Genomic DNA, 68,955 nt, shown 5'->3' with positions numbered 1-68,955 from the left:
CAAATTAATATGGATAAATGACAAAGAAATATGACACATCAAACCTATTTTTAATATTTAAATGGCATGGACACGAGTATCTTTACCGGATTTTGGCAATGTGCTCTGGTGCCGCGACAGGGAGAACTTCAATCTTGAAGTTCAGTTTGGGAATATCTGCTCTTGCTTCCAGTTTAGCGGGCAGCATGGTGAAGGCCTTGGCTCTAGCCATGAGCGCAGCCTGAATGAAGGCAGTGTTGATTCCCATCACAGCGTAGGTTTCCATAGCGATGCTACAAAGGGAAATAAAAACCTTAAAGGACCTGCACTTGAGGAATAACTACAACTGTGTGGAACATTTGTGGATGTTAAAATACTGGGCTGCAAGGAATATGTGTGGAACATTTGTGGATGTTAAAATACTGGGCAGCAAGGAATATGTGTGGCTGTGTTGTGGATTCGTAAGAAGAGGTGAACCTTGGAGCGGCCTCAGCTTCCAACTTGATGTCTGTTTTCAGAAGCTCAGCAGCAGTGATAGCACTGAGAGCCTCAGGAAGAGGTGGGGTGATGATTGCCTTAACTGGAACATTCAGAGGAAAGGTGTCAGGTAATTATAGAATTGCAAATGTTATAAAAGGACAAAAGAAAAACAGAGCAATGGAAATACATTGTTTTTGGATACCTATATTATATCACGATGGGTAGAAATCAAATGATCATCAGTCAAGTCCTACCTTTAATGGTGGCAGCAGCAACAGCAGCAGAGTAGAGACTGAGTTCCATTGGCACACCAACAGCAGTGGGGAAGATGCGACGAATCTCAGCAGCCAGAAGAGGCTTAGCGGCCTGAACTGAAATGCCAGTCTGCAGTGCTTTCAGGGCATCCTTCAGCAGGTTCTTGGCACCGGCACTAGTGGCAAGCTGGAGATGGGAAAGATAATAACACGTCCATACTGGAAATAGTCTTTCAAATACTTAGCCACACTAAAACAATGCCCTAATATACAGCTCATAATTCTTGTGTGTGAAGTGGAAACAGTAAAAACTAAATTCCTTACCTGAACTGCCTGATCGACAAGAGATTTGTCAATGTTTGCAAAGGCAATCTCCTGTCCAAAGAATTTGACATAGACGGACGCCAGTGGCTGGCTCGTTGGCAAGGCCTTCCATTCAGCAATCTACAAGTAACAGAAGATACGATTTTGTAAATACAGTCAAATATGTGGAAATAATGACGTGAAAATGATTTTAACTTTTACTTACTGCCTTCATGACGCGCTTCATCTTGGTGAGCCTGTCGTCCTCCAGATCTGTCAAAGCACGAGTTTTCAATAGGGCCTCCTGAATTCCCTCAGTTCTAACTCCAACCTGAGAGAGAAACAGTGCGATCAGAGGAGCACGGTGATCAGGGAGATGGAAGTTGTTTCAGTCGTACACTGTATCCAAGCTTCTTGTTAGTCAACCCACCTCAAGAACATCAGCAGCAGCTCCAGCAAGATAGGCACGAGCTTTGGCCACAACGGCTGTGGGCAGAATAGTGGCACCATCGTTGATGATGAAAGCACTACCAGCAGCACCAGCCATCATGGGACCTTTTAAAAATAGAGAATTTCATGTTAAAGTTGGAGACATTTTTAAATGAATTCAGGGTTTATCAAGAAAATTGAAAACCATGCTTACTTCTGAAGATATCAAGGTGGATTGCTTTGCTGAAACGGTAGCTCAGTCTGTCCAGCTTTGGGCTCAAGATCTTGATGGCAATATTGCTGGCAGCAGCACTAAAATTGGAATGAATGGTCATGTTAGACTTCTAAACATGGTTTATGAGGAAAGTAAAATATGGAAAGCCATATAAGGGTGCACTTACACAGTGGCGTAGTCTGGGGCAGTGCTTCTGGTGAGGGATCTGATGTAGGAGTACACAAAGCTGACAATCTGCATGCTCGTCTCCTTCTTGAGAACGCTAGCAATAGTAGACACCAGTGCAACGGTGGGTTTGGTCTCAAACAGAACCACGGCCGCCACCATACGCAGCTCAGGGTGAAGAGCCTTGTCCATGAACAGCTGCAGAGCCACTGGCTGAATCTACAAGACCCAATACATAGAAATAATCAGACATGAAACTTAGAATTTTCCAATGGCCGGCCCATGTCAACAGAAATGTGGCTAGGCTCACCAATTTAGGTTCCTTCTTAGCAATGTTCCTCAGGGCCAAGATGGCGTCGACTTGAACCCTGATGGGGAGAGCAGCAGCGGCGGAGCCAAATCCAGGGAGGATCTTCATGATCGGTTTAAGACTGGCGGGGTGGCCAGCGTTACCCAGAACTTTGACCAGCAGGGTGATTTCAGCAACATCAGCCTTAGCAATAGCCTCAGCTGCAAGTGAATGGATGGGCTGGAGAAAGAAGTTGAATATTTTCAGTCACTTATATAAAAAAAAATATGTATATTTAGTGAAAATTCTGAGAATAAAAGGAAAACAATTACCTTCAGGAGTTCAGCTGGGCAAGTAGGAACTGCACCACAGTGCTTGGCAATCATGGTACCATAACCAAGCATAGCAATCTCACGCAGAGCTGGGTTTGCCAGAACCTTCTGGTGGTGTGCCAGTGTCTGTGGGATTAACAAATATGAGTTATAAATATTTTTCCCTACTAAAGAATGTTATTAAAACCTATAATGCTTTGGTGCACTTACAGAGATGAGTCTGATGATCTCCACATCAGCAGGAACCATATGCACAGCAGCCAAAAACACTTGAACTGTTTCGGGAATGGTAATGTCATCAGCCAGGAACTTCTCCTTAATGAACCTCAAAGCGACTGGTGTTCCAACCACAGGAATGGCATCCAGAATCCAACGTCTGAAATATTCATGTTAGTCAGTACATTGCACAGGAAGATCTAGATAAATATATTTCCTTTAATTACTGAAAATGTATTCTGCATCATACCTGTATTCTGGTTTGGCCTTAAACTGACTCCAGATGGCTTCAACGTTCTCCAAGCTGGCCACACGCAACACCTGGATCAGCTGGATGAACTTCAGAGGAGCATCCTCATGGACCTTAGCCACATTGTTTGCAACCAGATGGTGCAGAATTTCCACAACCTGAAAAAATATACAGAGATTGTGAAGCATCTGAAAATGTGTTACGAAAATGGTGTCGTATAGGAAATTGAATGAGCTGTAAAAATGTCACCTGAGCCCGTGCGTCGCTAATCCTCAGGAGCTGAATTGGAGTCTGAAGAATTTCAGTGGCGAACTCGTAAAGCAGGGACCCGCGCGCCATGTAATCGGCCTTGATGGGCACAATGGGGGTTTTCGCAAGCTCCAGGAAGGTCAGGCTTTGTCTGTAATTGAAAGAACACATATAATCTGCCCTCGAATCAACAAATGAGCTCTATTTTGTGAATTGAGAAAATGCTAATTATGATAAAACCCATACTTGGCTTCCATCTGTGCAACTCCACCCATCTCAGCAACAGGTGTGACCTGATGAAGCTCCCGGACTGTTGCTTCAGTGATCAGAGCACCAGTGGCGCTTGGTTTCATGACGTAGCTGTAGGTTGCGGCTCCAGTCAGGCTGGTTGCTTTCTGTATGTGTGAGATTGGACAGTTGTTAGGCATCGCAAGGTAAGCATTGAGGATTCATACACCCAATGTACCCAATGTACTTTATATGATTAAAAGCAAAGGGAATACCCAATGGAAAAATAAAGAAAAAGTGCTTAAGATTGGAAAGAAATAAAAGATATATCTAAAAGAAAATGTGTAAAAAAAAAAAAAAAAAAAAAACTTGTGATTAAAAGTCACTAATACAAAGATACATAATATAATTGAAAGATTTCTGGAAGTGGAACTGTGTTTATTTCAACCTAGTGACTTAAGGAAAGTTAAGTTTTTGCTGCAAGTCAGTTGTTCATTAGAAAATGTACATGGCCAAGCATGAACAGATCTAAACTAAGTGACCTTGTTCTGCTTACCATTGTTTCCAAGTAAGCCAGGCCCAAATCCTTGATGATCCTCTCCTGGCAGTTGTTGAGATCCTTGGACTTGGTGACAACAATGCGCCCTGCCTTGACATCCTCACTGATGACGTAGTGAGTCTTGCACACTCCCTGAACTCCAGCCTTTAGATCAAAGATGGATATTTTAGTAATATGGCAGTAAATCACGTGAAAATAGTAGAATATAGTTCTTCATGTTGTTTGGTCTGACCTCCTGCAGTTCATAAACATTCTGGGTCTTCTTGAGGTTGAGCTGAAGAATGTTGAGGATGCCTCTGTGGACATTCAGCACTGTAGTGGAAACACCGGCAGGAGCAAACACCTTGCCGACCACACCGTTAGCGTACTCAAACTTGATGGGAATCAGAAGCTGAGCTCCCAGTGCTGAGGTGAGCTTGGTGGCTGGGACGAAGGGATCCTTTGGCCAGACACCGCTGTACTCAAAGATCTCAGGATCCAAGAGCTAATGAAGTGAAATTGAGCATTCATTACTAATCATGGATTCAACTCATTTTAAAATACAGTTTTGAAATAGATTAAATAAAATATTCTATTACCTTCAGCAGGTAGGTGTTCCCAGCCACAGCACTGATGAGCACCTTGCTGCTGACTTTCATCCCTGCTCTGGCCAGACCCTCCACAGGGAGACCGCCCAGGAGCAGTGCCTCGTACTTGTACACATAGGTCTTAGCGGCAGCAAACTCAGGAGCTGTCGAAAGGGGAATGTCTTTTACTATATATCTATTACTATCTCAGTTTACTACGTAAATTGGAGAAGGCAGATGATATTTCAAAATGCTGAATTTGTCACTTACCAAGGTTCACATGTTGACTCGCTGAAGAAAAAATAGGAAATTGTTCAAGATATACAGTATTAAATGAAAAAGTACATTTTAGAATGGCATTAGAATACAATGGGTACTTTTTAATACAATAACAATAACTAAGGTTTTAAAAGATAAGAGCCACCTACCCACAAGGGCTACAGTCAGAGCAAGCACAAACAGCTTCATGGCAGCTGGATGTAAAGGATCACACCAACACACTGCTTTTAAAGCCCACATTTTATTGACGTCACCCAATATATCATTAACTTTGAGGCTTCTTTCACCAAATCATTGTGATGCACACGTGGTTGGTTCAAGGTTAGATGCCCATGACCTGAACAGGTTAGGCTGGCCTGCCCTCCTCTCCTCTCCTCTCATATCAGTGTCTGGGTCATTAGGGCTTTTGGTACACTCTACCAGCACCACAACTATTCTGTTAAAGTTGAAGTTCATATAAATGTAATCTGGAAGCTAGGATCTCATTAGGGTCTCATTACATTTCTACATGGCATAACATTTGGTTAAGGAACAGGGATAAAAGGCTCGATATTTTGTTTCTTGAGGAATTGGCAGGGTTACGGTCCCCAGGGTTACGGTCCCTAGAGCCAAAAACAACATTTATATTGGTACTCTTTCATACCTTCAGGTATGGTTTAGAAGTTCTGTTATATGAACTTTTATAGAGAAGTTGTATTATACGTCTGTGATGCTGTTTGTTTCCAAATAATGACCATGGGAGATATAAAGAGTAGGCAGACATGCTGGGGCCCTGTTTAGTGTTTGCATTGGAAATGTTTATTTGCTTTGTGTTTATTCATGTTTACTGTACATGACCAAGAACAAAAGAGAGTCACACTTCTTTGGATGGTCCCCTATAGACTATCTATAGATGCTCAGATTATAAACAAACTATCTGTGCAAACTCTGTTAACCACGATTGATGGTGAAGGATTGGATTTGGTTAATGTGATGTTCAGTGAATTATTAGAAAGACTGAACCTGATGTCTGTAGGGGTACTATCTCAGTAAAGTGTAAACCAGAAGACTTCTAACACATTCATGTATACTTTCTTGTTACCAATCTTACATTCCTGTAATTTACATCAAATAAGTTCATAAAGTGTATTACCTGAATTCATTCAGAGTTAGGTAACACTTCTGGTCAGGACTTGGTTTATTGGACATTGGGTAATAGGTTAACTCATGCTGACATTTGTCATGGTAATTCTTTAGCTTCTGAAACACACTGACATTTATGTTGGGCACATTTTAGGTTGATCAACAGATTTGCTCATGGGTCATTTCAGGACAACTTTTCAGGTCATGTCAAGGATTTCCATGAACAATTTCAGATAACTTATCTGGTTTATAACTGGTGATAATATTCTCTCAAGCCTAGAATTGTCTCATTCTGCAGGTACCATGTTTTATTTTCATAGTTTCAAAAGCATTTCCAATATTTTTCAAACTTTCCTTCTACATATTAATGAGTCTTAGATTCTCTTACAGTAATTCTCTGAAAACCTACTTGTATGATGAAACCAATTCAACAAATCCCTTATTTCCATATCTCTCTTTTAAAAGGCAAATTTCCAGCACTGTTGGTATGAAGCTCAAAATTGGTATGCACAATGTTTATATTTTGAAATTCATATTTTGATTGTTATTCTTCAGTTATTTTTTCCAAATTTGTATGTATCTCTCCAAGGGGGAATTACCATAATTTGACCATCTTTTGAGTTTAATTCCAAGATGACACATCAAAATCATGATAAAAGAAAACTTTTTCCCCTGCTTGTTATGGTTTGTCAAAAGTGGATAAACATCAGAGAAGAAGGTTATGCTTTTAACAAACGGATAGGTTTATTTGTATTTCTGGACTCTGGATAATGGCCTTGTATTTCTTAATCTGCTTTTTCAGCAGACATGTGGCTCTATGCCTCACCCTCAGAAAAGCAGACATTTGAAAGCAGACATTTGAAAGCAAACATCCACCATTTTGGGTCTTGTTTTCAATATGCCTTAATAACAACAACAGAAACCTTGAATCTTCTAATTTTCAAAACCAAGAAATGAGCGCTTTGTAAGGAGAACAAAACTAAAATCTTGTAAAATCTATGTATCTCCAAGAGGAAATTACCATAATCAGTTTAAGAATCTTTGAGTTTACATTGCAAGATGACACATCAAAACCTTTCCCCCCTGCTTTTTATGGTTTGTCAAAAGTGGATATACATCTGAGAAGAAAAAAAGAAACAACCATTTATTTAAAAAATAAAACCGTAAACATAGAAGGTTATGCTTTTAACAAAGGATACCTTCCTAGGTTTATTTCTATTTCTGGATTCTGGATGATGATGGCCTTGTATTTCATATTATTCTGCTTTTTCAGCAGACATGTGGCTCTATGTGGCACCCTCAGAAAAGCAGACATTTGGCAGACATTTATGTGTTTCTTTCCAACATCCACCATTTTGGGTCTTGTTTTCAATCTAGGGTTAAAAAAGGGTCCACGCTTCGCTTCACACTGTGCAAAAAGTAACAATTAAATAAGGACATTTGAATACTTAGTGAGTACCTGAAGTTGAGCTCAATAGTCTCTCTGCCTGTGGGTAAAAACGTCTCCTAAGTCTCTCAGTCCTTGGGCCTCATTTATAAAACTTACTTACGCACAGATTTGATCTTAGACTGTTCGTGTAATCAAATCCACGTCAAAGTACAGATTTCTAAAAACCGTTTTAGAGGTGGAAAAGGACGTATCTCTACGTCTGGTTCGAGTTCGCGTAAGTACATTTCCTTGTGGCAATACTGGAGTACTGCAGGAATTTTGAACTCTCCGAGCGCCATCACGCAGTTTCATCATCATCATCATCGCTAGATAAAATCAATTAAACAATTTGAATAATTGAAATAGCATCAGTCCAATGTCGATGTTCTTCGCGGTGTTATCCCTCTATTTGCGCAATTTATTGGATTTCCATACAGTGCCCAGGAACAGCTAAATGTGAAAGAGGATGCCCTGCGTAAAACAGGGTCCCCAATGGTTTCTCACCACAATTGCGCACACTCAGACAGCCTAGGAAGCCCACTTCAATACAGCACATGCCAGTGCGCGGTCGGTAGTGGAGCGCAGCATAGGCATGCTGAAGGGAAGGTAGCGATGTTTGGATGCATCGGGGGGGAGACTGCTATATAACCCCGAAAAGGTTTTCAGATCATCCGAGCCTGTTCTGTGCTACACAACGTCTGTCTAAGCCATGGCATAGAGCTAGGAGAAAATAAATGCGCATGGACCAAGATGACCCCCCTCCCATCCCAGCTGGCTGGAATACGCATCCCTGGGCTGAGAAGACTGGAGCTGATTCACCAACAATACCAACAGTTAAATAATGTTGATGAGAATAAATGCACACAAGTTCACATTTTCTACAGAATGTTTTATTTAGGCACGTTTGTTCAAATAACCCTCAACAACGGACAGAGTTAGGCAACAACCTCACTAACAGACTCATCCAAGTCCCCTTGTGTCTGAAGGACCTATGATGGGTGGAAGAGGAAGCTGGCGATGGCCGGCGAGGCCCCGCTGGTGCAGCAGGTGCCTCTGCAGCAGGTGCTGCCGCTGGTGCTTCGGAGACGTGTCTACTATCATGTCACATACTTTGCTTTTGCCATTACGCCACCAGAAAGGCTTTCGAACAATGTTTTGGCCCGCATCTGCTCTTCCATCAGCCAAACGTCGATTTCAGCCTCACTATAACGATTGGCGTACACATGTTTTTTGTGCATTTGTTCATTTTCTCTGAATCACACTTACGTTCATTTCAGGAAATGTCTTAGATCAAATGGAGGATGGCTTCTACGCAACATTTTATACATGAGGCCCCTTGCATTGAGACTGCGGAGGCGTCTACCCAAGGCAACAGGGTGAAGAGGCTGGCATTGGGGTGTAAGTCATCCCTCATGATATATCTTGCCCTCAACTCCACCCTCCTGTGGTAAATATCATGCATAGTGGGTAGGGATGCTCTGATAGTTGAGGGTCAGCAGCCCAGAGGTTACACCAACCCCACTCTCACCACCTGGGGGTGGTCAGTGAGGAAGCTGAGCACCCAGTTGCACATTTGGGTGTTGAACCCCAGCGATCTTGACGACCAGGTGGAGGGGGACTATGGTATTGAGTGTTGAACTGTAATCAACTGTAATCAACTATCCTCTACTCCTCTCCTCTAGGAGTAGAGGAGGAGAGGAGTAGAGGAGGGGAGGAGGAGAGGATGAGAGGAGGAGTCATGCAATTCATGTGGGTTAGAGGGGTGTGTAAAAGGTTTGAGATGGTCTGCTTCTATTTGTTTTATATGCAAACTGGAGGGGGTCAAAGGAGCTGGGCAGGTGGGCAGGTTATTACCAGCCGTTCATAGCACTTCATCACTGCTGATGGAAGGGTTAGGGTTAGGGTAGGCAGGTTATTACCAGCCTTTCATAGCACTTCATCGCTGCTGATGGAAGGGCCACTGGACGATAATCGCTCAAACTCCATGGTTTGGCACCGGGGCAAATTATGGACGGCTTAAAACAAGATAGGACAACTGCTTGGGCCAGGGATGTATTGAAGACCCTGGTATACACTGGAGCTTGCTGGTCAGCACAGGATTTAAGGACCCTCTCAGGGATCTGGTCAGGCCCAGCAGCCTTTTTCTCATTTAACCCTTTGAACACCCTCCTCACAGCACTCTCACTGACTGTGAAAGGGGGTTCAGTGTTATTGGCATTCATGTCGGCATAAACTGCCATTGAGTTCTTGTTTTCGCCCCCCATCTCAAAGCATGCAGAGAAAGTGTTTAGTTCATCGGAGCTTCATTTAGGATCATCTGTTTGTATTGTGGTAGAAGGAAAATGGCAACATGGTCGGATTTTCCGAATGCAGGCAAGGGGGTAGCTTTGTAGCTGTCCTTGAATGGAATGTAGTAGTGATCTAGGGTGTTTTCTCCTCATGTCGGGAAGTGGATGTGCTGTTTGAATTCTGGCAGGCCCCGGGAAAGTTTGGCTTTGTTAAAATCACAGAGGACGATGAAAGCAGATGATGATGCTGTGAGGACGACACTTAATGGACAGATGTTCCTGATGGGGAGTGCAGGCCCGATGTGAACTTGTAATTTTCTTCGTTTTCTAAGTAAATCTTTTTTTATAGGAGATTTTCTTGTCTCAATCACGTTTCAATTACTAGTTGCTGTGGTACAGAAGACTTTGAACGAAACGGAGTGCCACTCCATTTAGTCACCTGAAAAATAGTCAAACTTATGGCCATTTCGTCAAGCGCTGTTTGTGAAAACGTTGACGCTTTTCAAATTTCTACCTTGTACTGGTGGCCAGACACTATCCTGTGACTGAGTTTTAGGCCACTGCCAGACTAAGCCGATTTTCATACTTTGGAGCGTCACTTACCGTCAAGGTTAGAATCCCCTCTCCAGAGTGGGAAGGTTGCAATCTACCCTGCTATTGCAATCTACCCTGCCTGACTGACCGCAAATCGGGTTTGAATCCGCGAATCTGATGACGTAATTATCCCACGTGAACGCTGGAAGCTGTCAAGTAGTCACGTACATCTTCCCAATCGCAATAAAAACAAAAAAATGTAAGTCTTCTGTTCTGTTTATGGCTGGCAAACAACAATCTAAGAAGGGCACGTTTTATTCACTGAGTTACCAAAGCAGTCTTCTTTATGGGGACTAATTTGCACTGCACTGAATTACACAACTAATATTACTAGATACATATAATAGTGGACATTACACTAGGCAACATGGATCTCATTCATATCTCATCCAGTCGAAATCTTAGCAGGATTGAACACATCTTTATTACAGCGTATCAACATAAGAACAGAACATAGCTAAATCTCCGCTTAGCATGCTAATCACTACTAATAGCACTAGAAGGTAGCCCAAAATGTGGTATTTAATACACACGATCTATCACAGTAGCAACTTCATGAAAACCCTTACTCTCATTAGGTATGCACATAATGCATCACATACAGGTCGAACAATGATGATTTAAGCATAGGAAATGTATAAGGCACAGTATGGTCAACTACTTGGCGACAAACTGAACTGTCACTAACTTAACTAGTTGTAACTTGTCGTCGTCTTCTTCTCCGAGTCTTCTTCTCCATTTCCGGTAGCACCCTTCACAGCGCCACCAACAGGCCTTGCATATGTACTACAGCAGATTCACCAGTTTCAATGGGTGTGTGTGGCCGCAGCACAGCGCAGCACAGCTTTGTCTGGCCGCGATTGACTAACCCCGAATTCGTTCCGGAAAGTATGAAAATCGGCTTAGTCTGGCAGTGGCCTTAGAAATCTTATTGGTGTGAAAATGTATTTCTGAGATCTTAGTTGTTCTGTTGTCTGTGATTCAAACCAGCCCAACTTGCTATTTCTCCTTTGATGCCCCACATTCATCACATGCGAGAGAGAGAGAGAGAGAGAGAGAGAGAGAGAGAGAGAGAGAGAGAGAGAGAGAGAGAGAGAGAGAGAGAGAGAGAGAGAGAGAGAGAGAGAGAGAGAGAGAGAGAGAGAGAGAGAGAGAGAGAGAGAGAGAGAGAGAGAGAGAGAGAGAGAGAGAGAGAGAGAGAGAGAGAGAGAGAGAGAGGAGAGAGAGAGAGAGAGAGAGAGAGAGAGAGAGAGAGAGAGAGAGAGAGAGAGAGAGAGAGAGAGAGAGTGAGAGAGAGAGAGAGAGAGAGAGAGAGAGAGAGAGAGAGAGAGAGAGAGAGAGAGAGAGAGAGAGAGGAGAGAGAGAGAGAGAGAGAGAGAGAGAGAGAGAGCCCAACTTGCTATTTCTCCTTTGATCACATGCAGTTGGTCATGTAAAAGTAAATCTTTTTTGTATGTCAACTATACTAAAAGTATACTATACTTGCTCTATAATCACACACTGCTTCATGCCACACACACACAGGCTTTCAGCACAAATATGAATTTTGTTTAGATACCAGTGTATATACACAGAGAGTGGTTCAAATGGGGCTTTTATTTAATTCAGTAATTACACCTTTAAACAAATATTGAACATAATATCATATTACAACAAATCGTAATCACTCTATGCACACTGGGCACTGCACTGGCATGCCATATGGGCCTCTGCAGTCTCCCTGAGGTCCACACTCTTCTCAGAGATGTTGCTCAGATCCACAGAGCTGGAATCTAAACAGGAGAAAAAGACCATTTCAGATAAACTTGTAACTGTTGTTATTGATACCAGAATGTCCCATTAAAGACATTCTTATTGTGCGTCTGCTGTAACATCCAAATAAAATAAAAGATCCTGAAAGATTATGTCACCAAAATAGTTCTAATCACATGACACTCTTGGATAACTGGAGTAAATCTAGTGAGCATTGTATAGTTCAGAAAATAGAACAGCAGCACCAAGAGGTTGTGTCTCTACTTCATTATTCTGGCATATTTAGAAAGCCAACATTCTATAGAAAATCATTTTGATACAAGACTTCACTCAAAACACAAGACACTGTGTGCTCTCTGTATTTAGCTTTTGATATTCTATCAAGACAAAGTATCACTTGTCAGGTTGTCATGTCATATCATTATTTAAAGTCCTAATCATAATGTCCACCTGGGAGAAACACAAATGATGTGATCATGTTTGGATGAAACCATACTGCAATGACAGTCCTGATCTTTTTCCTAATAATTCCCTTTGATCACAACTAAAATTCACAGCACGAAAAGATGACAACATATTACTTCTAAATCTTTACTCGATCACAACAAAAAGTTATAGTTGTCAAGTCAGCAGATCAAACAATGTAAAAAAAAAATTGGCCCAATTTGATTGACTCAGTCGGCAAGTTACATCAAACTGACATAGTTTTAAGGAAGGCCTAATGCCAACCAAATACAGAACCAAATACTCACAGGTGGGCAGGCAGTGGAATCCAACGGTGACAGGCATGGTCTTTATTGGCAGGCAACCGGGCAGACAGCGCAGCACTGGCTCAACAGAGTAGCATTTAGACTCCTGTCCGTCCACAATCATCTGCTTCTCCAGTTTCACAGATTCAAGCTTCAGACGGCACTCTGAAACAAATACAAAGACGTGTCAGCACATTAAATGTGACAGACCTTTGTCTAAAAATAAGTAAGTAATTGCTGAAAGGTATCTCTCTTACGAGTGCTGTCACGGCAGCTCTCGGCAGGAAGCACCCAGGAGTGGGCGAAGCTGGCAGGGCTCTTGGTCTGGTAACCACTGGGGGTGGAGTACTCCTGTTTGATCTCTCCGTCGGCTTTACCACACAGACCACAAGTCTGGCCCTTCATCCAGTCCACAACATTAACCTGAAGGACACAGTTTTTCTTAGTTTGACGTTCTTATTAGAGTAAGGGCATCAAAGACCTTGCCTTTATTGTGTATGGTATTATATGTTATGTCTATGCTATGTTGATCTTGACTACACCAATAATGCAACAATGTATATCTTGCTGTAAAATTCTTTAAGTGAGGTCATCAATCACAGCACGTCCATGAAATATTTATTTATTTATTTATTTATGCGTTTATTTGAAAAGGGACCGTTTACATTGATAAACATATTGTACTTGCCTTCCATGTGTCCTTGTCAAAATAAACCTCCTGAAGACCCAGTCTCGGGGCGTAGAGGGACAGACCCTCACCTCTCTGTTTGATCAGGATGGATTCTAAAGAAATAAAGGGTAACAAAAACAACAAACCTCAAACCTTAATGCAGAAAACCTGGGACATTGAGCTGTTATGATGATCAGTATTTCCATGGCAACACGAGAGAAAAGACGGACCTGTTGGATGTTGGTAGGGAAGGCCGGAGAGAGGAACCTCCAGTCCGTTCACCTTCACAAGCACGTCCTTGCCCATGGGGTACAGGTCCACATCTCTGTGGACAGGCGACGATAAATAAATATGAATATGATGAGCAAGGCATAGTAAATGAGTTATGGTGTAGCACAACACTACTGATATATCACTCACATGTCAGACAACTTTACACTGAGGTGCTTCTGCTCAGAGACCTGATCATTCTTCATGAGAACGATGAACTTCAGCTCCGATGTGCAGTCCTGAGCCAGGACCTGGTAGCAGGAGAGGGGCACTTCGTTCCTGTACCTCCTGTTGTTGAATGTGGTCAGCATGTCACGGGTACTGGTGCATTGAGCTTTAAAAAAAAAAAAAAAAAAAAACCCAAAGGACAAACATGACAATACTGACAGTATCACAGAATAATCCCTTTCAAGATCTTGAACAGTAGTTGTCATAATGGAAATAAGGATTCTGAGTTCATTCACATACCAGAGGTGGCGTCAGCGAAAAGAGTTTTAAAATTTTCAGTCATATCCTCCTCCGGAAAGAGGCGGTCAACATCCTCTTTTTTGAGTGGCAGGGCGAAGGGCAGAGGCAAAGCCAGCTTGGTAATCGTCATCTACAGAAAAATATTCCACAAAACATAGCAGTACAGAATATTAAGTAACCTTTAAGACCCAATCGAGTGAAAACATGTCCATATAATGTTTTGTTTTTTTTAAATATGGTATACGACATATCATGAGAGAACTAAGCAGTCAAAGCCATGGCTGAGTAGTTCCACCTTGGAACCAATGATAGTCTCAAAACACAAAACCAGACAGCCTGGGTGTCTTTCCTCACAAAATCCTTAGGGACCAAACCCCTCAACTTGCGGGATTGGACTTTACATATCATTAGCATAAGGCTATGTCGAAACGTGAACTAGAGTTGAGGGAGATAGATGAGTTTTCAGGGGATTAATTTAAAGCATAACCATTTACCCCGGGGGTCTTCAGAAGGATATTCAGGGACCTCGCGGTGGGGACGGCAACAGACAGTTCAATATCGTTTGCAGTGTTCTTGGCATCGGTCACTGTGATACCAGCTAGCAGAGCAACACCTGGTATATACTTAGTCATTCTAGGTGGACACAGAATAATAGCCAATTAATATTCATAGGGGCACAATAAACTTGAGTAGATGCATTAAGATCATTGTATTGTTTTGGTGCTATATAAATAGAATAGAATTGAATTGAACTATATCTCAGTCTTGGACGACTGGTTACCTCTTGCCATAGGCTGTGACAATGTCAGGGATCTTCACCCATTCGAATCCCAGACGGACAGCAGGACTGGCATCTATTAGTCCAGTCTCACCCTTCAAGATGGTGGCATATTCCGTGCACTGTGCTCCCCAGGCAACCTTAGCCTGATAACAGAAATTTCACATACATAGATATTACAATCAAGCCAAGATGAATTGTCAATGTTATGGTGACTAAGAGAAGGCATAGAAGAAGGAGGTTTGAGTCGCACCATGACTTTGTGTTTGCTCAGGAGGACACCATCAGCACACAACTTCCAGTGGTCAGTTTCAGCCAGAGCAGAGACGATGGTCTGCACCCTGTTGTTGGCCTTATCAAAGTAGCCAGCAGCCTGGTATCCCAGCAACTTATGGTCGGCTCTCACTGCACGGGCAATGACCACCACAGCAGGAGCGATGGCATTCCCAAGGAACTCATTCTAGTAACGGTAGAAAAGACCATAGTTTTACACAACTATTTAAAAATGTATCAACCACAAAAAAAATTATGTTACTGATTTATAAACCATAACTTTACATAAAATGTTGTAATAATCAAATTAATTGTGGTTATCACTCTGATTTGATCTAATTTATTTTGACATAAGGAGATAATCAATAAATCAATCAATTCAATTTTATATAGCGCTTCTTTATATACCCGAAGACGCTTTACAGAGTAGTCCGGTCCAGTCCATTCATTCAGACAGTCATACCAGTGGTAATACTATGAATTCACTTTTTACCTGCTTGTAAATGGCCTCAAAGCTGGATGCACTACTTCTGCTCAAGTCCGCGCTGGTTCTGTGCTGTAAGATAGAGACAGAATTGACATAATTTAAGACACTGTACATATTAGCAAGGGAATGCAAAAGTAATTGTATAAGGACTGTATAAGATCATTACCATGTGGACGTGGTTCTTGGTGAACTTGTAACTCTCCTGCAAGGGATACATTTGAAAGATTTATTTTAATATCAGTTTGAATTCAGCTGATACACACATGATGCTATACATCTTGTTTCTGGAATCATGCTCTGTAAAACGATGAGAAAAGTTTGCTCAAGACTTCTAGAGGGCCAATCAGTGAGCTAGGGACACTGGTTCATCCAATCCCTTTCAGAGGAGATTGATCGCAGCAGACCAATGGCTGGCGTGCCAATCCTATGCACCTCCTCACCGGGGATGAGCGCCTGGCGGAGCTGGAGCTGGAGCTGGAGGAGGAGGAGGAGCGGCTGGAGGAGGAGGAGCTTGGGCGGCGGGAGGAGGAGCTGGAGGAGCTGCTGGAGACGTTCCTCACGCCGGTTTCCAGAATCTTCCGGAGCTTCAGCAAGATGTTGCTGCCCTCTGGAATGTCCTGCTGTGTAGGCAGGTCTTTCACAAGCTTCTCTGCGGCTCTGGGTCCCATGTCAATTTCAAGCTCCACTTTCTCAATCGCTGGACCATCAGCTAGAGAAAACAGGAAAGCACAATGAAGACAATTGCAAAAGATATGTTACGGCAGTGGTGTAGTCCAGGGTTTACGCAGGCCCACTTATTTTTCAGTCAGCATTGAGTATACCCACTTCTCAAAACAGGGCGTTTATCCTGTGCTGTATGGGCTGCTTAAAAAAGAGTATACCCACTTCTCCAGGGACCACTGTGTTACGGGAATGTCTAACAATAACATGATTATTTCTTACCAGGTCTTACAGCAACAAAGACTGCATGCTGTCCAACCAAGTTGAGCAGAGGTGTGTTCGTGATAAGAGCAGCATTGCTAGAGGTGAGCTCAAAGCATCCCTTGAGCCCAAGAAGGGGAGCTGGGATACAGGTGGTCTTCTGGATTGGTGTTCCTGCTCTCAACTGAGGGGCAACTTCAGACGACAGATCAGAAGAAACCATCTCAGAGGATCGGGCCTGGAACAAACGAGCAGAGACGAGGGGTGTATAAATATGGAGATGGAAAGACCGGTGGGGTCTGTTACACAGTAGCAGTGTGAGAGGAATCACATGTACTAAGTGTCTTACCATATCACTAGCAAATGAGGCTGACGTCTTAGAGGTAAACCTTTCCTTGGACGGCTGATCAGCTGCAACAATCACAGGGACCATGGGTGTGATTCTCTCACTCGCAAGATCTGCAATGTTTCTGGTGATCGCGAGGGTCTCAAAGCTGCCAGAATATTTCCAAACATAAGATTGTGTTATTTCAACATTGCATTGCTACAACCATGATCTATCTCTCTGGTGGTTTTAATACTTTAAAATAGCTTTGAGTTTCATTACCGCACTGCTGCAATGTGCTCAGGTGTCTCAACGGGGAAAGCCTCCGCCTTGAAGTTCAGTTTGGGAATATTTGCTCTTAACGCAAATTTAGCGGGCATCACAGTGGCAGCCTTGGCTCTAGCCATGACAGCAGCCTGAATCAAGGCAGTGTTGACTCCCATCACAGCAAAGGTGTGCATGGCGACGCTAGGAGATGAGAAGAAACACTACCTATTTTACCAATAGTCATTGGGCACCCACCGAATAGTGTGAATGTATCTTATCTTCTTCTTACCTTGGAGTGACCTCAACCTCCAACTTAATGTCTGAATGCATCAGCTGGGCAGCAGTGATAGGCTCGTGAAGAGGTGGGCTGATGGAGGCTTGAACTAATAGGAAGTATATAAAAACGTATCAGGCGGTGATATTTTAATCCACTGCAGATAACAGGAACATTTAAATGTTGCCTTTTTGGTAAAGGACTACCTTGGAAAAACCTCCTAGTATGGAAGTGAAATCATAATGCAGTCCTACTTTTAACGGTGGAAGCACCAACAGCAGCAGAGTAGAGACTGAGCTCCATTGGCACACCAACAGCAGTGGGGAAGATGCGACGAATCTCAGCAGCCAGAAGAGGCTTAGCGGCCTGAACTGAAATGCCAGTCTGCAGTGCTTTCAGGGCATCCTTCAGCAGGGTCTTGGCATCGGCACTAGTGGCCATCTGGAGATCAGCAGTGACAGTTTTTAAGTCCTTCTTCTGAGTCCAGATCTCTCACATAGTAGCATAGACAATTAAATCTAATCTAACTGGTTGAAACATACATAGAAAACCTTCATGATAAGGTGTGTATTGTGTTTTCTATTAAGATCTGTAAATACAGAGCAAAATCAACTAGATTTTGTAAACATTTCTGTTTTTTTTTCAGGAATTCAGGAATTTCTTCTGTTAGGGCTTATGAGTTGAAAACACTTACAGTCATTAATTTACAAGTTAGGATTTATGAGTTGAAAACACTTAATTTACAAATTGGACATACCTGAACTGCCTGGTCAACGAGGGCTTTATCGATATTAGCAAAAGCGATTTCTTGTCCCATGAACTTGGCGTACACAGAGGCCAGAGGCTGGCTCTGGGGAAGGGCTCTCCATTCTTTCATCTTTGAACACACAGGTGAATATATACAAAATTATAAAACAATTTGGTTCTATCGCGTTATTTAGCTGTTTCTGATTGGACGAGAGACGTTCCTGCGGCCTCGGTGGCTACGGCCGAACACCACCCGTGGATTTATCCCTTACCTACCCCACTCCCACTCGTGCTATATTGCTTAAGCATTAGAAATATATAAAATAAAAGAGCAAGAATGGGTTTTCAATGTAATGACAGAATGAATGTAATGTAGGGAACACTGTAACTTACGGCCCTCAGGACTTGCTTCATCTTGGTCACCCTGTCGGTGTTCTCAGCCAGAGCTGGGGACTTCAGGAGAGCCTCCTGGATGCCTTCTGTCCTCACACCAACCTGAGGGCGATCGATCGGATGACTGATGTTGATGAAAGTTCAAAATGATTATTTTATGGCAAGCTGAAGAGCTTCAACTTCTCCTAACCTCAAGAACATCGGCGGCGGCTCCAGCAAGATAGGCACGAGCTTTGGCCACGACGGCTCTGGGCAGAATAGTGGCACCATCATTGATGATGAAAGCACTACCAGCAGCACCAGCCATCATGGGATCTGGGGACAAATTAAAACATAGAGATATTTCACTGTGGATAAAGCTGCGTGGCAAAGTTGAGTTTTTGACGATAATGAAAATAGTTGTACCTCTGTAGACATCAAGGTGGATTGCTTTGCTGAAACGGTAGCTCAGTCTGTCCAGCTTGGGGCTGAGGATCTTCATGGCAATATTGCTGGTGACAGCAGGAAGAACCAATATTAGATAGATCTAGATCATTTATGCTTATATGCATATTTAATGACCACATGATGACATCCACAAAAGCAATAACTATAAAACTTGAGAGCTTTGTTATGGTAATAAACGTAGCAAAGAAATAACAGCTAACACTTACACAGGGGCAAGGTCTGGGGAGCTGCCCTTGGACAGGGCCTTCATGTGGGAGTATGCAAAGCTAACCAGCTGCAGGCTGGACTCCTTCTTCAGCACGTTGGCGAGAGTAGACACCAGTGCGACATTAGGTTTAGTCTCAAACAGCACAATGCAGGCAACCATCCTCAGCTCTGGGTGCAGAGTCTTGTCCATGAACAGCTGAAGGGCCACTGGCTGAACCTGTTTCAGAAATCAGCCAAGTTGCATCACATATATAGAGACCAATCAATCGACTTACAGAAAGCAATGTCGAAACTGCATGGACCGGCAGGCACACGTACCAACTTGAACTCCCTCTTAGCAATGTTCCTCAGGGCCAAGATGGCATCAGCCTGAACCCTGATGGGGAGAGCAGCAGCTGCAGAGCCAAATCCAGGGAGGATCTTCATGATTGGTTTAAGACTGGCGGGGTGGCCAGCGTTACCTAGAACTTTGACCAGTAGGGTGATTTCATCAATATCAGCATTGGCAACAGCCTCAGCCGCACGTTCATGGAGGGGCTGGAGAAAGAAGTTGAGTATTTTCAGTCACTTTAGGAGAAATTCTATCTAAATTCAGGGGATATTCTGAGGATGAGGGAAAACATTCACCTTCAGGAGTTCAGCTGGGCAAGTAGGAACGGCAGCACAGTGCTTGGCAATCATGGTACCATAACCCAGCATAGCAATCTCACGCAGAACAGGGTGAGCCTGAACCTTGTGGTGAAGAGCCAGGCTCTGATTGATTAGGATAAAAGAGTTGATAAGTGTTAAAATAAGTGTTGTCCTTTAGGGGAACTTTTTAAATTTAAATCTACACTTCTTCTACTGACTTACAGAGATGAGTCTGATGATCTCCGGATCAGCAGGAACCATATGCACAGCAGCCAAAAGAACTTGAACTGTTTCGGCAACGGTGATGTCCTTGGCTAGGAACTTCTCCTTGATGAACCTCACAGCAGCTGGTGTTCCAACAACAGGAATGGCATCCAGAATAAAACGCCTGCAACAATAATATATATCAAATATGAGATGTAACACTGTATTTTACAGCCATACCTCATTAAAGGCTTATTACAGAAAAGTAATAATGTCATACCTGTAATCTGGTCTGGCCTGAAACTGACTCCAGATGGCTTCAACATTCTCCTGGCTGGCCACACGCAACACCTGGATCAGCTGGAGGAACTTCAGAGGAGCATCCTCATGGACCTGAGCCGCATTGTTTGCAACCAGATGGTCCAGAATCTCCACAGCCTGAGATGATGAGACAAATTAGTTAACATGTTTAATACTCAGGAAATGTATTGTGGAGATAAATGAACACAACTTATTTGAGAGGAAGAGACATCCAAAAAAAGATTGTTCAGAAACGTTCAGAGGGAAAATGATAACCTCTAGCATTACCTGAGCTGTCGGGTCACTGATTTTGATAAGCTGAATGGGAGTCTGAAGAATTTCAGTGGCAAACTCATACTGCAGTGCTCCACGCGACACATAATCAGCATTGGCCTGCACAATTGGAGAACTTTCAACCTCGATGAGGGTGAGGCTTTGTCTGTAATCATGGTAAAAAGACTGCATTTAGCTTGCAAGGCTCTGCATTTGTAGTTATACTTAATCTGTTTAAAACTCTGGTACAAAACCCATACTTGGCTTCCATCTGTGCAACTCCACCCATCTCAGCAACAGGTGTGACCTGATGAAGCTCCCGGACTGTTGCTTCAGTGATCAGAGCACCAGTGGCGCTTGGTTTCATGATGTAGCTGTAGGTTGCGGCTCCAGTCAAGCTGGTTGCTTTCTGTATGTGTGAGATTGGACAATTATTAGGCATCGCAAGGAAAGCATTGAGGATACATACACAGAGGCAACTCAATGTACTTTACATGCTAAAAAGCAAAGGGAATACACAAAGGAAAAATAAAGACAAAGAGCTTAAGATTGAAAACCAATAAAAGATAGAACAATACAACCAAAAGAAAATATAAAATAGAATAAAAACATGTGATTAAAAAGACAGTAATATAAAAGAAAAATAAATAATTTAATTAAAATAAAACACAAAGTACATTAAGTGGAAGTGTGTTTATTTCTTCAGAATACAAGGTGATTAGTGACTATTCAGTAAGTAGAGGAAGAGGCTTGATGGCAGTGATACATTAGGAAATGTTCATGGCCAAGCATCAGCATCAAGATCTAAACCAAGAGAAGTGATCATGTTTTGCTTACCAGTGTTTCCAAGTAAGCCAGGCCCAAATTCTTGACGATCCTCTCCTGGCAGTTGTTGAGATCCTTGGACTTGGTGACAACAACGCGCTCTGTCTTGACATCCTCACTGATGACGTAGAAGGTCTTGCACACTCCCTGAGCTCCAGCCTTGAGGTGATTGAGGTTAGAATTGACATATTTGTTACATGACATTATACTGAAAACAATAACAATAAAAACTAAATGATTCTTTACGGTTCTGGTCTCACCTCTTGCAGCTCATAAACATTCTGGGTCTTCTTGAGGTTGAGCTGAAGAATGTTGAGGATGCCTCTGTGGAGGTTGAGCACTGTAGTGGAGACTTCAGCTGGGGCAAACACCTTGCCGACCACACCATTAGCGTACTCGAACTTGATGGGAATCAGAAACTGAGCGGCCAGAGCTGAGTTGAGCTTGGTGGCTGGGACGAAGGGATCCTTGGGCCAGACACCGCTGTACTCGAAGATCTCAGGATCAACCAGCTAGGAATACACAATTAAACTTTCAGTCACGATAATACATTCATTGAAAATGAATTCTGCCATTGTTACCTACACAACAAATGGATCTTCAGTTAATCTATCAGAAGTATGGAGCAATTCACATTCACATTCCCTAATTCAAACACAATCTACAATATGTATTTTTTTATGCATATTTTGAAATAGTGTAGGGTTTGTCTGGCAGCCAGCATGATTTTACGAAAACGTTTTGACATGATTTTGAGCTAAACCTTCACACACACACACGAAGAATGAAATGGAGATACCCTCAGCAGTGGTAAAATATTAATATAGCTCTACATAGGCATCCCTCAAACAGATACAATAGTACGTCCAGATTACCTTCAGCAGGTAGGTGTTCTCAGCCACAGCGCTGATGAGAACCTTGCTGCTGACTTTCATCCCTGCTTTGGCCAGACCCTCCACAGGGAGACCGCCCAGGAGCAGTGCCTCATATTTGTACACATAGGTCTTAGCGGCATCAAACTCAGGGGCTGTCAGCAAAAATGCAAGTTAATTGATTTCAGGATGAATTCAGAATATACAAAACAAGTTGTGAACTATTATGCTCTCAAGTTGATGCTGCAACTTACCAAGGTTCACATGCTGACCAGCTGTTATGAATGGAAAAGGAAAAACACAAAAAACATAAATCAAGATGTATTCATGTATACAATGCATTCATTTGAATGAGCATCAGCAATTTCATTCTCAACACACAATGACAGACAGACAGACAGACATACCCACTAAGGCTATGGCCAGGGCAAGCAAAAGGACCCTCATGACTGCGGGATGCAACGAGTGCCCAGAAATGGACAAACCTTTTATACTGAAATTTTGCTGACATAACAGCCACTCAATGTATCATTAACCACACTTCTGTGATTCCCAGAATATTAACCAGTAGAAGCTTATAGTAGGCATAGAAATTGCACTACCAAACAAGTGTCTGGACCTATCCCAGGTTAGGTTACCCTGCCTCTAGCTGTTGACCTTGTCAAAGGAAAAGTCAATGTTCTAATTACACAGGCTTTTAGTAAACACTGGGATGTTCTCGATCAAGAGATATCAGATTTGGATTTGAAAATTGTATATACTTTTCACCTTCTAAAATTCAGTACACTTTCCATGTTAATATCTCTAATTGTGAGGGACTATATAATTCACCAAAGATAGTTTATATTGCCAAAATAGTAACCCATGTGAGATTTCTTTTTTTTAGTTGTGAGTAGGCAACATAAGAATAACCACACAATGGATTGTTCAAATGGTGATGAGAAAGGACCAGAGATTAATTGAAGGCCTTTCTTTTAAATATGTAATTACATTTAGAAATGTGATTGTGACAGCATGCGATCTATACCAGTTCTATGTTCTACTACACACCTTACATTCATACACTTCTGAACACTTTTTGGCTATCTGTCTCTCGTGAAAATAAAATGATCTCCTTTTACTAAAAGGAACTAAGTTGTAGTTAGATTGCAGGTTCGAATGTATGTCTATTGTTACACCTTATCATGCACTTGAGGCAGAGCTTGCCTTTCCTGCTGGTGAGTGAGAATCAATCTGAAACAGGAACGCAACTTTCTGTCCCTCGGGAAACGTGTTTGTACAGGGACATAGGCTATTTTTAGTCTTAATGAAGTCGTAGTCCTAGTTATTTAGTGGGATACGAAAACAGTAATCCATTAATTCATTGAGGTAAATGAAATCAACATGTCTTATAATTGTATAATTTAATTATTTCTCTTATTTACTGCAAATGCTGATGATTCGCAATACACTTTCAACAGTTTAAGCGATTTAAGGTGAGAAACATTTTGTAACGGAAGATTCATGTTATTGGCAATAAGAATGGCTAAACCCTGCCTAATGGGGAGCTCATCCATCCTCTGCACATTTAGCGAAAGGAGGACAATGCCAAACTTGAGCTTTCATTGTTTGTTCACAGATTGGGGACGAGTCTGCTTACAGGTGGGAGATTGAACATCTGGTGACGTGCTGTGGTCAGAACAACCTGGAGCTAAATGCCCTGAAAACAGTGGAGAAGGTTGTAGACTTGGGTTGTAGAAGGAATGCAGCCCCACCCACCCCAATCCCCCTGAGTGTCTCCCCAGTCGTCACTGCGGAGTCCTTCCGCTTCCTGGTCTCCATCATCTCCCAGGACCTCAAGTGGGAGCTGAACATCAGCTCCCTAACCACAAAAGCTCAACAGAGGATGTACTTCCTGCAGCAGCTGAAGAAGTTCAATCTGCCAAAGACAATGATGGTGCACTGCTACATCTACATCATCTAGTGCAGGGGTCTTCAACGTTTGTCAGGCCAGGGACCCCCAAACTGATGGCGAGCTGAGCAGGGACCCCCTACTATATAAATTGCATAACATTTTGTTCAAAATATACTGGGCCTACTGCCAAATAAACATAGCTACCCTGTTATTGTGTATTCAATACTAAGCTATTCAAATAATACAAGTTTAATATATTCATTTACATTTTCATTTTTGAACAATGAATTTAATTTAACATTTAACAACATGAAAGGTGCCGTGCCACTGCCATTTATAAACATACATCTTGCAAACAACTCTGAGCTAACAATTAATAACAACTTATTAAAATAATTCACAGATATATGTTTTTATTTCATCATACATAAAAAAGGGACAGTGAATCCTCAAGCATCTGACGATGGCACACATCCTCCCACATTAGGGGCGACAGTGGTACAGGAGGTAGAGAAGTCGTTTAGTGATCAGAAGGTTGCTAGTTCGATTCCTAGTTCGATTCCCTGTCGAAGCGTCCTTGAGCAAGACACTGAACCCCTGAATTGCTCCTGATGTGCAGTGTGCCATCAGTGTAAATATAAAATGTGTATAAATATAAAATGTGTATACATTGTAAGTCGCTTTGGATAAAAGCGTCTGCTAAATGACTAAATATAAATAAATATACTAAATAAATATTAGTGAGATGTATCTTACCTTGACAACATCGATGTTATAGTGAGATTGACAGGTCAACAAACCAATCACACCGCTAGCAAGTTGTTAAGATTGTAGGTATTAGCATGCTAACATTAACTAGGGGGCTCATACACCTCGCAAATCCTCTCAGACTTATTTTTCAGTTACAATTTAAGTTTTTTGACCTTGTACAGTGTCTATTTCTCTTAATTTTTATTTTTATTTTTTTAATCTAAGCAAAAAAATGTCAAACTAATAATTTATAGGTACAAACAAGACCAGCAATGGAGTTTGGTCCGCCATCTTTTATTTTTGATCTTCTCGCTCTTTAGACTTGAGCAGAAACGCGATCTGATTGGCTAGTGCCTGTGCTGTCGTATTTGCATGAAAGGTGGTGTGAGTGAACCGGTGCCCAGCTTGAGAGAGCTCCTGTGGGTAGCTGAATGTGTCGATTGGACTGAAAGATAACATCTTCTCGATCAATTAATACGTTCGCTACAATATGTTGGATTTATGTTAATGTAAATATAAAGGGAATAAATGCAATTCTGATTCGGAAGACATTTAAATTTGTGGGAAAAAAAATTGGTTGAATTTTTTTTATTTTTTATTTTTTTAGAAATATTTTAAAAAATTGTCTTATCAACCAAAGATTTCGCGACCCCCCTGCAGTACCTCCGCGGACCCCCTGTTGAAGACCCCTGATCTAGTGCATCCTCTCCTCATCCATCACCGTCAATGCCATACAAATTTTGTATCTGTAATATAGATTTTGTATCTGTGAAACCATCTTCACTTTCAAACCTATCTACAGATACAGATTTCAAATACAAAATGTATCTACACTTTTAGAAACTATCTTCACTTTCAAAATCTATTTACAGATACGGATTTCAAATACGAAATGTACCTACACTTTCAAAAACTGTCTACACTTTCAAAAATTATCTTCACTTTCAAAATCTATCTGCAGATACGGATTTCAGTTACGAATTACGGATACGGATTTCAAATACGAATTACGGATTTCAGTTACGAATTACAGATTCTTTTTGGCACTGTTTTGACGTTTTTTCTAAAGAGCCAATCAGCGCTTTTGGCAGATTTTCTAACGCACCAATCAACACATTGTATCCTGTACTGACTAGCCAATCAGCAAAAAAAAAGTGTTTGATAGCGTGACGCCGGTATTTTTTCAGATGAGTGTGTACATGTGTTTTCAGATGTCTGTTTGTTTACTATCAGTTTGAGTTTGTTTATTTGATGAAGAGGGACAGTGTACATTAATAAACATTAAAATGTAAATGTACCCAATTTTAGCCAAAAGGCTAGTTTCCATTGGCAGTCCCCCTGTCAGAGTGAAAATGGCTAAACAACTTAAAATAGGCATTAACATATATATCAAACATAACATTGACAAAAAATGTAAAATAAAATAAAATAAAATAAAATAAAATAAAATAAAATAAAATAAAATAAAATAAAATAAAATAAAATAAAATAAAATAAAATAAAATAAAATAAAATAAAATCCCAATAGATAAGTTCTACTGCTAACCCACTAATGATCACATTTTTGGTTATTTATTAACCATGTTTTAAGATGTATTTTAAAGCTGTTGAATGAGGTTGATTCTCTAATGTTCTGTGGGAAATTGTTCCATTCCTGGGCTGACCTAACTGAGAAAACCGACTGTCCAAATACACTTATTTTTAAAGGAATATCACAGTCTCCTCTTGCTGCCCCTCGAGTAGCACTGGTTGCTGTTGTTCTAAACTTGACTAGGCTGAATAGTGGTGGTGGGGGGGGCAGGTTAAACCGGATTTTGAACAATAAACAGCAGTTCCTAAATGTGATCAGATTGTCCCAACTTAAAAGTCTGTACTTATGGAGGACTGAACAGTGATGGTGTGAGTAAAGATAACTAACTAACATAACTAAGAATCCTAGAAATTTCACTACATCTTTCGAAAAATAGTGAGCAATTTCGTGAGATATTTTTAAATAGGGTACGCAATCGTTATTTTCCCAAGAAGACAAATATTTCCTTTGCAGCAATTGTAGACTAATAGGATGACAATGTCCCATTGTCGTTATCAGAGATGGGGAAAAAATACATCTAAATGTATTTTGATACAAAATACCCCTCAAATAAATGTATCAAAATAAAATACAAAATACTGTTGCCAGAAAATGTAACAAATAACAATACATGTATTTTGTATTTTTAAAATACTGGAAATACCTTTTCTGAATTTTCAGTTTTGTCACAATTTGGTATAGCAGAACATTCAGGTAGTTACCACGGGCCAAGGTGCAGCCTCTTATGACGGGCCCTTGTCAGTGGTGTAAGGCAGTGGTTCCCATACATTTGAGTCCCGTATCCTTTTTTTCATGTTTGTAACCGCCGCCACCACGCCCCTCCCCCCGCACACATATTCCGCCTATTACACCTGTCAGTGTAATTTTATCGCTGAATATAGGTATACATCAGTATTTATGGCAATGCGACATGGCTATTCAGACTATTTAGATTGACATAAATATGTCTATGGGCCCTGGCTACAGGGCTATATAATGTACCCAAAGCTCTGGTGAACCCAGTAAAAAAGAAAGAACAGTCACAGAATGTCAGTATAACTAAGGAAAGCTATTCAAAGACAACAACTTGATTGATTTTGTATACTGTATATATTTATGCAGGCAGCAGCTGTGTGACTTTCATGTTTTCACAAAACAGGGCTCTCATTGAAATCTCTATGGCTTCCGGGAGGGCTATCCCCACCGGGCTTTGGTCATACGTAATTGCGTATAAGGACATCATCAAGTCACATTCTGTCAAGATGGCTAACGTTCCGTGCAACAACTCGATTCGCTCTTTGAAAGAACCTCCTTTTAGTCGGTGTACTAATGAAGATAAATTGACAAACATCAAGACAGCTATCTAAGTTTTCGACCTGTTTTGTGAAAAAAATTGATTTAACATTAGACTCAATGAGAAGGATCTGGGGTGATTTCCTTTTGGCCCCAAAAAGGGGCGGGCCATAAGAAGCACCATTTTTGGAAAAATTGACTGATGCCTGATTCGACAATGACATTCAGAGGCAGATCAGATGTTCTAGTGGTAGAATCTGACAGAACAAAAATCTCCTTCTGCCTAAACACTGGAGAAAGTATTTTACGTATTTTAACTACAGAATTACTCCACTGAACACGTGGTGCAGACAACAACCTCTTGCTGAATGTCATCAAGACAAAGGAGATTGTGGTTGACTTCAGGAAAAGCCACACTGAACACCCACCACTGACCATCGATGGCGCTGCTGTGGAGCGAGTGAGCAGCACCAAATTCCTGGGGGTGCATATCAGTGAGGACCTCTCCTGGGCCACCAACTCTGCATCACTGGCGAAGAAAGCCCAGCGGCACCTCTACTTTCTCCGCAAGCTCAAGAGAACAAAAGCTCCCATTCCCATCCTGAGCACTTTCTACTGGGGCACCATTGAAAGCATCCTGTCCAGTTGCATCACTGTGCGGGGCAGTAGCTGCACTGAACACAGCAAGAAAGCACTGCAACGCATGGTGAACACAGCTGGTAAGATCATTGGTGCCCCACTCCCTTCCTTGCAACACATTTACACCACCCGCCTCACCCGGAAAGCTACCTCGATTGCGAGTGACACCAGCCACCCCGCACACAGTCTGTTCAGCCTCCTACCCTCTGGAAGAAGGTATAGGAGCCTCCGTTGCCGCACCACCAGACCCTAAATTCTCTCCCCTCACTCCCCCCAGCCATATCCTCCAGTCTGACAGAAAGCTGAACCCCCTAACCCCCCGCCCTACCCCCCAAAAAATCACTCAGGTCTCTGCACTTTTAGACGTTTAAGATTGTATTACTTATTTATGAATATTTATGTTTACTTAGTTTTAGGAAATGTCTTGTCTTATCTGTGGTGCCTCTGCACCTTTATATGTTTCACCGTGGGAGAGTGGGAAACGTCCTTTCGATTCCTTTGTATATCTTGACATAATAAGTTATTGACAATAAAGCTACTTTGACTTTGACTAAAGTGTTTTGTTACAAATTAAATTAAAAAAATGTATCGGCCCTATCAAATACAAATTACAAAATACTCAAAAGTAAATTAGCTAGTATTTCAAATACAAGTAATTGAAATACTTCCCATCTCTGGTCGTTATAAAGCGATTGCTAACATGGGTCTCTTTTTGACGAATGGTACATTTCGGCTGCCGTAATGAAAATGCGCAGATTTCACGTTGGCGTAGCTCACATGATTATTACACCTCATTCGGTGTCGATATGAATCCAACAACCCGGTGTAAATAAACGTGTGGCAATGGAGGTTGCTGTGCACGTATTAGTAGTAACAGTTCTGACTGCGTTGTTATCCAGCGCATGCAGTTTCGATCATTGTCCATGCAAGGAACAGGAACTTTGTCAACAAATTCAAAACGTGACGCAATTTGAGGTAACATTTGCGTTTTCGCTGTTGTCATGAACTTAATTCTGGATAAACTGATTTAAGATAATAAATAATAACGCCTCTTGGTTTTTTTTTAAAAGGTGTTTGTGTTTGATGTCGGAGGAGAAGCATGGAGGTATTACGACTGGACCAAAGTCACGACTATCGCTGCTTTTGGACAGTATGAGGAGGAACTAATGTGTTTTGCCCATTCCAAAGGAGTCAGGCTTGTTTTGAAAGGTAGGCCTACCATTGGGACGTGCAAGTGTTTGACGGTGAACAGATCCCTCTTACAATGTCATTAGTATTGTAAAGTAAAGCGGCAAACACTCGAAAACGGCCAGAACACAAAGTTAGGCATTAGACTGGCATTAGACAAAACTGGTGGCCAAAGAGTCTTAACCTCAACTGACTGGCCCCATCTAATGGATAGGTTTGGTAATTGAAGAACCAGGGGTTATGTTCAACAGTAGGCAACAGTTGACAAGAAAAAGCCTTTGTGATCCATGTACATTTCATTAATAGTGTAAGTGTGATGATAGCCTATAACACCAGCGTTATGTTATTTTGGTGATGTCTCTTTCAGGAGATGTGCCCCTCTCAGCACTGTTAGATTCCACCAACAGGACTGCCTGGGTCAAGGAGAAGGTCAGCTTGGCAAAGAGACAGTTTATGGACGGCATCAACCTGGACATAGAGCAGGCTGTGGACAAAGAGTCTGCAGAATATTTTGCTTTGACTGCACTGGTCAAAGAGACCACTGAAGCTTTCCACAGAGAGATTCCTGGTTCCCAGGTAAACATAGCAGATATGTTTTTTTCTTTTTTTTCTTACACAGATATGCAGGTTTTTTAAGATCATAAAATCAACTATTCTTAACTGTCATTATTCTAATCATGGTTTTTTTAATATATTTTTATCCATAGGTATCTTTTGATGTGGCGTGGTCACCCAAATGTATCGACAAACGTTACTATGACTATTCCACCATCGCGGATTCTTGTGATCTGCTTTTTGTGATGTCCTACGATGAACAGAGTCAGATTTGGGGTGATTGCATTGCCATGGCTAATGCACCCTACAACCAGACACTGACAGGTGAGGGATTGATACCAGAACATACCAGGGGGGTATTCGGTCGTATATGGTTTAGTGACAAACCTGGATAAGTTAACTCAGAGTAAGTGGTAAACCTCCTAATAAAAGAACCCCCATTGGTTTATTCTCCTTGCAAAACAACGTCAGAGGACTCTTCTATTAGAAGGTTTACCACTTACTCTGAGTTAACGTTTCCAGGTTTGTCTCTAAACCACGTACTACGAATACCCCCAGGTGTAGTAGACAAGGTTGTTTACAGGCCCAGACGTATGCAGACATTGCCTTAGTCTCCTGTCTTTCTCTCAGCATATGAGCAATACTTAGAGATGAAGATTGACCCAAGGAAACTAGTGATGGGGGTGCCATGGTACGGATACGATTACCCTTGTCTAGCCTTGTCACAGGTAAATACTGTATATATGTCAGAGTTCTCCTATGCTTCCTTCAGTCAGTTTATTTTTAAGTGAAAATAACTTATGCCTGATGAATACTTGCAGTACATCAACCACCTGATCAATTCAGCAAATACTTTGTTCATATATTTTTTTGGGAGAAAAAGAAAATTAAAACATTTAAATTTGGCATTTGTGAGTTTTCTGTCACCAGGGAACAGGGAAACTGATGATGAGCACATAGAGTGATTTAGTTGATCAGTTGCAGTGGTTTTCTTAAGAGTAGCATAGCTTTAAGAGGCTAAGACGTTTGGCTATATTCTAGGGTGGAGTGTGTGCCATACAGAAGGAGCCCTTCCGCGGGGCGCCCTGCAGTGACGCGGCTGGGCGTCAGGTTCCCTACAGTACCATGATGCAGCAGATCAACAGCTCCATGTCAGGCAGGCTCTGGGACAGGGAGCAGCGGGCCCCGTACTACAACTACAAGGTAAAGACTTAACACTGCTGTTTAGCCTCGCTGCTTGTATGGAGGTTTTTAGTACCTAGCTATTTATTTGCCATCATGGTTAGGGTAGGCAAAACAATATTTTACACACAATTTTACACAATATAAAGCAGCAACAGCTAAGTGAAAGTGGTCACAGATGACTAATAGCTTTGAAAATGACTTGATTAGGAATTTGACAGAAAGCTGAACCAGAAAGTATTGTTTAATAAGGCCTTAATCAGTCCAGTGCCTACATAGTACATAGTATCTATTGTTTAAATCCTGTTGGTTACACCTGAAATATCCCCATCAGGATGCCAGTGGCCAGATCCACCAGGTGTGGTATGACGACCCAGAGAGCATCTCTCTGAAAGCTGCCTATGTGAAGGAGCTGGGTCTGAGGGGTATCGGCATGTGGAACGGCAACCTTCTGGACTACAGCAACAACCCCGTCGCCCAGCAACAGACCAGAGACATGTGGAATGTTCTGGTAGCAGCCATGGAAACGGAGAAGTCTCAAGAGGAGTAACCCTGGAGGTGAAGACTATGCCTTTGAGTCAACACTGTTTGCGGTACTTTTTTGTCCCGTGCAGAAAGATCAGTGGTGGCGTCCTCCTGCTTTATTCAGGGGTGTGTGTCCCTGTGTTTAGATTTAACTGCTGACTATTCAATCTGTTCTACAGAAGAATGCATCCTGTTTTAAATGTGTGCTCGGACATCACCGCAGCGTAGAAACACACTTAAATCAATCACTTCATCAAAATTTCAATATTTTTAATGGAAATGCAGTACTTGCAGTACTCATCAGATGTGAAATAAAAAATAAAAAAGCTTGAACACAATGATGTATACAAAAGCCTTTAGCCTCTTAATCATCCAAATACAAATCTAAGCAAAGCTTCCAAAGTACCACATAACAATTCACTCTGTACACCAAGGACACAAGCTTTTTAGTGAAAAGAACTCATCTTTTATGAATATTTGCAACCAACCACCTGATCAATTCAGCAAATAGTTTGTTTATATATTTGTTCTGAAATATGCCATATTGTCTGCTAGCTCTATGGTCCCGTTGTTGACATTGCACAGTCAAGGTTCAGGCTCGTTTCTGCAGCACAGGAGGTTTGGGATACCTCTGTCTACCGCCTTGTGTGTCCACAGGTGGCTTGTTGACGGATGGCTGGGATTTCTTTGAAGCCAGCTCAGCCTTCAGTGTCCGTAGTTCTGCAGCCGCTTGGACTCTGAGCTGACACGTTTGGAGATAGGTGTTTAGCTGTGAGGCGTGTTTTAGTTTTATTTTTTAAATAATAACGTAAAGAAAATATGACAAACCTTCTGCTCTGTCTCTAGTTTCATCTTGCAGTCATCCACCTTCCGTCTCAAGTCGTCTATTTCGTAGCTCTCTGTCATAATCTGGATTATCAGATCATTCTGAAAATAATACATAGTTATATTGGAGTCTCAGAATTCAATTTTATTCTAATTTATTTACATTCGCCCACATCAATAAAATGGTCTCAAGGCACTTTACTGAGCCCAGGGCCTGAACACCCCCTGAAGCAAGCACAATGGCCACAATTCACAATAAATAATTTAGAATAATTCAGAAATAATTGTAATTCTGAATAAATAATGATATAATAATCTGTAATATCAGATCATTCTGAAAATAATGTATAGTCTGAATATAACCTAACCTAGAAACCCCACATGAAATTGAACCTCTTGTTTAACTAATAGGACGAGTTTATGAATACTGCTGTCTACGGAGATAGATAGACTCACTTTTATGCTGGATGCTTTTCCCAGGCGTTTCTGTTTATTTCTGCCCTCTCTTGCCTGTAGCTGTTGCAGAAGTTTATTGTAGAATGTCTCCAGTTCCTGACGAACACTTCTCAGGCTTTCCTCCAGGGGTGCTGTGGCCCTCTTTGTGTCAAAGTACTTCCTCTTCCACCCGTCCCGAGCTGAGTGAAAGAAAACAGCTACAGATTACAGCTCAGTCTGTTACACCAGACCTGGACTACAGATTACAGCTCAGTCTGTTACACCAGACCTGGACTACAGATTACAGCTCAGTCTGTTACACCAGACCTGGACTACAGATTACAGCTCAGTCTGTTACACCAGACCTGGACTACAGATTACAGCTCAGTCTGTAACACAAGACCTGGACTACATATTACAGCTCAGTCTGTTACACCAGACCTGACCTACAGATTACAGCTCAGTCTGTTACACCAGACCTGGACTACAGATTACAGCTCAGTCTGGCCTACATATCGGATTGGCTATCTCTATCTCTAAGCCCTATTTCAAATGGAAAACCTCTCCGCACGGGTGGCAAATGGTGACCTAGTGACTCTCTCTTCAGTTCACACTAGTTGTGAAAGTACGTCCTCTTCCATCTGTCTGAACTGAGTGCTTGAAAAGCTGAACGTTAGATAAGACTTGAGCCACAGATCTCTAAACTATGGGGTGTAAACCTTATTCTAGGCCAGCAATGCCACAGGGGGGGCTGCTTTGCCCTTCAATTCACTCTTCTTGTGGCTCAAAAAGGCTGTAGGGCAGGCCCACACTTAATTCAACTGCACATATGTTTTGGCAAGCGGCGAAACCAGATTTGTGCACGGTTGCTACACGTAGCATTGTGCATGGTTGCTACACGTAGCATTGTGCATGGTTGCTACACGTAGCATTGTGCATGGTTGCTACACGTAGCATTGTGCACGGTTGCTACACGTAGCATGAACGCTTTCCCCCACACTGAGCAGCATAGGAGAGAACCGGAACCAGGGGTGCAGCAATTCCATTTTTAAGGCGGCACCATTGCTGTTGTGAAACAGTGTGTCTGTCCCTTACGGACCGCTGGTACCTTGGTTCCTCCTGTGTCTGTTGAGAGCCAGGAGGTCTTTGCCTTTTCTCAGGAGTTCTTGTCTGGTCCGTTCAAGCTGCTTTCTCTCCTCCTTCACCAGCCGGATCTCCTCCATTAGTTCCTTCCCTGTGGAGAACAGTGTGAAATGCAAACTGGAGTCTCCAACGGCGGCACACAATATCACCGAGCACGGGCGTTAACGGGTTTGGTCTTACTGTCCGTGGAGAAGACGGTGGCTGCAGGTTTCCTTGCCGTGACAATATAGGAGGAGGCAGCGATTGGTGAACTCTTAAGAGACACAAACAACAAACATCAAGTATTGACCTTTGCAAACCATCTCATTAAATACGCGTTGCATATAAATAGGACCTGTCCAGGGTTATTGCCTGTTTCATAGCCCACCAGTAAGACTGCAGACCATCTGCGGGCCAATGGCATCTCGGACAGAAACAAAAGCTCACGGTCCATTTACAAGAAACCGCATGAGTCATTAGCAACCGTCTAGGACATCCTGGGCATGTAGGACGCCCTTCAGACAGCTATTGTCATCCCAATCCCTCCCTCCCTCCCTCCCTTCCTTTTGACAAGGAATTCAACATAATGGACTACCTCTGTTTCATTGTCAGGAACAACAGAAAAAAAGGAATGTCAAACTTGCCTCTTTCTTACACTTGATTCTGTTGTTTTTGTTATATCGGTTTCTTCTGTGTAAGAATGGAAAAAAAAGACAATACATACAATATATGTAACGTTCTAATACGTCTGGGTATATTATGAGATGCAGATGTGCCATGGAGACCTGTCTTGGCTGAGAGATAAACCAGAATCCACATCCTCCAGAGAGTCCGGCACTCCTGAGTCTTTGGTTTGAATTCTCTCCGTGGAATGTTTCTTTGTTGCCGAACTGTCAGTTCCTGCTGAGCGTAACTTGTTGGAAATTTCTGCTGTTGAGGAATTGGACATTTTCAACAGACATGCATGGCTGTTACACTGTAAACCACTATGTTATTGTTATTTGTCGCAAATGAACATGCCCCTTTACTTGATATTTCGAAAAGATTTGACTACACTTCAACTTTGTTTGTTTTTCATGAAACGCTTTAAACACAGAATGAAACCTGCATAGGGATTGATGCCTATTCCCTCACATATTGTCAATCGTGCTACTCGTACCTTGTCCCTTTATCGTTTGAAACTGCTCATGAATGTTCTCATTTTGGCTGTAGTCTTCTCCCCACCCTGAATTGTAAGAGGAATAAGCATCTTCCTCCTTCTCCTCTGGGAAGGTTAAGCTGTCGTCATCACCACCACCACCACCACCATCACGGCTAGTAGTTGGAGGCTGATTGGATACCTGTTTTATATCAGGAAACCGGACAGGCTCTTTTGATCCTGCTGCTGTTGATAAGGGTTCTGAGTGAAAGCTGGTGTGAGGGTTTGAGCTATAACTCTGCATCTCTGAAGAGTGTGACTGTGAGCGCGTGCTGCCACTGGGGTCCATATAGGAGGGCAGCAGGTACAGCTCTGGGTGAGGGGCCTGAGGAGGAATCATGCAGCAGAGGGAAGAGATGCTTAGCTGAGTTTTACCCACAACACAAACACTGGAGGGGTATCTGGAGTAATGGTGGACAGTTCATGGCTTCTGGAATCCAACCATGGAGGACTTTTACTCACATAGGGAGGCGAAAAGGCTTTTGCTCTGAGTTCCCTTTCTTGTTTGGTCTTCACCTGTCATTAAAGATAATTGTCAGAACCTAAAATACACCTGCCAACATCAAAAGTTGCTTATTTAAACTTACCAGTGCCAGACTTCTACCGACACATTTTAGGAAGGAGTATCTGTCAATGAAAGCATCTCCGCCAAGAAGGACCGCAAGTTCATCTCTAAGTGCTTTCAGAGTGATATCTGGATAAACCCTGGGATAAGGAAATACAACACACGAGGGCGAGTTTTTCTTTATATCAAGAGCCTATATAAGATTATGTTTGTCACGGAATTCCTAAAATCATTTATTTCAGCTCACCTGATAAGTCCGGCAGATATGAAATGATCAATGACTTCAGATGAAATTGTGTTCAGTTTTGAATTCCACAGTTCGAGAGGCACACAGAGGACGTGAAACTCCAAATACTGCTCCACATCACAAAATAACACATACAAATTAATTTCCGTATTTAAACATCTGAATTTGTATTCTGGAAAAAAAAAAAATGCCGTACACTATTGAACCACATACCTCGGAGCTTGCGCGTCTTCCCCTGTAGTTCATCGTGTTGGTAAATTCGAAACGTTTGTGTGCATTACTATTTGTCCTTTACGATGTAACTTGGGGTATTAACAGCCATGAATCTACCAGTGTCTTTCCCGGGAGAGAGCGAGCGATCTACAGGCGTCCATGTGTGGGAGTGGACAATACTGCTAAGTTACAATCTTGTGTAATCAAACACTGGGACGGTACCAAGCCCACTCGTTACGGGAATAGCAACTACCATCATTTGGAGTCACAAAACGAGATCAAGTCGAGTATGTGAACATTTCGAAGGATATAATAGATGTGTTGCAGTACACGCACTCATTTGAGCTAACGGTTTCTACGGTCGTTATGGTATACAATGGAATGTCTATAGTGAGCAAGTACAATAAGGCTATAAAATGTCCTTTTCAAGCACGTGCTGTTCGATGTTATCTGTAAAACAGCCTTTAGTTTTGTCATTGCAGAACGAAGTATGCTCAACACATTGACCAGGAAAACTGGGCTTATAAGTAATGAATGAACAGGAAGCATTTCCATCTCATTACAACAGTTGGAAATTCGTTCCAGAGCACAAATCACTAGAACAAAATAGCAGATGAAAAAAGTGTTCTATTTCAATTTGACCAAGAGAAGACCACATTCCTAAAGTTTGGTTATAATAACTGAACATCAAGCAGAGACTGGCAATTCCAAGCATTTCCCCCCGCCATGTACCATAAAAAGCCATTTTGTGTTGGTTAAATCTTCCGACGATGAGAGATAGACACATTGGTAACATTTAATGCAGCGGCCCTTCTATTAAGGATAACTATTGAGATTAAACAGAATGTGAAAACACCAAAACAGGTTTGATATATTTTTTTCAGTTTTATTGCCAAAAACAGACTGCAACATCAGAAGTTTGGATGACAAAAAAAAAGTATATATTTATGAATTTATGTGTGCTTGTGCTTGTGAGTGTGAGTGTGTTTGTGAGAGAGAGTGGGTGAGACAGACAGACAGACAGACAGACAGACAGACAAACAGAGAGGAGGGGAGAGATAAAAACTGACAAATGCTCCTGTATACACAGAAGGAACTCTGTTCACAGGTGGAATTTTCTACGACAGGCATCCATCTCATGACGCTATGGGAGAGAGAGAGAGAGTGAGGGGAGATGGGTCAATATCTTTGTGAATTACTTTTACACAATTATTTAATTCCATAAACTAGCCTTCGCAGACAGAACTAGCAGACAGCAAAGACTCACCTTGTGAACCCATTCATACTCCCCAAACTTGGAGTCAAAGCTCCCCTTTTGAAGGGAGCGGAGCTTCAGGGTGAAGCGGGGTCCCAGCTCTTGGATGCCCACCCTCTTCTCATTCTTAAAGATGTACCTGTGCGAGGAGGAGGAGGAGCAATCACAGTCAGTCATATCCACAACTTTTCCGCTGAACAGACCATTTGAAACATAAACGAAACATTATGTCATCGTATGGCAATTTAAAAGTGAGACTTTAATTTATTTTTATTTGGATGGCACATCCATTCAACAGACCTCCAGAACTACATTTCCCAGGCCCCTTGTAGTCCTCTGTAATAAACTGGTGCATAGCAACCCAGACCTATAACCGACTCCAAAGATTCCCATGGCTAGTTAAAGTGTCATCTCAGTCAACAGCCAGCAAGTTATAGGTTAGCACTTCATGTTTGAGTCAAACACATTTCAGTCAATCACAGTTGAAAAAAAATGTTTTCAAATTGAAATGTTTCCATCTTTAGCCGCTGCTATTTAACCAGCTGCAGGCAATATCACAGGATGCCTATTTGACCATCTGCATTCATATGGTATAAAAGACCTGCAATAATCAATAATACCCCTGCTGCAGAAACCTCTTTGAGTTGTACTGCACAGCATATTGACCCTCATCCTTCAAATTAAGACCAAATGTCCCACTTTTTCTTTGGTCATTTGTTTTTTGTCCGAACTCAAAACACATGGCAGGGGTTCCTTCATCCACCCGGCACGTGAGCCGCGTATGCAGCGGTGACGTAGTTGATCATCTACTGGTGCTACGTCTAATGCAGCAACCTGGCCATCCTGACAAATACAAATGCAACATAGCCACGTTTCTCTAAACGCCTGGCTTTCATCCAGTGGCTGAGAAGAGAGCAGTGAAGGCGGTCACGAAGAAGCTTTGACGGCCGTTAATCAAACTGTGCAGTCGTGAGGCTGATGCACTGATCATCTGAGTCACAAAAAAACTAAACTCACTCACACTCTGCAGACAAGGTTAAAGCTACCAGACGACATCATGGCCACGTGCTTGCCTTAAGGGCAGTTGCCTTTGATGGGCCTACAATGGCCAAAGCATGTTGGATCAATAAAGACATGCTACGATACAAGACGAGTGTGCCTTTGGGATGACAAACAGCACTGTGCTCATCATATCCTTCACATAGCAAAAGCTGTGGATTGTATCTTTTCAACTGATGTGCTATAGAATCGACTAGAGGACAAAGTATATGAATCCAAATGTTTCTTATTCAGTTAGATAGCGACTGTATCAGAGTTATATCTCAGCGTCGGTAACATGCCACACATTGCCCCCCACAAACGTACTACTCGTCCCACATTTTGGTCTAGTCACCCTACCTCTGACTAGTTATTATTATGAATGAGTACATTTAATTCCGACTATACTTCCTCTAAATGTTTTCATTTAATGCAATCCTTAATTCAGACACAAGAGGGCGCACATGTTGTGATGCTCAATGACTAAATGGGGTTTAACAGCTTAAATGATCAATTAAGTTGATTTCTTCTCAGTAGTCAGATCGCAGTTTTTCTAAAAGTAAAGTAGGTTGCAGGACTTGAGAAACTAAAACCTGAGGTAAGAATCATGATTGCAGTGTACATTTAAATATCAATGCTGTCAAAGTAATCCTCTTTTGTCAATGTAAATATCCCATTTACTTAAAAAAAAGATATTCAAAAACGTTTATAATAAATATATATCTAATCCAGGGGAAACCAAAATGTCGACTCTTCTTACAGTAGTAAAAAAAGACACTTTCCTTCTCTATGACTGGACATGCATTTCTGCTGGTACTATTTTGGTGTAGTGTAGCGGAGAAGGCAAGGATGGATGTTGCTGTCTGATGCGAGGCGAATGTAGATGCAAGAAAAACCCAGGGCTGCCACGCCACACCCTCAGCACACTAACACCCCGGGTCCCTGCCAAGGCACTCACCGGTGGAACCTGAAGAAGATGAAATCACGCTGGTTGTGGAAGGTGGCCACCTGGCGACCGACGAAGTGCGGGTCATGAGGATAGAGCGCGGCGAACAGCCGGCCAATGCTGTGGCCGAGGCGCGTGGTGAAGTTGTTCAGGATGACCTCGGGAGAGTGTGCCGTGGGCTCTTTCCCTCGTCTCTGAGGGAACAACAGAAAAGAAGCCGATGAATATCCATCCATTTTGATAACTACAGAATACAGCACAAGCTTCAGAGGGGCTGAGATTTACATACTGTATAATTCTCAATATACTGCACACAGATATTGCCATTATAATGTCCATGCAAGATCCACCACTGTTACTTATACAAGAATGTTGGTTGGTCCCCTCTAGCAGACAGGAGGGAAAAACACTGTATTTTATTTGTTTATTAAGCCTTAGTGGAAAAAATTTACTAACTACCATAAAATTTAATTAACTCATGTCACTTTTAAAATCCATCTGTCATAACACACGGTCACAAAGCCTCATCTCCCTTGAAATCCCCCTTACAAAAACGAATACAGGTAAAATAGCTTTTAAGTTCTTTGCGCCCCATAAATGGAACACTATTCAAGTGGATTTGGCAGCCAATTTAAGAGCCTTTTAGATGCTAAGGATGTGCCTCAATGCTGTTGTTTTAAATGATATTCTGATACATTTTTTGTTACTTTATGTTATTTTTTTTATACTTTATTTCTGAGTTTTTTATGTGTTTTTTTATTTATTTTGTCTGTTTTGTTTATTTATTGTTCTTCTGTATTCTGTAGCCTCAGTCAGGGCATTGCTGCAAAAGAGCCCTGTGCTCAGTCAATTCTGCCTGAACAAACAATGATGAATGATGAATGAATGGCCAGTGCTTCTGTGAGCATTAAAAGCCTGTGACAGCCTCTCTTGAGGCAGCAAGGCAAGTCACATTAAAGCACCAAGTTCAACCTAGGACAGCTCTACAAGAGCTCCAGTAGAAAACTGGACTTACTTTCATTTCCTTGCGTAGTCTGACGTTGCTGATCTTGAAGTGAGCAGTAGGCCCGTCGGGAAGATGACAGAGAACCATGCCGTCTTTTGAAAATGAAGATTTAAGAGAAAACTGCACAAGGTCTTAAATGATCTTCCTATTTAGAGTGATTATTGAGTGACTGATCCTTAGTGTCCAACAGCACAGTAACACGCCATGAAAAAAGCAACATCATGAGGTATTGTAATATACAAGATATATATATAAAAAGCTGTGGCTAATTAATTTAGCTATGGTGCAAGAACATTCTTCATGGAAGTTGTGGTAAAATGGCACTATTAAGCATATGCCCTATGCAATACTTTAATGTAAATGACTAAATTGCTCATCAGTTAAATGACTGTAAATGACTCAGTTCAGAGCAGTGTGTCTAAGGATACTGGGCACTTTTCTGTCCTCGTTGATCACCATGAGATACGTGAACCCTCTGGACACACACTGTGGGATGATTCTCTTCAGAGCCAGACCTCTTCTGTAGTACACGTGAGCGTCCGGTATGACCGTTGCCAGCTGATTACAAAACATAATAGTTCTCTGAAAAAACAAGAGATATGAATTATTTTACTTAACTGAAAGAATAAGCTACTGTTTCAAATAGAAATAAAATCAAACTGCATGAAACAAAATAGACAGAATAATATGGAGCGCTGTGCTGTTGTTCCCCTAGCGATAATTTGCCATTAAAACTAAATCATGAGCACAATCATGAATGTTTCACTATGCAAATGAGAAAATATATTCCAATAGCAAGTGATAACTACACCTTAGAGCAGGGGTTTTCAACTGGTTTTGTCCCAAGGACCAGCATTCTGACTAGAAAGTAATCCGCGGCCCACTGATGTGCCTGCGCACGTGAGTATGTGCGTGCTTGGGTGCGCGTGTGTCCGTGCGTTTGTGGAGAGAGGGGAGACCTGTCAGTGTAATATCTGGGCATTGTGAAGTCCACACAGCCTGTCTATTCATGGCGAAATGGTAGACAGCGACAGTCTCATATCACTCTCCCATTCTCGCTTTGCCCTGTACTTATTCTTCAAGTACACACAAAAAAAAAAAAAAAACGCTCTCACACAGGTAGGTAGTTTGAAAGGGCAAAAGACACCTCATTACTTTTGCAGTAAGCTCTGGAAATTCTGTCTGGCAACTTATCCAAAACTTAAGTCACATGAAAATAATCACGCAACATCTGTTACATGTACTCAATAAGCTTGGCAAACTCGACGTTACAACTACATTTTAGCTAAGGACAGTAGATAACTTCAGGTGTCACCAAAAGTATTACTTTTTCGAGACAACTTCAAAAGTACTCGTAGGCTATACTTAATTGCAGATGCTTGTCGCGCAAGACTGTATGTTTTGAATAATATGCGTGTGGCGTCACGTTTGGAACACAATGCATTAACATCAGCAAAGCACAGGCTACCATAGGCTGGATAGGTGCAAGGCTACATTCTGTCAGTGTGAATCTCCTTCATATTATTATAGACATATTTTTCTTATTCTAGATAGTTTTCACCATTTTCAAGAGTAATCTGAAAATGTGTTGAAATGTCTAAGCAAATGTATATACCGGTATATATTAAAAAATCAATGGTGAAATGATCAACATAGGCTCATGTTGGGGACCCCCTGCAATGCTGCCGCGGACCTCCTGTTGAAAACCCTTGCCTTAGAGGGTAAGAAGACTTAATCTAAAAATATTTCTACGTTTGAGTTAGTATGTCAACGATAAACTCAATAACAATGTGAATGAGAACCACTTACTGTTTTGGGTCTGTCCGATGTCGTGATTAAAACTTTGGGGTTCGTGAGACGGTTGAAGTAAGAAGAGAACTCGTCTGTTCCCTCGTCGAATGCAACCTGAGCAAGAAAGCAGCCTTGTTAGATAAACATATCGGTCACTGCTCTTCCTGCATCAACGTCTGTGTTGTTCGACGACACATTACCTCTTCATCCCCGGGATCAACTGTGGTTTCATCGTAAACTCTCTGATTTTCAATGGTTTTTGGAACCTCTTTTGGTGGGGCCTGTACATTTAAAAAGAGACAGAACATGTCATTCCTTAGAATAATAAGAAAAATGGGTACAGAGAGACTGCAGAGTTAACAAAACAGGAAATCAACAACTAAACATAACTTAAATACCCCAATAATTAATTCCTACAGTGGTGGTGTAGCTCTGAATGTCAAATCACTTAAATTATGTATTTTGTATTATCAGGAAAAAATGTCAACCTTTTGTGAACAAGAGAGATCAATTGTTACAAGTCACTTTACCAAGGCATATTTATGTAACCAAGAATAGTGTTTATACCAACGTGTAAGCATTTCACTTACCTTGTCACCAAGCGCTTCCCTCTCCTTCTTTCTCTTTTTCCTTATATCCATTCTTGCCTGGAAGACAAATAAAGTTCGACAGTTATAACTTTAAAAAGCTACACAAGTAGCTCTTTCCGTGAATGGTTTTACAATTATCAGTGTCATGCATTTGCCTCACAGAGCAAAAGAACCATCATTGACTTGGTTCCTAACCTGCTGACATAAGTGATAGAAGACAAGGATAACACTGTCACCATACTCTACCTTTCTCTTTTCTAGCTTATACTTCATGAACATAACGTGTCTCCGCTGTTTGTTTTTGATTTCAGACACGCTGAAAGTCGGTGGGAAGGCCATTTCAGGTGCCGCGTCCACAGAGGCTGACTCTGTCTCATCCTTTTTCACAATTGTTTCTTCAGACTTTATGACTTTGGTTGATTTCTTCACTTTGCCCTTTTTCTTTTTTAAAGTCCTCTGTTTGGATTCCTCGTCAAAATCCATGTTTTTTTCAGGTAGATCTGCTCTGTCCATGGTGCTCTCTCCTCTCACGTGTGTGTATGTCGCTAACGTTGCTGCTTCCGTATGGAAAAGGAAGTGCGCAAAGGTGCCACATAAAGAATATCGCCTCCTGGCGTTCGGGGGGAGCCAAAGCACCACACAAATCAATTTTTTACATTATGCTTGTAACTCCTGCACAGCTGCACTAACATCACAGTACACCGACATAACCAAACTTCTACCCTTGAAGGCATAAATGAATGTGAGAGAGCAGTGAGAAGCCATTCTATGGCTGAATTGTGCACAGTTTATACAGACTGTGTTAGAAGGTCAGGGTCCAGGCCGGACCGCAGGCATCAGACGGCCTGAGTGTCCAGTTGGGAGACTTTCAAGTGAGCCCTTAATAATGCTCTTGATCCAGAGACCCACTCCTGTGAGGCCGTTCTGCTCGTGTGCTTCCCACAAGATGGACTACTTAGTCAGAGATTCCATCTGGCTCAGTTAGAGATCACTTTCAATATCATGACGTGGAGGAGTCCTAAATGGTTGACTCTGCGTAAACATCGGCCTTGCATAGCTCAGGCACAGTGCAATGTTATTGAATGCATGGTGGGGGTGCTACCTGCAATGCCTTCACAGACCACTGGTTGAAAACCCCTGCTCTTGGGCAACCATGGCAAAACATGAGAACCATGGGATCTGACATTGTAATAACTGCCAAACTAAACCGATAATGAGAAAAAGGATATTTTCGAACCTGATCTTAGCAGCCATGTACAACAGCGTGCATCATGCAAGCAGGCATGCTGTAGACTGGTCCCTCAGTGGCGCAAAAAGTGGGTATGCTCTGTATGCGGCGCATAGGGGCGCCGCACCATGGGAGCGCCAAAGCGATGGTAAAAAAAATAAATAATAATGTTTGGGGAATTTTCTATATGTAGCTGCTGTTGTGCGTTTCTAAATCATTTCTGCATTTCCTTAATGTTATATAACATTTTAGAGGACTAAACAGACTAGAGTAGCCTCATCTCTTAAGATTCCATAATAGAATTTTGACATAGAAGAGGGAGAGTGAGCCATGACCGCTCAACACACAAGCAGTTAGAACTGGGCTACGAGTAGTGAGTTGGTTGGATGGAAGATGGATAAAGCAAAAAAGCTGTCAGGAGCTGAAAACAAAAAAAGAAAGAGGGAAAAAGAGAAGACATGTCAGGGGATGCAACAGCAATGGATGGTGGATGGTGAAAGGCAACAGGTAGGTTTTAAGGTGACTTTACGTTTGTGCTTGGAGGCTTGCAAATAATGTTAACAGACTAGCTAGCAGGCTAGCTAGCGTTTGCTAACATAGAAATGTAGCAGCCAAATGGGGGTTTATGGCTAGCTTAAGCCTCATCAATTAGGCTGATGATAGCTACATTTAGATTTTGGTTAAACCCTACTGTACCAATCCCATGTATGACACATCTCAATTTTATTAAGGCAAAATAACAACTGGTAAATATAAGGTGGCAGACGGTTCTGGTAGCATTCACAGTAACTAACAAGAAGCTGGAAACGTAACTCTGGTTACCATGGTTACCATTAGCTGTTCATGTTAGCTGTGCTGTCAAACATACAGGCTATCTGTTGGCATGGTGCAATACAAGATAAATGGGCAAGGGAAAATGCACGGCGTGTTATTATTTAGTAGCAACTAAAGAGCACTCTAGAATATTTTGGTAGCAGCATTGTTACACATCATCACCTTAAAAGATCTTTATTTGTAGGCTTACTTTTGCGTTTTAAGGCATTATTTTGCTTATCATTTTAATGTTAATGTTTGCAACTGTTTATTATTTGTTAACATTGTTACTAATATATATATATATATATATATGTATATATATATATTTGTGTGTGTGTGTACAGTATATACTGTATGCACCATAGGGCACCATTATGGTAGGCATGCAGTGGCTGATATACTTTAAAATAAACCTTTATTATTTAAAGCCCATACATGATGATGTCTGGCACACTTATTTATTTATCAAAATTGTTGCTCAGCCACTCAACACTTACTGATAAGTATTAAATGTGAACAGACTTAATCGTGAGTGACCTGGAGAAAAGTCTAACATCACACATGGAAGGAGTGCAACAACATCACATATGCATTATATATCGTATAGATGTTTGGTATATTGTGTTACTGAATTGAGACAGCCAATACTGTCATTGTTTATTTCATCCAACATAAAGAAAAGATCAAAATCTTCATTACAATTTATAGAGGTAATTTCATTGCTTAGAAAAGGTCATTCCAAGTTCATCATGGGAGCCGAAACTGTTATGACTTTGTGGCTGTGTTTTATTTTTACACTTCTCTACAGACAGCAGCTGCTTCTTATCTGCCTTCAAGATAAAGTGCAGTTAATCTTAAACAAATCTCTAATCGCTTCATTTATATTATTAAGGAAATAGGAAGCATAATGAAGGAAGCATCATGAAGCCATTTAGGATTTGAAAATAGTTATATTTTATTCTCAACATCCAGCACACCCTTAAAAACTGCCTACATGCTGAGCTACATGTTACAGTTATCAGTTAGCCCCAGGGCATGGCTCGTAGGTGAACACAACACTTGAGAAGGCTTTCCACACAGCAGCATTATCCGTGCACACTGCCCCCCCGCCTCTGCTCTCCTGGCTGACTTCCCGGTTCATATCTGCGATGCACGTCCATGGCCTGGGGGATTTATCCACCGTCACACACCACTTAGAATGGTCCACGGTTACGCTGAAGGGCTCTGTTGTGGGCAGCTGCACAGACTCCACGTTATACACGTAGTTTGGCACGGAACAGTTGGAGGGCAGTGGACGACGCAGTCTGCCCCAGCCCTTGGCATAGAAGTCACTTCCCAAGGACTCATCAAGCACATCAGAGTACAGATCTGCAGTGAGAAATCTCCACAGTTAGATTTTTGTAAACTCAGTACAACATAAATTATAAGATGTGGATATGTGTGTGTGTATATATGCAAAGAATGATCAATGATAACACATGTGAAGCCTGTACTGGAATATAGGTATCTTACACTTGGAAAACCATGATAGAAGTAATCATAAAAAGCTCGATGGGACATACCGTCATGGAGTTTGCCGTACTTGGCATAGCTGACAAACTTGTGTCCTGACAGTGTTGTCATGTCCAGTTGGCGATACCACGGTGCCTCTTTAGGATAGCAACCCTTTCTTGCCACACACTGAAGCTCCGGGAAGAAGGAGGTGGGGATGTGGGAGTTAAAAGCGTTGACATGAATGTACTGGAGCTGGATAGCTGTGTGAAGGCAGATAACACAGGGGCAGTTTGCAAATGATTCACAAATAATACATCATATAGCTATAAGAGCAGCATAAAGATTTATACTGATGAAGACATCCAAGTGGATGCCACCCACCATGAAAAAGAAGCATAGTCATGCTAATTAAGTCATTTGTTAAGTTATTGTCGTGATGAAAATAGTTCACTTACCTATCCCACAAGTTGTATGTTTTTTATGTTATTTTTTGTTTTGTTTTTTGTTTTTCTCTTCTGTTTTTCTTTCTTATTTTCTGTGTTCTACTGTATGCTCTGTAAATTCAATAAAAATCTAAGTGATAAAAAAGAAAATAGTTCACTTACCAATGTCCCTGAAAGCAGTGTACTTGTATGTTCCACAGATAAAGGTTTGTCCATTGTGGTAGCCACTCTTTGGCCAGAAAGAGTCTATGTCAAACCCGGGGAAGTCTGGGGTGCTGTGTGACAACCAAATGCCAGTACTTTGGCTCATCAGAACAACACCTGCGCAACACACACACAGACATCTCAGTAGGAGTAATTCAGTGAAACAGCAGACATCTCTTAATGCAAACCCACTCACAGCACAGGACATTTTCAGTTTAAGTTTCATGTTTAGTAATCAGCATGTCTGCTCCTCATGCACCTACCCGTGGCCTTGGTGTGCTGCTTGCTTCTTGCTCGACCATCTGAGCCGTGCTGTTCTCTGTGTGTGAGTTTCTTACCTTTACTGTGACCATAGGAAGAGGAACCAGTTCTGTAAGGGTTCTTACCTTTACTGTGACCATAGGAAGAGGAACCAGTTCTGTAAGGGTTCTTACCTTTACTGTGACCATAGGAAGAGGAGCCGGTCCTGTAAGGTGGTGGTGGTTGATCGTTGTACAGTATGTATCCAAAAGTCTCAGTCTGTTCAGAATGGCCGAAAGTAAATCAACAATTTGTGAAATGTCATGAAATAAACCAAAACAATACCTGTACATTTGTAGTTGTGCACGTGCTGGTTTTCTTACCTCTGTTGCATAGTGATCGAATAAAGGCTTTAGTGTTTGAGCCACAGCACTCTGTTGATCGTCAATGGTGTACTGGCCTTGCACCCAGCCACCTGTGCTCTGGTCCATGTAGAGGTAGCGCAGTCCATTCTGATCATCGATGGAGGGTTGCTTGTATAGGATGTACCTAAGATACGCATTAAACATACATGCAATTGTTGTGTGGGATGTTATTCAGGTGAGTAAGCAGTAGGAGAGATTACTCACCAGTCAACAGCTTGTCCATGCTCGTTCCGACAGGAAATAGATGTGCTTGCCGCGCACCCGCCCAAGGTGAACAGAACACCAAGAAAGATCCAATTCATGTTGTCCTACATTGACAAATCACATTTAGCATTTTATGATCAGCTGCAAGCATTTTATAAAACAAACAAAAAAACAGCCGTCTATTTGCTACAAGTTTTGCAGTTCACCAGGTGAAATAAGTACTTAAACTTGCATACTTTACCTGTAGTTATTGTGGCCTCAGCTTTCTCTTGAAAGGATTTCAGAAGGATCTGCCTCATCTTTGTGACTTTTATAATCCAGAGAACACTTCAAGTATCCAAGACAAGCAATTAAACCTCTATTATTTAGTTCTTATCTGAAGGATCCTTATCAATCTTGATTTATTTGGACAAACTGCAGATGCTCTCTAGGTAATGGGTGCTTAACTTAGCAGTCAAACGATAGCACTCTTATCTGAGGGTACACCATGAGTTTTTTTCTTTTTTAAATCTTTATGCTTCTCTTTAATCATACATTTGACCCAGGTAGAGGTGTATTTGTGTGTATTTAAGGAAGTATTTAACGTGTTAAACAGACTAATGTGCCCCTCTAAATCGTATAGTAGACCCAAATGTAATTTAAAAAAACTGTTATTATTTATTTTTGTGACTGATTCCTTTTGACCTTTCTTATTAGTTTAAAGAAAAACTGAAATAATTGCAATATGAACATTGCAATGTACAGTCTATAGACTTTATTCCATTTAAAATGAAATGGTTTGAATTTAAATGGACCTGAAAACATTTAATTACACTTCATTTTAAAAATTAGCAAAACATGTCTGCAATAACACTGGCAACATCTAAATAAGGAAGAATACAGGAAGTGCTGAGAGGAACTCCTTTGTTGTTGTTGTTGTGGTTAGATTATAAGTTGTTGTTGTTGTGGTGAGTTTATTAGTTGTTGTTGTTGTGGTTAGTTTATTAGTTGTTGTTCTTGTGGTGAGTTTATTAGTTGTAAGTGGTGCACCCTGACATGTTATAATACATCAGCTAAGGCACGATTACTTGCATGTGTCATTGAGAGAGTTGGCAGCTATGGGAAGCCAACAAATAGCACAGGGAGGTTACCATGTTCTCCTATGTCTAAGTGAAAATGTCTCAGCACTTGAAGAAGGAGTAAGTGGCTCGGCGAAAGACGCTGTAGATGAGCGTGTTTTGTGTACAGATGAGTCCTCCGCCCCTCCAGACCTGCCCTCTCTCCCGGTTCAGGTCGCCCATGCACACCCAGCCGTCCTCAGGCTCGACGGAGACGCACCACTTGGAGTGATCGTAGCGGGAGTGGAAGTGGACAGGGCCAGGCAGCCGGACCCCGCTGACGTTCAGGACGTGTCTGCGGAGGGAGCAGTTGGAGAAGAGCTCGTGGCCCTGCCTCTGCCAGCTCTCCACCAGGAGGTCTGTGTCCAGCAGCTGGGCCACCCACGCCGTGTAAATGTCTGTCGGGAAAGTCACAGAAGCAAATCTGAGAGACTTTGTCAGTGGAAGGTAGTTTCACTTCCCCAGAGACACATTTATGAACCCTTCATTGTGAGGAGATGAACACAGTGGCTCAATGTTGGGAGGTCTATCTCCTTGTCCAAATTTGCAGCATGGTTTTACAAACGTGCACAATGAATGAATAAATAAATGAATACAGAAATAAATACATACATAAATGTAAATTATACGATACTATTGATTGACAATTGTGCAATAATAAATACATTTATTTCTGTCTAAATGCATGGATGTGGACATTTATTTATTCATTCATTCATTTGTAAATATGGCAGGTTTGGTCCTCCATAGTTTTCTGTTCACATTCAATGTATCTTGTATGTACGTATAATAGATGTATTACTTACAATGTGTCTTAAAAATGTATTAAAAGTTAATTGTTTGTGGCTGTGTAAATATGGCTGTGGATATGAAACTGGGAATATTTACATATCTTTCAAAAGTCTCCTGTTGTGTCATCTGAGTCAATAATTACACAGCAAACCAGTTCTCAATGTCAATAGTGTTATAACACACGAGAGCCAAACAGTTATAAAACATTATGCTGGCTTCTGATTTCTCACTTGCAGACCCTGCATGCTCCTACCATCAACAAAGAGGTGAGATTTGACAAAACTTAGAAAGGTCTCCCCTTTGGCCGACACCAGTTTCTTCACCGTCCGGTCTTTGGGCAGAGGAGGACTGGCTCCTGAGCAGAGCTGGGCCAGGAAGGTCATGTCCGCGCCCAAAGGAGCAGGCAGGGAGCAGTTGTATACGTGCGGCAGGGTGTACATCAGCTGCTCAGCTGAAAAGCACAGACCGGGTGGCCACATTACACAATTAAACACACAAAGGTCACGGTTGTGAAGGTTTAGGTTGGGAAAAGATGTATGGAATCGGCTTGACTGAAAAGGAAAGCTCACATGCTTATTATCAAAACATAAGACACTTATCTTGATGGTTTAATGTTCCGAAGTTTCATGTTTTGTCGCGAGTTTGAGGTGCGTTCTTACATATTGGATGAAACTGTTGGTAACCGTAGGTGACACAGAAGAGGACCTGGCCGTAGAACATGCCGGTGGAGGGGTAGCCGTAACCCTTCTCTGGAAACGGGGGGAAGTGGGGGATGGTGTGAGATAACCAGAACCCCTGGGTTTCATCAAACATCATCACCCCTGTAAACAAATACAGACATTACACACAAAACATTAGTTTTGACATTCTCAAAACATTCAGATTTATATAAGATCATGGCAAACAGGATTAACAAGGGCATTGCTTTAGTATCTCACTAGTCTACATTGTTCTATGATCATTTCTGTACGGTAAATAACTATACAACGTACAGTTAAACAGATGGAGAAATCAGTGACAAGTTTTATACGTCTTATTACGAGGTCATCTTATTACAAGGTCATCTTATTACAGGGTCAGTAACCATTTATATAATCGATAATGCATGCACACACTGCTGTGTGTGAAAGAGAGAGAGTGTAAGAGTCAAGTTAGTTAAGATTGTTTGTCTCTCTGAAAACATTTGGGAGCCATTCATGGTCTGCTGCAGCGGCCCTTATCAGTGATGCACTTTGCCCTGTCCCACCCCCCAAAACTACACATGCATTGGACTGGTCTCTTTGTCACTATAATATCGGGGACTAAGTTCACAGAGAACACAATAAGAGAGCTATCCCTTCAGTGTACAGTGTGAGTGTACAGTGTGAGTGTGAGTGTGAGTGTGAGTGTGAGTGTGAGTGTGAGTGTGAGTGTGAGTGTGAGTGTGAGTGTGAGTGTGAGTGTGAGTGTGAGTGTACAGTGTGAGTGTGAGTGTGTGTCCAGTGTGAGTGTGAGTGTGAGTGTGAGTGTGAGTGAGTGTGAGTGTGAGTGTGAGTGTGAGTGTGAGTGTGAGTGTGAGTGTGAGTGTGAGTGTGAGTGTACAGTGTGAGTGTCCAGTGTGAGTGTGAGTTTGAGTGAGTGTCCAGTGTGAGCGTCCAGTGTGAGTGAATGTGAGTGTGAGTTTGAGTGTGAGTTTGAGTGAGTGTCCAGTGTGAGTGTGAGTGTGAGTGAGTGTGAGTGAGTGTGAGTGTGAGTGTGAGTGTGAGTGTGAGTGTGAGTGTGAGTGTGAGTGTGAGTGTGAGTTTGAGTGAGTGTCCAGTGTGAGTGTGAGTTTAAGTGAGTGTCCAGTGTGAGTGTGAGTGTGAGTGTGAATGTGAGTGTGAATGTCCAGCTAGGAGCATACCTTTGGTGTGTCCGTGGTCCATGTCATAGGGGAGGTCTGGAGGAGCATCGTTGTAGAGTAAATAGGCTGAGCTGTTGGACTAGACCAAAATATTATACTTGATATATTTGATAGAGAATGTGAGACTATTTGACTGTATCTAGGCCATATCAGGCTGTATCAGGTTATAACCTAAGATGACATTAGCTGACTGTATCTAGGCCATATCAGGCTATATCAGGTTATAACCTAAGATGACATTAGCTGACTGTATCTAGGCCATATCAGGCTATATCAGGTTATAACCTAAGATGACATTTAGCTGACTGTATCTAGGCCATATCAGGTTATAACCTAAGTGAAACTATTTGACTGTATCTAGGCCATATCAGGCTACATCAGGTTATAACCATAGATGACATTAGCTTTGCTTTTGCTACCTCGTACCCCTTGCCCTGGTAGAGCTGTCCAAGGGTGTACGCCGCAGCTCCATCGCTGTCGTTGACTTTGAACGAGCTCAGGTCCCACGTCTTCATGGAGCCATCCAAGTACATGTAGTCAACGCCATTCCCAGAATATTCCATTACGTATTTGGGTAATTTGTAGATAATAAACCTTTCAGAAGCAGGAGAAACGGTGAAGTAGTAGACTGCAATCTTAGTTAATGTGAATGTGATATGTAAGAATGCGATAGCACAATCACTGCTACACTGTTACAACACTGCAAACACAATCCATCACTGCTAGTTGCTCTGGGGAGATAAAAGAAATGGACAGGTCTAACACTAACACATTCAACACTAGCCTTGAAAGTCACACCGTGTGGAAAATACTGTCCATGTTCACATTGCACCTACCAGTCAACCGGTTCGTTCTTCTCATCCCTACATGAGATGCTGTCATGGCCAAAAGATTTGACAGTCAAGACCAAACACAAAAGGTTTGAGGCTAAAACAAAGTAATGTAACATTGTTCAGCCTACGATTAGTCACAAGCACGTTGTCAACGCCAACGAGGCAGCGTTGAATGTCGATGTGCACTGCAAAAGGAGAAGTGGCGCATGGCCTTAGTTCTGTTTCCTGCGTTGGAAACACCGAAAGCACGTGCAGCTGTTACATTCTCAACCCATGTCAAAGCATTCTGTTCATTTTGCGACGACATCTGGGACCATTCGCTGAGAATAAATACATAATAATGGGAAATGAATAAAGAACATGCCAGACTAGTGATGACAATGACCCAGAGAGTTCAGATCACTCTTTCTTTGATCTAAATCTCAAAATCTGAGACTGGGTGATGGGACGGGGACTGTTTAAAGAGTAATCGCATGTGCAAGTTTAAAATATTACAGTAATCGTCATGTGCAAGTTTAAAATATTACAGTAATCGTCATGTGCAAGTTTAAATATTACAGTAATCGTCTTGTGCAAGTTTCAAATGGGATATTGGGTTCTTCTTTTCCCTTTCCTTTCTTCCACTTCAGGTACCACAAGGATGTGTGTGTGTGTGTGTGTGTCTGTGTGTGTGTGTGTGTGTGTGTATGTGAGTGTGAGTGTCCAGCTAGGAGCATACCTTTGGTGTGTCCGTGGTCCATGTCATAGGGGAGGTCTGGAGGAGCATCGTTGTAGAGTAAATAGGCTGAGCTGTTGGACTAGACCAAAATATTATACTTGATATATTTGATAGAGAATGTGAGACTATTTGACTGTATCTAGGCCATATCAGGCTGTATCAGGTTATAACCTAAGATGACATTAGCTGATTGTATCTAGGCCATATCAGGTTATAACCTAAGTGAAACTATTTGACTGTATCTAGGCCATATCAGGCTATATCAGGTTATAACCTAAGATGACATTAGCTGACTGTATCTAGGCCATATCAGGCTATATCAGGTTATAACCTAAGATGACATTAGCTGACTGTATCTAGGCCATATCAGGTTATAACCTAAGTGAAACTATTTGACTGTATCTAGGCCATATCAGGCTACATCAGGTTATAACCATAGATGACATTAGCTTTGCTTTTGCTACCTCGTACCCCTTGCCCTGGTAGAGCTGTCCAAGGGTGTACGCCGCAGCTCCATCGCTGTCGTTGACTTTGAACGAGCTCAGGTCCCACGTCTTCATGGAGCCATCCAAGTACATGTAGTCAACGCCATTCCCAGAATATTCCATTACGTATTTGGGTAATTTGTAGATAATAAACCTTTCAGAAGCAGGAGAAACGGTGAAGTAGTAGACTGGAAACACCGAAAGCACGTGCAGCTGTTACATTCTCAACCCATGTCAAAGCATTCTGTTCATTTTGCGACGACATCTGGGACCATTCGCTGAGAATAAATACATAATAATGGGAAATGAATAAAGAACATGCCAGACTAGTGATGACAATGACCCAGAGAATTCAGATCACTCTTTCTTTGATCTAAATCTCAAAATCTGAGACTGGGTGATGGGACGGGGACTGTTTAAAGAGTAATTGCATGTGCAAGTTTAAAATATTACAGTAATCGTCATGTGCAAGTTTAAAATATTACAGTAATCGTCATGTGCAAGTTTAAATATTACAGTAATCGTCTTGTGCAAGTTTCAAATGGGATATTGGGTTCTTCTTTTCCCTTTCCTTTCTTCCACTTCAGGTACCACAAGGATGTGTGTGTGTGTGTGTGTGTGTGTCTGTGTGTGTATGTTCATGTGTGTGTGTATGTGTGTGTGTGCATGTGTGAGCCTCTGAAGGAATCCACCAGGACTCATTTCATAATCATTTATATGGTTGTGATCAACATTTTCATTAAGACAAAGATAACATATTACACATTCAAAGCACAATAACCATTGTAATGGGTGCATGCAGAAAGGTATTGACTGTTACTAATAAAGAAAAACAAAAGACAAGCATTCCTAAAGTAATTCAATTACATTTTATCTTATTTAAACAGCAACAAATCAATAAAGCTGTCTCTGGGTGCTTAACAGAGTCCGAGGCCTGGGGTTGGGTGTGTGTTGACAAGCCGGCCTGCTCTACGGGTCTACCAGCATTATCAGTGGGTTTGTCATGTAGGAGTGAGATGAGGCTGTCATGTGTGTGTGTGTGTGTGTGTGTGTGTGTAGGAGTGAGATGAGGTGTTAGTGGAGAGTGCACTGTCATGTGTGTGTGTGTGTGTAGGAGTGAGATGAGATGTTAGTGGAGAGTGGAGAGTGTCATTTCTACATCATATTTAGAACAACTGCGTAGTGATCCATGCACAGGTATTATTTCATGACATTGTGATAGCTCGCCGTGGGGCAATGGAACAAACATTATCAAACATGGACCTTTTAAGAATGTTGATGTGTTTATGATTTTGGATTTGCAGAGTGACTGATTCCTGCCTGTTGAGGCCTGACGTGAAGCTCTGAACGTGTTTTTCAATGCAGTGTGAAAACATCGGCCGGGTAAGAATTCCTATCAGTTGGGCACAACTTTAACATCAGAACTCTCACTAAGCTGTATCTTGGTGGTTGTGAAATGGTTTTGCTTTTGCGAGAAAACACTTAGAAGAGTATTGACCCTCAGGGGGTTCCGTAGTTTTCCAGGTTGGAATGAGCAAACTGGGGTGTAGACGAGGGTGCGAGAGATGGTTTCAGGGCTCCTGTGGGGAACATTGGGCTGGGTTGTACATGGCAGTGAAAAATTCGAATCATTGGCCGCGTCGGTTCAAATCAAATGTGGAATGTTTACAAGCGGGCACCTGCTACCGTTGATTATACAGTAAATAAGTTGTGAAATGAAACAAAAACACATCACAGTTAACACAGTTGTATTACTATTGATTGATTCACATCGATATGAATGGATAACTAACAAGTGGTGGAAAAGTAATATGAAAATATTTGTTAAGAGTGGCAGCGTGGACACAGCGGTGCTCATCCTCACCATCAGACAGGAAACTTTTCATCTCTGTCTGGGTCAGGCCTCCATTCGCTTGGACATCCTTTCCATTACAGACATGATGTTGTAGCTTCCCTGTATTTTCCTGCATCCACAATCCCTTTGTGTGTGACCTGTACATGCAAAGGAACTGAGCACAGAGATCAGTATTTGAATGGCTATTGTAAGTAATAATAATAATTCATTTTATTTTTAAGTGAGACGTATTCAGATCTGCCAGAAAGGTAGGACTGAAACCACTTGAGTGCAGAGTCTGATAGTCCAATGATGGTGTGGAGGCGCTCTAGGAGGATAGTGTGGTCCACTGTGTCAAAGCAGGTCCAGGAGGATGAGGAGTGAGGGTGATCCTGCATCGGCTGTAATCAGCAGGTCATTTGTCACCCTGAACAAAGCTGTTTCAGTGCTGTGGGCTGAACGAAATCCTGATTGAAATTTTTCAAACAAGTTGTTGTGTTTGAGGTGGTCCTGAAGTTGAGAAGCAACTACCTTCTCTAACACCTTGGACAGGAAGGCAAGGTTTGAGATAGGCCTGTAGTTGTACAAGTACAAGTACCACTGACACAAGGCTCTCTCTCTCCACTCTTCTCCCAGGATGAATCTTTGCTCACGCTTCACAGCCAGCTTCACAGCCAACTTAGAATCCAGTGAAATATAAATGCTGATTGCAAATGTTTCTAATTCAACGGCATAAGGACAAATCAGAATTAGCGTCACATATAACTGTAACCATGATTTGGTTAAAAGATGTTTTTGATCATGCATTTTTTCTGTATACCTCTGTTTTTATACCTTTCTACCTGTTTTTGTTGATTTCAGCCAGTACTGGACAACGACAGGGGCCATCTCTATCCTAAACTCACGACATTGTGCAACAGAGACAAAACAAACAACAGACATCCCACGAATATCACCAATCGCTCTGTCAGTGATACTGCACTCCTGGTAGAGACAGGACAGGGAGAGGAACACAAGCTAAACATGGAGAATACCTCAGCTCAGGTATGGATCTTTTCATTTCTAACTTGTTGTCTGTTCTGGAGTCTGTTCTGTTGTTGTCTGTTCTGGAGTCTGTTGTAGAGTTGCATAGATTAATTTGGAAAGCAAAATTTCAGTGAGTATTCCAGTGAGCTAAAATGAAGTTAATGGGCAGAGTATGCCAGTGGGGGACTGACCCTGATGAGTAAGGTTCAGAATGGCATTTTTGCAGGATGTGGAGTTCGTGCACACAGGCTATGGGAAAAATCTGGTGAAGGTTTTGTACATCAAACGTGAGGGGACCCACCACTACATCACTGAGCTGACGGCAAACGTGCAGCTGACGCTGAAGACCCGCAAAGACTACCTGAAGGGAGACAACTCTGACATCATTCCCACAGACACCATCAAAAACACTGTGCATGCTTTGGCCAAGCTAAAAGGAGTAAGATGTTCTTATAGTCAAATGCATGAGGAACCTGCATAATCTTAATATTCTCAAACCTCTTAATATGTTCTCAAAAACGTGATGAGTGATTTTATTTTTTAAAGGTTAAAACGATAGAAGATTTTGCACTGGATATTTGTGAACATTTCCTGACGTCTTTCAAACACGTCACCAATGCAGAGGTATTCATTGAAGAAGCACCATGGAAGCGGTTGGAAAAGGTAACCCTGTCTCTTCTGAGTCATACATTAACCCTTAGTGTGACATCCCTCCCAGTAATGGTTTTCACTGCAGTATTCACCCAACCATATTGGGCTTTCCTCATAGAATGGAGTGGAGCATGCCCATGCCTTCATCTTAACTCCAGACGTCAGGCACTTCTGTGAGGTGAAACAGGTTCTCAATGGTGAGTTATATGGAGAATAAGAGAATAATAGAGAATAATAACATTTGCAAACACCCTTCAGTCTGTGGTGAGCAGAGTTACAAGTGTAAAAGACCTTCTGTTGTATATATAACCCAACATTAGTTTTTTATGAAACCTGCAACAGCCTAATACCTTTTGTCTATAAAAACCACAAACACGTTAGCATTATGGCCACAAAATATTAAAGAATGCACATTCTTCTGTGCACCGAAAACAAAACAGATGTTTCATGCTGTGCAATAAATTGACTGTTGTGCTTCTGCAGACAAGAAGGCTGAATGCACTTCACAATTTGTGGCCAAAATAGATATAAGTAACTCTGTCCACTTAATAGATACCCTGGGCCACTGAATGTTCATTTTGTCCATATATCAGCTCTGCCTCTTAACGGAAAGTAGGAGGCATGAAAGGAGTTTGGTCCTATATACTCAGTCAGTCGACATCAGAGTTTTGATTAGTTCAAAAATAACTATGTCCGTAGGCTTGCCTTTATTGCCGAAAGTAGCTATGATGTGCATGAAAGGACTTTGGTCCACAGTCAGCGGGTTACAGCACGCATTCTGTCCACAACAGCAAAGGCTGCACGCACTTTCGTAGACATCAGTGTTTTGCTAGAACAAACGGAATTATGTCAATAGGCTATATTTCAGGAGGTATGATGTGCATGGAAGGACTTGGCTAGTTACAAAACACGTTGTCCACAAAAGCAAAGGCTGCTTAAACGTTTGTAGGGTTCAGTGTCAGTTCAAAGGTCAACGAAAAATCAGGCTGCCTCGGTCAGAGAACATTCTGTAACCTGCTGACTCAAGTAATGTATCGGACCAAAGACAAACACCCCATAATGAGCAGAGCTGTTATGTGGACAACATTAACATTTGATGGCCTGGGTCACTATTATATGGACAAAATTACTTTTAATTTGATAAAAATGTGTTTATTCTGTTCGGAAAGTGAGAAGTGCATTCAGCTTTTTGTCCACTAAATGAAAAGCATAGCGGTCAATTCAGACGAGCGTTGCCTGGGATATTTGTGTATTTTTCCACAGTATTGTCCCAGTCTTAAATTGAGAATATATACATAACTATATCTAGTTCTGTGGTTTAGAAACATTAAGAAAAAGTATTTTTATTTTCATGTAGAAATTATGCTCATAAATACAAGATGCATAATAAGATAATAAGATATGATAACAGATGACAAAGATGTATCCCTTTTAATGAAGCCTTGAAATGCTTGCTCCCCAGAGAGTCCTGTCATTTACAGTGGACTGAGGGATATGAAGGTGCTGAAGACCACACAGTCTGGCTTTGAAGGTTTCCTAAAGGACAGGTTCACCACCCTACAGGAAGCCAAGGACAGGTGCTTCTGCACGTCTGTGTATAGCAAGTGGCGCTACAACACACGCAACGCGCCATTCGATGAAGCCTGGTAAATTGTGTGATGGATTATAAATTATTACACAATGTTCAAATTTGAATGTGCTGACCCTGTACAACTCAAGAAAAATCATGTTTGACATGACTTTTGTGCAGGAAAACTGTCAGAGATACAATAATTGAGAAGTTTGCTGGCCCGTATGACCGTGGAGAGTACTCTCCATCCGTCCAGAAGACTTTGTATGACTCTCAGGTCCAGGTGCTTGACCGCCAGCCTGAGGTAGGTAACAAGCAGAACCACCAGAACTCTCTTGTGAAAATGTTGCAAAGTGATGCCCACTGCACAGTCAATAATGATTAGCATTAACATCCACATCCACGTTGATGATGTCAAATGTGCAAAAATGCTTTTCTTCCCAGATTGAGGAAATTGAGATGGTGATGCCCAATGTGCATTACTTCACCATTGACATGACAAAAATTGGTCTGACAAACAAGGATGAGGTATGTGATTAGTATTATCTGAAAATGTATTACTTCAATTCCTCTAGTTATATTGTGATGTATACAGAACCATTGCAAACAGATGTGTTATTTAAGCAATATAGCACGAGTTGGAGTGGGGTAGGTAAGGGATAATCCCACGGGTGATGTTCGGCCGTAGCCATCGAGAGATGACAATCATAGAATGTATTAACTAGTAATGTCATTATTATGAAGTGCTGTTTAATCCAATTCCATCACTCCTTCTCTATTACTAGTATATTTGCAAGTTATGGCAAAGACAATGTTCTTGATGTCATCTGACTGAAGAGGGGTATGGCCTTCTTGAAAATGTACTGAGCCAGGTGTACTACTGTGCGAAATCAATGGCAATATTTTTTTTAGATTAGATTTATTTTAGAAGAAAAGTTAATTTCACCAGTTTTTGTCTAGGTTCAAGTTCAAGGTTCTAAGTACTTTATTGTCATTGCCACAAAGACAACGAGAGTTGTCATACTGAAATGTGAAGATGAGGTTCAGTCCGTGTGAAAGGTTGTGAAGTGATGACAGTAAGGTGAAAGTCAGTTGAGAATACCAAATTCTAGAAAGTGGACAGCCAGATTGGTCAGCAGGCCCGAAAGTCAGGAACACGCACAGGAACTCAACTGGCTGTTTATGTCCAGGCTGCAGTTAATCTATGCATATCACATGTCATGTCATCTGAGTTAAGGGACAGATTAAAGAAGTGTTGAAAGTGTATACACTGTAGATACAATGCACTTTCTATTCCTCTACTTCAATATATTTAAATAATAAAGTGCATTCGAAGTGGATCTGACAATGTATCAGATCAAAGAGCTTTTACATTATTCCATTTTCCTTGAAAAAAGAACAGAAGGATTTTAAAGATTAAGCCTGACTTATGTGTCCATGCACCAAATATTGATTTCCCCCAGCAATCAATCAATAGAACCCGTTAGGTTACACTGCACATAGGTTGTGCCTTGTCCCCCAGAGTAAACACTCAGAGCTAGGCCAGAAGGACACGTTACTTCACATGTCCGTTTCAATGATATGAACTTTGGGGTCATGCACTCTTTCCAGGTTCTACTTCCCCTGGACAGCCCCTCTGGGAACATCGCAGGGACTGTGAGGAGAAAGCCACGCGCCAAACTTTAATATATCATTGCATCATAGCATTGGAAGCTGGAAATTTCAATCTATATCAATCAATGCCATCCTCATGCTTATCAACTGAAGAAAACTTGGAATGGCAGTTATTAAAATGACTAAAACTGTGTTTGTGTTCAAAATTGAAATATGGACAGACATCACGTTGTTCTCTTGTTCTGAGCCAGGACTCACGAATGTAGTTCAATCATGACAAAACCATTACATCATATCAAATAAATTCCATTTATCGTTCCTGGTTTGTCAACATCTGCAAAATCAACACAATTGTAGTCCTGTTAAAACAAATGATTACTCAAGGGAACTGAACACAGCAGCCAACTGAAGAGGCAACACATTCAACAGATCATAGACAACTGCACCAAGGACAAATATATTGCCAACCAAAATAAACAAAAATATACAAACAACATTATTTATGTCAGATCTGTCACACATGTCATGAATGTCTGAATTATCCATGATTGGGAATAAATTAAAATAATTTGACTCATGTTGCAAGTCTTGCAACATTACAAAATGAAAATCACAACTAACGGAGTGATCTTAAATTACAGTCACCATGTAAAGTACTCTTCTGAGATAAATTAGCACCACTGATCTGATCAGATATCATTCATTGACTGATCTATAACTCCCTTGTAAGACTATGTAAAATGCTATGGCTTTAACTATATTTATATCTCTGATACAAAACTGCACTCACATCTTTTATAAAAAGTAAAATAAACAGCAAATCCCAACATCCCTGGTATTTACAATGAAATCTGAGATTCAGCTTTCAGACCCATCCAGGTTGGGAGGACTGCATGCAATAAATCAGGATCACCACAGCGTGCAATATGGTGTTTGACTTCTGGGGGCACATGAGAAACACAAATCCTTACGCACCTCTCGCTCGCTCTCTCTCTCTCTCTCTCACACACACACACACACACAGACAAAAAACAGTCATAACTTAAAATAAACAAGTAAATATTTACATAATTTCTAATGACCCAACAACAAGGGGCAAAGCAGTAGCCTACAACACATACTGCAAACGTCCTTCTTCAAAATATCCAGTAGTCCAATGATAAGTTTGATCCACTTCTGTCCAGGCTGCCACTTCTGTGTCCAGCTGATGCTTCCGCGTCTCCATACACATGATGTACCAAAAGCAGATGTGTCCTCACTCATCTAAAGTCTAACTCTGCAGTATCCTCACAGTCAGATGATTGTCTTCCCCTCAGAGGGCCCCTCCCCACAGCGCTACGACACATTGGTCTTCAAATGCTGAGTCTGAAGGGGCTTTACATGATACTCGTAGATCTTCAGTGCCGGTCCAAGCTTGATCGACAGGCCCGTCAACACATCATTGCGAGTCATTAATAAAAGGGACTTGCCATCAATCTCCTGGAAAAGCAGAAATACTTGCAGAGGTGATTTTTGATTTTTTTTTTTGGAAAATGTATGGATTTAAATGTTTGGTTAAGGTTTGGTTAAGAAACGACTTTCCAAGACCAGGAATGTTTCTCAGTCTTACCTGGTCCTGAAAAGCATTAGCTTGTTCCTCAAATCCAGTGGCTTTAAAGTAATTGACAACATCAACCACACCCCACTGGGCAGGGTCAGGAAGCTGACCATTTTCCACAGTGCTGTCAATCACACGTAAGGTAAACAGATCGAATTTAGCATGACTAACTACACTTGCTGACAAGTACAAGAAATGAACAGGGAGGAGTCGTACCTTTTGATGTCCATAGAGCCATTCGCTTTAGTCTCCATGATCACTACAGAGGAACAACAGTGGATGAGCCTGTCGCCTACAGGGGTTCTGCAAGGACAAATCCATCCATTTGACAGAGCAGGACAAGACCACCTAAAAAAATAGGTCACTTGAATGACGCTGACCTCAGGCCAAATTACATTAGTACGAAGTTCCTAGTACTAAATTAAAAGTGCCCAGTTAACTTCATCAAATCAGATAATGTGAAAAGGTATTTTGGTGAGCACAAACCCCAGCACATAAGAAAAGAAAAAAACAGCCAGTTGCTTAGCAACATCGTTGATGGTGGTTGATAGCTGCGTAGAAAAGCAGATCATGCTTAGTAGATTACAAGCACCACCCATCATTTAATTAGTCTGCACTGTCTTTAAATGAAATAAAATAAAAAGTATTAATACTTTTTATGTGATTTGACAATGTCAATGTCAAGTATTCTTTCAGAACAAAATGTAGTGAGAGGGTTTAGACATTATGTAGCAGATATGCCCTGACTTTTCTGTGCTAAACAATATAAACATTGTATCTAAATATACACCAATGATTTTGATACAATGTTGATATGTTTAGCACAGACGAGTTTCTAACCAGTCAAAGCACCTTTTCAATGTGTTAAATGAATTGCAGTTTTACAGTTGTTTCTGTCTTTCACTGCCAGTATTGGTACTACGACAGGAAAGAAAGGTACAATAAACGAAAGCCTCTTAAATTATTATCTTAAAAATAAAGCTCAACGTTACCCTGCCAATACTAGACGTTATAATCTTTGGATATGATGGTTGTAACGCCTGTATGATATGAGGGATGTGTGACATGACAGTTACAACTGGCTTTCGTTAGCTCTCCCATTAGAAAATTGGAATTGAGGGCAGATAACACAATCTTGTTGCTAACCAGACAGCAGTTATCATCATAACCATAAGGTTTTGATGCGCTGGCTTCATTTTACAATTCATAACGTTAAGTTCATTGTCGTCTAGAATGAATCGCTATTAAACTGTTTTTTAACAATAGGATAACAAGTCATATTTGAACTCGTATTAGGTTACTGAGATAACTTGCACCAAACGAACAAGACAGCTGACTAGCGGCAAACTCGCAAAGCTAACCAGTTAGCTTACGTTATGCAGCTAACTACACAATTAATCATACATGCCACCAATCATAACTTTAGTGATGAAGCAAATCAGCCTAACTGAAGACAACTCGCTTGCCAAGTAAACATGTCCAAATCTACAAGGGTAAATGTGAACTGAAGACATGCTTTCCTAGTTTAGCTACTAGAATAGCTATCATAGCTATGAGCATATCTAGCTAAGTTATCTTTTTACTTACCTCTCATACTATTAGGGTCAGTAAGTCAACGTTACACTGAATCCTCTAATTGACTGAGCTTCACAAAACCACATTAACTTACTTGCGGAATTTATTAGACTAAGAACAGATTTATTTGCTCTCAGATGTCTTTCAATGAGGATGGCATATAAAATCTGTAGTTAGCCTATATGTGGGGGTATGGCAGTTACCTCGTCAGATTTCAAAATACAAACTCCAATGGTTAACCCTTTCCAGTCTGAGCCCAATATTCATTTTTTTACATACATGATTTTGTCTACTTGATTTTGTTCCACAAAAAAAGCATGTTTTGATGATACTTAGCAGAGATCAAATGCACCCATCAATTTCATGAGGAGAAATTTTCCATTTTATTATATAAAACACAATCAAGTTGTTTAAGTGCATGTCCAAATCTATCAACCAAAAGGATAAAATAATTCTGTCAACTTAACATCCTTTTACAATTTCTGTTGCAGACTAAAAAACGTATTGTGGGAAACATTATTTGTCATGTTTTATATTTACTGATGACACAGGTACGTACAGTTTGTGGCAACATGAAGTTCCAACTCATGAGCATGCAGCAAAATACAAATTATTTGAATCCTCCAAAGTAAGTTTGTAACTTGTATAAAAACACAAACACATATTTTATTTCAATTTAAATCAAAATACATTTTTTTTATGAATGTGTCAAACAAATTCAGCAAACAACCAACAACCATTTGTTAGAGATCATAAACATATTGTAGCATGCAGGGGGATGTGTGCTTCTGCAGGTGTGAGTTTGCCCCATAATCCTGTGCCTGTCAGAATGGTTACTCTTTAAATCTGTGTTTAATGTTCCATTTTATAATGTTTTCATGTTTCCATAATGCCAGCATGTATCACTGTTATCATTGTAGCCTGTGTGTTATTCTCTGAGGTAAAACTGTATACCCCACTGCCAATGAGAGTAAAGCTGTATACCCCACTGCCAATGAGAGTAAAGCTGTATACCCCACTGCCAATGAGAGAGTAAAGCACCCCACTGCCAATGAGAGTAAAGCTGTATACCCCACTGCCAATGAGAGTAAAGCTGTATACCCCACTGCCAATGAGAGTAAAGCTGTATACCCCACTGCCAATGAGAGTAAAGCTGTATACCCCACTGCCAATGAGAGAGTAAAGCACCCCACTGCCAATGAGAGTAAAGCTGTATACCCCACTGCCAATGAGAGTAAAGCTGTATACCCCACTGCCAATGAGAGTAAAGCTGTATACCCCACTGCCAAAGAGAGTAAAGCTGTATACCCCACTGCCAATGAGAGTAAAGCTGTAAACCCCACTGCCAAAGAGAGTATAGCTGTATACCCCACTGCCAATGAGAGTAAAGCTGTATACCCCACTGCCAATGAGAGTAAAGCTGTATACCCCACTGCCAATGAGAGTATAGCTGTATACCCCACTGCCAATGACAGTAAAGCTGTATACCCCACTGCCAATGAGAGTAAAGCTGTATACCCCACTGCCAAAGAGAGTATAGCTGTATACCCCACTGCCAATGAGAGTAAAGCTGTATACCCCACTGCCAATGAGAGTAAAGCTGTATACCCCACTGCCAATGAGAGTATAGCTGTATACCCCACTGCCAATGACAGTAAAGCTGTATACCCCACTGCCAATGAGAGTAAAGCTGTATACCCCACTGCCAAAGAGAGTATAGCTGTATACCCCACTGCCAATGAGAGTAAAGCTGTATACCCCACTGCCAATGAGAGTAAAGCTGTATACCCCACTGCCAATGAGAGTATAGCTGTATACCCCACTGCCAATGACAGTAAAGCTGTATACCCCACTGCCAATGAGAGTAAAGCTGTAGACCCCACTGCCAATGAGAGTAAAGCTGTATACCCCACTGCCAATGAGAGTAAAGCTGTATACCCCACTGCCAATGAGAGTAAAGCTGTATACCCCACTGCCAATGAGAGTAAAGCTGTATACCCCACTGCCAATGAGAGTAAAGCTGTAAACCCCACTGCCAATGAGAGTAAAGCTGTATACCCCACTGCCAATGAGAGTAAAGCTGTAAACCCCACTGCCAATGAGAGTAAAGCTGTATACCCCACTGCCAATGAGAGTAAAGCTGTATACCCCACTGCCAATGAGAGTAAAGCTGTAAACCCCACTGCCAATGAGAGTAAAGCTGTAAACCCCACTGCCAATGACAGTATTGAATTTGGCGCCTATGCCAGAGCTCTCTCCCAAACATGTCTGCGGTGGCCGTGGCTTTTTCCTGTGTTCAAGGAGTTCCTAGAGAGCCCCTGGAAAGCCCCCTACAAAGGCTTCCCTTCCAATCACTCTCTGCTTGCCCTCCACAGACGTTGTGGGTTGGCCAGAAAAATTAGTCAGTGGCCCGCCTCCAGTAGATACTGCTCTCGTCATAGCTGAAGCTGGAGGATACAGCCCTTCAATCCCAACGACCCCTCTTGCCTAAGTGTAAGCAGGAGGCGAAACTGCTGTATACGATTTTCGTGGGAAGCACTCAGTCCACAGCAGAACAGAGCACTGTGGGCCTGACCGGTAATGCGTTGGCGGAGCTTTCTCTCTTGCACACCCACAGAGAGGAGAAAGCAGCTCACTCTGTGGTTGACAGCCTTTGTGCAGCGCCTTTTGAGCGCTTGGTTGAAGTTTCGGTGTGTCTCCTGCCTTTAAAGACAGCTCTGTTGCTAACCTTGACTTCAGCAGAGAGGGCCAGTTACTTGGGTTAGCCCACGAACAAATAGCCCACAATGCCTTTTGCTGAGTAGGACATGGCGGTCTTGCATCCTAACCCTACCTTCATACTGATGGTTATTACATCTGAATTTATTTCAAAGGTGGTACCTGTCTCCCCTGTTTCATGTATCTGCAGAGGATGGCAGATTGAACCTCTGTCCTGTGAGGGCTTTGAGCCATTCCACGCAGCACACATCAGCAGGCCAGAGCAGTTGTTTGCCTGCCATGGCACAGTGTGGGCCAAGCAGCAGCTACCACATTTCAACACTATCGTGGTCGCTATGGCACAGTGTCGGCCAAGCAGCAGCTACCATATTTCAACACTATCGTGATCGCCATGGTACAGTGTCGGCCAAGCAGCAGCTACCACATTTCAACACTATCGTGGTCGCGATGGAGGGGGAGCATGGCAGCATCAATGGCACTGTTTATTCTCTGTTAGTGACATGTGTTCTGCCGCTTCGTGGTCATTGTCATTAGATATTGTCTCAGGGATATGATGACTGGTTCCCTGTCTGAGGCTGTGTTAGGTGTATGCTCACAGTATATGGAAATATACAGCAGGCCATTTCAAGTAACGAAGAAAGGTGAAATCAAAAAAGAGTGGTTTTGACATCTGTGGTTTTATTGGGAAAATTCACATAAGGAGGAATCATGTAGGCCTATGAGAAATAAAGGTAATGTGGGTTTACAGTGTGTGACAGATGACAAGCCATTGCAACAGACCACACATTTAAGTCTCAGATTCCCTCTAACTACATGATTTATTCCAAAAACACAAATCAGTCACGCACAAAAGTATATGGAATACACTGCAATTCTGTTAATCTTGAATGGTCTGTAACACCCACCAACGTAATAACTTCCCAACAACGTAATAACCCTGCCAACGTAATAAAAAAGTGTGCATTTCAGACGTAATAGCCCGGCCAATGTAATAATTTCCTGCCAACGTAATAATACTTTACCTCAACACATTTTCATATTCAATTAAATCCAGAACCAAATGGTGATTGCCAGTTCTCTGCGTTGGCCAATCAACTTGAAAATATAGGGATTTTAAGATCAGCATCCAATGTTAGGGAAGAAATTGTGTCTAATTTACGAAACAATCCCTATACATCACATGGAACCCCTATTTCTAATTTTGTGGGGGACAACTGGGATATGTATTTGGAAAATATGCACAAACATATCACCCTTCAAAGAGCATCAGAACTTTATAATGTGCAAATTTTGGTTGTATCTACACTTGGAGCAAATGCTTTCACCCTCATTTTACCAAGACACACATATGATGAGAACCTACCCCTATTAATCCTTGGTCATTTGCAGAGGGGCAGGGAGAGCATTATGTGAGCCTCGTTGGGGATACTAGGTCATATGTAAATACCATTCTGGAGGCTGACAGACACCAATTAATAATAAGTATTACGTTGGCAGAAAGCTGTGTATTATGTTGGCCGGAGGCAAGAATTATTACGTTGGCAGGAAATTGTTACGTTGGCCGGGCTATTACGTCTGAAATGCACACTTTTTTATTACGTTGGCAGGGTTATTACGTTGGTGGGAAGTTATTACGTTGGTGTGTGTTACAATGGTCATCCATTTTTTGTTTAATAGTTTGGATCATTGAACAGCAACTCTTGCAGCAACTATTCAGCAGTATGGACCAGTCCTATTGTGTCACAATAACATGGCAACTGATACACTGAAAACCCACTTGTATGACCACAGACAGTACCCATGACATCTCAAGATGCACCCAAGACACTCTGAGAAACACTGGAGTCCCCCCCCCCCCCCATAGCAGATGCTGGTGGGTTATGATGTTCACAAGCACTTTAAGAACCTAGTCCCGGATTCAGTTCAAGTTTCTACAAAAACAAATCGATCAGTTTCTACCAGAGGCCATTTCATGAGATAGAACAAAGCAGTGAAGAGGGTCATGAGAGAAGATTTTGGAGACAATGCTTGGTTACCAGGGTGTATTACTTAATTACAGAGGTGGGTCAAAAAAAAATGAAAATAGGCATTTGAAATGAATAAAAAACCTTGCATTTCTCTGATGACCACTGTCATCATACTTATTATCTTTCAATGCTGCAAGTAAACAGCTTCAAGGTTAAAATAAATACATCATGACTGCAAAAATGTACATTTATTAGATATCAATAAACATTTAAAAAGTGAAATGAATCAACATTAACAGACTAAAAATCAAATGAAAACTCAGCTATGTGAGTTGAA

General features: G+C 41.6%; 9 protein-coding genes across 9 annotated transcripts in view; 2 read left to right on the top strand and 7 right to left on the bottom strand.

Annotated features, from left to right (window-relative positions):
• Positions 1-5,053, bottom strand: part of LOC308361898 (vitellogenin-like) — a gene marked incomplete at both ends in the record, with an annotated part of 8,860 nt that extends 3,807 nt beyond the window's left edge. The window contains 19 exons of the mRNA XM_080834374.1: positions 87-272; positions 457-559; positions 714-900; positions 1,038-1,157; positions 1,243-1,347; positions 1,447-1,571; positions 1,660-1,757; positions 1,847-2,064; positions 2,156-2,374; positions 2,467-2,592; positions 2,677-2,842; positions 2,933-3,090; positions 3,182-3,332; positions 3,428-3,576; positions 3,966-4,112; positions 4,201-4,452; positions 4,547-4,698; positions 4,805-4,825; positions 4,963-5,053. Coding sequence (XP_080690500.1) covers positions 87-272; positions 457-559; positions 714-900; positions 1,038-1,157; positions 1,243-1,347; positions 1,447-1,571; positions 1,660-1,757; positions 1,847-2,064; positions 2,156-2,374; positions 2,467-2,592; positions 2,677-2,842; positions 2,933-3,090; positions 3,182-3,332; positions 3,428-3,576; positions 3,966-4,112; positions 4,201-4,452; positions 4,547-4,698; positions 4,805-4,825; positions 4,963-5,053 — 2,774 coding nt within the window. The remainder of the gene's footprint in view (positions 1-86; positions 273-456; positions 560-713; positions 901-1,037; positions 1,158-1,242; positions 1,348-1,446; positions 1,572-1,659; positions 1,758-1,846; positions 2,065-2,155; positions 2,375-2,466; positions 2,593-2,676; positions 2,843-2,932; positions 3,091-3,181; positions 3,333-3,427; positions 3,577-3,965; positions 4,113-4,200; positions 4,453-4,546; positions 4,699-4,804; positions 4,826-4,962) is intronic.
• Positions 5,054-11,914: 6,861 nt separating this feature from the next.
• LOC308362607 (vitellogenin-like) lies at positions 11,915-22,825 on the bottom strand (the record flags this gene model as incomplete). The annotated part of the gene is made up of 33 exons (XM_080835339.1): positions 11,915-12,018; positions 12,751-12,912; positions 13,005-13,170; positions 13,436-13,530; positions 13,648-13,742; positions 13,838-14,021; positions 14,156-14,285; positions 14,650-14,788; positions 14,937-15,079; positions 15,187-15,393; positions 15,700-15,762; positions 15,860-15,895; positions 16,134-16,402; positions 16,636-16,852; positions 16,964-17,108; positions 17,222-17,407; positions 17,496-17,589; positions 17,735-17,921; positions 18,238-18,357; positions 18,621-18,722; positions 18,811-18,935; positions 19,026-19,111; positions 19,274-19,491; positions 19,593-19,811; positions 19,902-20,027; positions 20,127-20,292; positions 20,389-20,546; positions 20,697-20,847; positions 20,942-21,090; positions 21,519-21,665; positions 21,767-22,018; positions 22,382-22,533; positions 22,786-22,825. 33 exons carry the CDS (start codon positions 22,823-22,825, stop codon positions 11,915-11,917), a joined length of 4,833 nt encoding a protein of 1,610 aa, XP_080691465.1.
• A 6,474-nt stretch (positions 22,826-29,299) lies between these two features.
• On the top strand, positions 29,300-32,285 carry ctbs (chitobiase, di-N-acetyl). The gene is made up of 7 exons (XM_080833832.1): positions 29,300-29,499; positions 29,595-29,733; positions 30,080-30,288; positions 30,420-30,591; positions 30,898-30,995; positions 31,309-31,470; positions 31,784-32,285. Exons 1-7 carry the CDS (start codon positions 29,368-29,370, stop codon positions 31,997-31,999), a joined length of 1,128 nt encoding a protein of 375 aa, XP_080689958.1. The 5' UTR covers positions 29,300-29,367; the 3' UTR covers positions 32,000-32,285.
• Positions 32,286-32,566: 281 nt separating this feature from the next.
• spata1 (spermatogenesis associated 1) lies at positions 32,567-36,612 on the bottom strand (the record flags this gene model as incomplete). Its single annotated transcript, XM_080835338.1, has 12 exons — positions 32,567-32,716; positions 32,803-32,901; positions 33,256-33,434; positions 34,343-34,468; positions 34,558-34,630; positions 35,001-35,043; positions 35,142-35,286; positions 35,516-35,879; positions 36,017-36,070; positions 36,142-36,259; positions 36,367-36,473; positions 36,580-36,612. The coding sequence occupies 12 exons, from the start codon at positions 36,610-36,612 to the stop codon at positions 32,567-32,569; spliced, it is 1,491 nt and encodes a 496-aa protein (XP_080691464.1).
• Positions 36,613-37,449: 837 nt separating this feature from the next.
• Positions 37,450-43,745, bottom strand: rpf1 (ribosome production factor 1 homolog). Its single transcript, XM_080834786.1, has 9 exons — positions 43,452-43,745; positions 43,206-43,262; positions 42,816-42,896; positions 42,634-42,729; positions 41,253-41,406; positions 40,834-40,916; positions 39,831-40,012; positions 37,847-37,973; positions 37,450-37,723 (listed from the first exon to the last, which is right to left on the bottom strand). Exons 1-9 carry the CDS (start codon positions 43,716-43,718, stop codon positions 37,682-37,684), a joined length of 1,089 nt encoding a protein of 362 aa, XP_080690912.1. The 5' UTR covers positions 43,719-43,745; the 3' UTR covers positions 37,450-37,681.
• Positions 43,746-46,267: 2,522 nt separating this feature from the next.
• Positions 46,268-48,357, bottom strand: LOC308362604 (deoxyribonuclease-2-alpha-like; the record flags this gene model as incomplete). The annotated part of the gene is made up of 6 exons (XM_080835336.1): positions 46,268-46,617; positions 46,812-47,003; positions 47,349-47,507; positions 47,654-47,909; positions 48,014-48,179; positions 48,317-48,357. The coding sequence occupies 6 exons, from the start codon at positions 48,355-48,357 to the stop codon at positions 46,268-46,270; spliced, it is 1,164 nt and encodes a 387-aa protein (XP_080691462.1).
• Positions 48,358-49,419: 1,062 nt separating this feature from the next.
• Positions 49,420-52,979, bottom strand: dnase2b (deoxyribonuclease II beta; the record flags this gene model as incomplete). Its single annotated transcript, XM_080834356.1, has 6 exons — positions 49,420-49,754; positions 50,402-50,599; positions 50,808-50,969; positions 52,031-52,109; positions 52,450-52,624; positions 52,867-52,979. The coding sequence occupies 6 exons, from the start codon at positions 52,977-52,979 to the stop codon at positions 49,420-49,422; spliced, it is 1,062 nt and encodes a 353-aa protein (XP_080690482.1).
• A 3,944-nt stretch (positions 52,980-56,923) lies between these two features.
• uox (urate oxidase) lies at positions 56,924-60,833 on the top strand (the record flags this gene model as incomplete). Its single annotated transcript, XM_080834890.1, has 8 exons — positions 56,924-56,944; positions 57,153-57,365; positions 57,473-57,589; positions 57,696-57,774; positions 59,040-59,223; positions 59,328-59,451; positions 59,592-59,675; positions 60,759-60,833. 8 exons carry the CDS (start codon positions 56,924-56,926, stop codon positions 60,831-60,833), a joined length of 897 nt encoding a protein of 298 aa, XP_080691016.1.
• Positions 60,834-61,067: 234 nt separating this feature from the next.
• samd13 (sterile alpha motif domain containing 13) lies at positions 61,068-64,052 on the bottom strand. The gene is made up of 4 exons (XM_080834420.1): positions 63,946-64,052; positions 62,575-62,706; positions 62,371-62,482; positions 61,068-62,240 (listed from the first exon to the last, which is right to left on the bottom strand). The coding sequence occupies exons 2-4, from the start codon at positions 62,610-62,612 to the stop codon at positions 62,097-62,099; spliced, it is 294 nt and encodes a 97-aa protein (XP_080690546.1). The 5' UTR covers positions 62,613-62,706; positions 63,946-64,052; the 3' UTR covers positions 61,068-62,096.
• Positions 64,053-68,955: the final 4,903 nt, after the last annotated feature.

This window comes from Sprattus sprattus (assembly GCF_963457725.1).
Source record: "Sprattus sprattus genome assembly, chromosome: 3".
NCBI classification, from domain to species: domain Eukaryota; kingdom Metazoa; phylum Chordata; class Actinopteri; order Clupeiformes; family Clupeidae; genus Sprattus; species Sprattus sprattus.
This window is presented reverse-complemented; position numbering and strand designations above follow the sequence as displayed.

What these genes read in the sequence shown, in the direction of transcription:
- rpf1 (XM_080834786.1), bottom strand. Translation starts at nt 43,718, where the DNA reads ATGGACAGAGCAGATCTACCTGAAAAAAACATGGATTTTGACGAGGAA. An exon ending in GACTACGCAAGGAAATGAAA is followed by an intron (nt 40,013 to 40,833) that starts GTAAGTCCAGTT and finishes TTGTTCCCTCAG; the next exon opens with AGACGAGGGAAAGAGCCCAC. An exon ending in ATCTTCTTCAGGTTCCACCG is followed by an intron (nt 37,974 to 39,830) that starts GTGAGTGCCTTG and finishes CTCCTCGCACAG; the next exon opens with GTACATCTTTAAGAATGAGA.
- ctbs (XM_080833832.1), top strand. Translation starts at nt 29,368, where the DNA reads ATGGAGGTTGCTGTGCACGTATTAGTAGTAACAGTTCTGACTGCGTTG. An exon ending in AGTCAGGCTTGTTTTGAAAG is followed by an intron (nt 29,734 to 30,079) that starts GTAGGCCTACCA and finishes TGTCTCTTTCAG; the next exon opens with GAGATGTGCCCCTCTCAGCA. An exon ending in GAGAGATTCCTGGTTCCCAG is followed by an intron (nt 30,289 to 30,419) that starts GTAAACATAGCA and finishes TTTTATCCATAG; the next exon opens with GTATCTTTTGATGTGGCGTG.
- samd13 (XM_080834420.1), bottom strand. Translation starts at nt 62,612, where the DNA reads ATGGAGACTAAAGCGAATGGCTCTATGGACATCAAAAG. An exon ending in GGCTCTATGGACATCAAAAG is followed by an intron (nt 62,483 to 62,574) that starts GTACGACTCCTC and finishes TGTGATTGACAG; the next exon opens with CACTGTGGAAAATGGTCAGC. An exon ending in CTAATGCTTTTCAGGACCAG is followed by an intron (nt 62,241 to 62,370) that starts GTAAGACTGAGA and finishes CTGCTTTTCCAG; the next exon opens with GAGATTGATGGCAAGTCCCT.